We start from the raw sequence: 72,089 nt of genomic DNA on the forward strand, positions 1-72,089 counted from the left end.
TCAATATAATGTCATACAAAGTTATATTGTATACAGAAATTAATACATTTCTACATTTCAAACATATTATTTCCATTTCCTTTCATCTACCTCACCGTCTACTTGTTTTTATTTATGCCATTTTGTTTGCTTTAAATTTTGATTTGCTGTCCCCTCCTATAGCAATAACCTTTCCTCTGACAGTTACTATAGTGAAAGTATTTACTTTCATAGCCAACACAGTGCCAAAACATTTTATCAGAAACCAATTGATCTGATATCCATGCATTTGCAGAAGGTGGAGACATCCTGTAAAAACAGCAAGGAGAAAAATGCTGCCTTGTTTGTGTCTTTTCCTTAAGTTGTGATAACAGTGATAATCATAATAATGATAATCATCCTTCCATATCCACCTGTATACAATAATATTAATATGTTTCATGAACCATGGTAACAATGCACAGTATCATCATGCAAAATTGCAAAATATGGTTCTCAAGTAATTGTTACTACAGCAATTAATTGCTGCTGTACATTTCTATTATATATTGTTACTTTATATTCTATTTTTAATAGGGAAAGTTTACTGCCTCCCTATTCTACTTTTTTCTTATTCGCTAATTATTTCACCTCAGCATTTACTTGCACATTATCACTTGTGATCATTGTACAAATGTAAATAAATAATAAATAATTAAATAAAGATGCTGTGCTATAACTCCCAAGCTCTTTTTTTCACATTCTACATTCCCTAATTCTGTACTGTGCATTCCTCCTTCAGAATTTGGCATTTGCATGAGTGCTACCCAAAGGGAGTCAAATGCTTTAGGCACATGGTTAGGCAACTTTCTCAAAAGTTCAGGTTATTTATGAGCCAACTGAAATGAAATGAACCAAAGACACTAAACATTTAGAAAAATATTCTAATTATTCTGTTTTTTAGTTACTAAATGTTTGAATCAATTAGATAAATACAGCAAATATTCTGCTTCTTTGGAAGAATGTTCCAAATTGTAATACTGGAATAATCAGGCAAGTAGGAGGCACCTAACACACACACACACACACACACACACACACACACACACACACACACACACACACTGTCTCACACATACACACACACACACACACACACACACACACACACACACACACACACACACACACACTGTCTCTCACACACACACGCACACACGCACACCCACACACACACACACACGCGCGTGCGCGCTCACACACACACACACACACACACTTATTTATTCATTCATTTATTTATTTATTTAAATGATGTATTGCAAGTTTGGGATGGTACAGGCCTATAATCTTGTATCAGTATGATGAATAATTACATACTGTCCAACACAAGGCTAGTGTTCTCTGACAGAGTAGCATGGAACAGACTACCAAATTACATTAAAGCAAGTACTAGTTTAGATATTTTTAAGAACAGCCTGGACACATTATGGAACAAGTGTTTTGGTATATTGGCAAGCTAGGAGGGCATTAATGTCCGTGCTTTAAATATTTGTATGTATGTATCCAAGATCTCACAGCACATTACCAAAACAGGGAAAAGTACTGGTGTCCTTACCCTTGCCTGAATACTAGCTGGAGAAAGTTTCAGCTCAATGAAATTGAGTACATGTCCTTGTTCTGTAACTCATCAATTACTATGCTATATTAGGAATTACACCTGCCATGGTTTCTACTTAAGGATATCCAGTGATGTAATTTATTTATTTACTTTTTTTATTTTATTGTATTATTTTTTTTGCTTATGTGACCATAGTAAGTTAGGACATAAAAGTAAGGGGATGAGCCCACACTTATTTTTGATTTTATTTTTTCATCTGGTTGAATTTTTGATGCATTTGCTTTTTTTGTCACAGCTTCATCTTGTTTATTACCAATGACTCTGTAAAAGCAAAAGTTTCAGGAAAGAAAAGATTTTGGGGGGGAAATACTTTATACAAAACTGATAATTCTGGCTTGTTCACCAAAGAAGTAACATTAGTTTCTCATCAGCTTGGGATATTAACTTTAAAACAGTGCTTGGATACTTACCACAGAGTTAATTTCTATGAGTATATCTGAATAAACACCCTGATATTTCCCTTTCTTACAGTCATGCTTTAATGCTGTATTCACAACATACCAGCATCAAAATTGTGCTTTCATATAACTTCTCCCTGTATAGAAAATATTACAGTGTAGCCAAAGAGACTGTATTTTTTAAATTATAAATACATTAAATGCATGTGGTGCATCAGGAATTATTTGCATAGGTCACATGGATAATCTGATACATTCTTAGATGGTTCCAGTGTTGTATCTCTTTTCATTTGGATATTATTACTGTGTTTCAGATGTAGTATGTCAAATGGTTTCATATACATTCATTGCCTAATTTGCTTCCTGAACATTATTTTTAAATTCAGATTCTTAGGAATTGTTTTGAGTATTTCAAGCAGTGGTTAGTCAGTAGTCATCAAAGGTATTGCTGTGTTATTCTACAGTTATTCATATTATGTAAACATTTAATACAATGGCATATGCTGTATACAGAAATTATTACATTTCAACTGTATTCCTCCCATTTTTCTTTATCTATTTCACCTTCTAATGATGTTTATTTCTGCCTTTTTCTTTGCTTTTAATTTGGTTTTGTTCCCCACTAGTGTAGCAACAACCTTTCCTTTGACAGTTACTATTGTGAAAGCGTTTAATTTCCTAATCAACACAGTGCCAAATCATGTTATCAAAAAACAACTATCTGCTCTTCATTTGTTTGTATAGGGTAGAGATATCCTATGGGAATAAAAGCAGTAAGAAAGAGAATGCTAAGCTGTTTAAGTTTTTCCAAGTTATTATGTTAATATTGATAATCATCCTTCCATACAAACCTGTATACAATAATATTAATATGTTTCATGAATCATAGTAACAATGCACTGATATAAATCCTGCCTGTTTGTTTTTTCCACATGCTAAATTTCATGTTCTACATTCTCTAATTCTGTATTGTACATTCTTCCTTCAGAATTTGTCATTTTGCATTATGGTACACATGCTTAGAGTATTTAGTAAAGTGAATCAAATGAATGATTTAGGCATTTGATTAGGCAACTCTTTCTAATGTTCAGATCATTTATAAACCAATTAAACTGAGGAAAAACACTAAACATTTCAACAGACATTCATGTAGTCGTGTGTTTTATACACACACACACACACACACACACAAATGAGGTGAGACTGAAGCACACACACACACACACACACACACACACACACACACACACACACACACACACGCACACACATGCACACACATGCACACACACAAACATATGCATCTGTTCACTCACACATTCATTAGTACAATTTTACAGTGGTGCAGTCTTACACTCTGGTATCAATATGGTGAAAAATAACATGTTGTCAAACAAAGAGATGATATGAGGCATCACAGAAGCCTGGGGATTCATAAATTTGTCCAAAATCTTTTCCAAGACAGTGTGTTTGACACTGTGTGCATGATAAGTAGCAATGCTAGTCATAAATGTGTGCAGCTAGACCAGTGTGCACAACAAGGAGGCTCCAGTCTCAGCTGCAGCACAGTCCCAAGAATAGAGCATGGCAAATCTTCCCACTGCCACACTGAAGTACAAGCATCTGAGGTACAGAATGGCAGAGCACTAGTGCCATATATATATATGGGTTCCCTACATTACACCGACAGCTCGGAAGATCGACACTCAAAACACCGACGCCAGAAGAATGGCAAAGCAGATGACCGACAAGTTGTAATCCCGACAGCGAAAACACCAACAGGGATAACTTGTGAGCACAACCCAGTAAGTGTGCGATAGTGAGGGAATTAGGGTTAGGGTGCAGGTAAGGTAAGTGTGCGATAATGAGGGACTTAGGGTTAGAGTGTGAGTAAGGTAAGTATGCGATATTGAGGGACTTAGGGTTAGGGTGCAGGTAAGGTAAGTGTGCGATATTGAGGGACTTAGGGTTAGGGTGCGGGTAAGGTTAGTGTGCGATAGTGAGGGACTTAGGGTTAGGGTGCGGGTAAGGTAAGTGTGCGATAGTGAGGGACTTAGGTTTAGGGTGCAGGTAAGGTAAGTGTGCGATAGTGAGGGACTTAGGGTTAGGGTGCGGGTAAGGTTAGTGTGCGATAATGAGGGACTTAGGGTTAGGGTGCAGGTAAGGTAAGTGTGCGGTAGTGTCGGACCTTAGGGTTAGGGTTTGGGTTAAGGTTAGTGCATAGATAGTTTTGTGTAAGGTGTAGTGTAGGTTTTTAGGTTGTTGGTGTGCTTGTGTTGTGTGTGTGTTATGTGTAACAGTGAACTTTTTGTTTTGTTAAGTGTCAGGATTGTGGTTTGTCGGGCATGTGAACTTTCATGTTTTTGAGGTTTCGTTCTTCTGGCGTCGGTGTTTTGAGTGTCGATCTTCCAAGCTGTTGGTGTAATGTAGGGAACCCATATATATATATATATATATATATATATATATATATATATATATATATATATATAGTCAGTGAAAATTGCAATAACAACTCAGCCAAGCTAGCGTTTTCACTGTGTGATACCTTAAAATTCCTGTAATGGAGGCCCATGGGATATATGCAAAAAACCCTTTAAGGACATCAAGGGTTTCAGCTATATAGAAGAGGTCAATAAAAAGCCCGAAATACGCATTTCTACAGGTGTAGTGTTTGGCTTTAGGGGCCTGAATGTAACCATTAAGACTTAAAAAGTCATGGACATTCAGCAGCCATGTAGCTGAAAGTCCAGCTTTATATGACAGTCCCAGGTTCTGCAGAGTTGTGCATTAGTGCTGCTATTTCATCTGTGAACATATATAATTATCAACACTTTATCTGAGACTGTATGAATGTATGTTACAGAGACCTGCAACAAGATATTCTAATGTAAGTGGAACAGAAATTTGTGCAGCCTATCTTAGTATGAAACCATGCTTACATCCAGCCTTTTATAATGTCTTTCAGAGAGAAGACTTTTTAAATAACTTTTAGCCCCTATGAAGAAACCACTGGCTGCTATTGGTGCCTCTCCATGATCTCAAAAGTAGGAAGTCACTTCCAACTTCCCTGGATCTAATCCAAAACCCTGTCTTTGCAGGAGGTGTGACTGAAGCATAACACTCATGGTCATAGAGATTTATATGCCCTGCCCATATCCTAGTCCTAGTGCCTGGCTTGCAATGGCATAAGGCCATTATAGCTGAGAATGTCTGTCAGTGCATGCCCTAGCATTTGTAAGCATGGAATACATACTCTAATATCACCACCAGGACTGACAATCCACTTTATGACCCCTCTCCTCCACCTGAGATAGGCAAGCCAGTAAGCTGCCACTGCCTTTCCTATTCCATAAACAGATCCTCAAGTGCCAGGCTCACTAGTCAAACCCAGGTCACCTGGTTCACAGTCAGGGATATCATATCTCCCGTTGCACACTGAAGCTGATTCAGAAGACAGTTGTTTTAGTGTAACAGCTCTGTTCATTGGAGAAAATACTGCTAATGTTTTAACCACGTTTCAGTAATAAAAAGCATTTGAATGTTCCACAGTGTGTTCAATAAAAAAACTGCTGCAAAACTATTCTCAGAGTGTTATTTTTTTTTATTTTTTTTATTTTTGCATTCTGTTTGCTGAATATACTGAAGACAATAATTGTAACACTGCTGGAAATACAGTGACTAAGAATATAAAACACTATGCAATATTGCTTTCCTCAACATTCCTTTCCCCCGTCATACACCCTTTTGGTAACAAAAGTAATCTCACTGGAATAGTATAGTTCCTTTAACAGAAGAGCTACAGAGCTACAAGAGTATAAACATGTTAAATGACTTGCTCAGGGTTATGAAGTAGGCAAGACGGAAATTATGATATTCCAAACTAGGTCACAAACTCTGTATTTCTTTCTTTATTTATTTAGCCTTTGTTGACCAGAATAGGTCACTAGCTAGTGGCCTCTTTTCTGCAAAGAAGTGAGGTGATATTCATGATGACTACAGGAAAGTTGGCCAGGACACTTGGGAGCTTCCCATTTTCTTTCTGACCACTAGGTGGTGATGGAGAACTGCTGCCAAAGTTGAAGTGTTCCAAGATGGAGGAATAAACGGGATGGCATGCTGAAAGTAGACTGACACAGTATACTGAATTATCGCAAACTGATTTTGTAAAAGAGAAGACCGTAGTTACTGAGTTGAGGGAAGGAGGTCTAGAAATTCCATTATTAATGGACTTGCTGGATCAAGGTGAACCAACTTAGGATTCGGTTATGAATATTATAAAGAGATAAATGGGAATTGAAATTCATATTCTGTAGAATATTAAATGAATGATAGAGAAAGGAATAACAGATGACGGGATATATGGTAGAGTAATTAACTTATATGGAAAAAAATGAAAGAATAGATATACAATTGGAGGCTGATAACATTGGGAAGTACAAATCATAAAAGCTTTTTGAAAATAATGCAAAAAGATTCACTTAGAAAAATCTTATTCCTGAAACCATTGCACTGCCTACTGACCATGTAACTTTTTACCTTAGTTGTCACAGTACTTTTCCTTTTTCTTCTATCATACATCTGCAATCTAACAGACATATAACTTCCATACTTATTTTTTTAAACCATTTAGTCACTACCACACCTCTAATAACATTCTGAATGCAGTTTACATTTAGTGAAACTATTCCCAAGTCCTCCCTTTCCTTTTTTGTCCATGGCAGGGCTAACCATCTGGTGGTATACAAACCTTGGCTCTAGATGATTGTCAGTGTTAAAGTAACACCCCAACCCCATGTGTAAAAATGAGAAAAAAGAGTTGTGGATGGATGGATCCCTTTCTTTTTTTGTGTGTATTTCTTATGCAGAAGGTTTTGAATAACATAGGAGAAAGATTTTCAGAATCGAGGGGAGCGACATACAGGAAATGTTAATAATACTAAAAGAAGTAAAATATATGATTTTAAAAGAAAATAAGGAAGCAAAGTTAGTGAGGTGATGTGGCAAAGGCTTTTCATAAGTTTAGTCATGAAGTGATGTGGAAGATTCTAGAAACTTATGGGATAGGAGAAACATTTTTTGAATGTTATAAAATGTGCTATGAAATGTTATGGGTGAACATTATTGTAAACTGATGGGTATCAGGGAAGATAAAAGGAGAGGAGTTGAACAAGGATGTACATTTTGAATGTGTCTATTTATAGTGGTAATTAATGCAATAATTCAAACATGCATGTGCAAAATGAAAAAAACAAAAAAAACAAAATGGGAGATGGGAAAGGGAGTTATAATACTGGTTTGTCTGTCATATGCAGATAATTTAGTGATTGTGGCTAAAAATAATATACTCATACAAGAAAAAAGAATAATATATGGATAAGTGAAGTGGCGGTATGAGTGGATAAATTATTAAAATGAGGTGGGTTACAGTTAAATATGGCAAACAGCAAAGGGTTTGGTGAAACTTAGAAAACAAGTGGAACATATTATACTGGGAAGGAAATAACTGTATTAGGAGTGACATTTGGCAGGTATGAAAATGCAATAGAACAGCAGAAAATAATGCTGGAATAAATAAAAAGATAACATCATGGTGAAGAAGTTTTAATCTAGCATTTAACAAAAAAAAAGTGTATATAATGAATATGAAAAGTAGCAGATATGCATGTTTCCAGCTAAAAAGGAGAAAGAGATGTTAGAAATATTAACTTTACTTGGGGATTAAGACTGAATCCAGTGAAAAGAGGAGTGCTATACAATAAAAAGAGGGAGAGCTGAATTTACAAAATCATATATAGTGCACTTACCATTTATACATGTTTTCTGGGTAATAAAGAAGATGAAAGAGAAAGAGAGTTGCAAATGTTGGGGAAAATGGTACATGCAAGGTACGAAGAAGTATGGAAATATAAAGGAAGGAAAAGATGTGGCAAACGAAAGGATGGAAGAGAAAAATATAAAATAAAATATAGTTATTTAAAGTGCAAATTAATGAAACTGCTGAATGCAAAATATAATATAAGAATATTATGGAGACATACTATATGGTATATCATTGGATGGAATTAAAAGAAGATGTAAAATGTTATAAAGAAAAAAAGGGAGATATTTGAGAATTTTTATAATGCAGGGATTTCCTGTGGAGAATCTTGTTGAATAAGTTAAAAGTAGTATGAAATACAAGATACTGGAAGAAAGAAAATGCGATGAGAGTAAAAAAATAGTTTTGGAGAAGTTATAAAGAGGAAAATAAATGGAATGGATTTAAAATAATAATGAATACAATAGTATATGGAAAGCAAGAGAAAAAAATGTACAACTGAAAATACAACAGAATGTTCTTTGCAGCAATATCTTTCACTCTGACAGAGTCCCAAAAAAAGGAGATGGCATAGCCATCCTATACTCCAACAGCCTCAACCTCTCACCTATTCCTGACTTCCACCCAGCTGAACTTATCATCTTTAACTGCCACCTAAATCCTCAAAAGAAATTTGCTGTCGCTACCATCTATATCCCCTCTGGAAATAATCTGCCCATCCTTGAGAATATCCTATGCTGGTTTTCCCACAGTATATCCTATGAAACCCTCATCTTAGGAGATGTCAACATAGATTGGTCCAAACATACAACTGACTCTCCCCAACATGGTTTAAATCTTTGTGGTTTCCACCAACTGATCTCATCTCCCTCCCGCTTCCATAAAACTCTTCTTCCAGCTCCATAATTGACTGGATTCTCACTAACTCCCCCCACCTTTACCACAGTCCCACTACCTTACCAAACTCCCTTAGCGATCATCTCCCCACTTCTGTCTTAAGACACTCCACCCAACCTCCCAAACCCCACCTTTACAGAGACTGTCATACACTTTCTAACTTTAATATCTCCCAATTCAGCTCTATTCTTTCCAGTACAGACTGGTCCATCCTCAGACATATCCCTCTCAATGACGTTGTCAGTATGTTCAATAGCAACTTCCTAAATACCCTGAACTCCCTTGCTCCCTCTAGGAAGATTAGAATAAACTCAAACTATGCGCCCTGGCTTTCCAAGGAAACTAGGTCCCTTATACAAAAAAGAGTGCTTAGAGAGCCTGGACCAAAACAAAATAACTACCTCTACTACTCAAATACAGACAATTAAGGAATCTTGCTAAGAAACAAACTAATAAAGATAAAAAGTCCTAATATACCTCTGCTCAGCTCAATAGCAAATCCAACCCTCAGTTGTTTTGGTCTACTCTTAAAATTCTTTCTCCAGGTTGTCCCTCCAACCCCTCCCCTTACCCAAATAAACCCACTCAGGAAACCGCTACCCTCCTCAATGAACACTTTATTGCCACCATCCAAAAACTCATTCCTGCTAATTCTAGCCCAACTTCTCTATCAACCCCTTCCCATCCTCCAAACAAAACTCTCTTCTCCTTCCACCCTGTTCCTTACTTCCTACATCAAATCTCTTCTTCTTAAGCTCAAACCCTGCTCTCCCTCCACTGACAATCTACCTCCCACCTTCCTCAAACTTGCTGCAGAATCCATTGCCTATCCAGTATCTATTTTAATCAATAGATCAATTCTAGAATCCACTGCTCCTACCCTATGGAAATCTTTCTTCACTATTCCCTTGCACAAAGGTGGAAACTCCACAGACCCAGCCAACTACTGACCCATCGCCATCCTACACCCCCTCTCTAAGATACTTGAAAAATGCATTCACTCTCAGCTTCTCAACCACCTCCTCCAACATAACCTTCTCACTCCTACTCAGCACAGTTTCCTTCCTAACCACAGCACAACTACTGCCCTCCTATCCTTCACTCATACCATTGCCAAGGCCCAAGATAACAATAAACTCATATCCTGTCTCTTCTTAGACCTTTCCAAAGCTTTCGATACAGTCTCTCATCCTTTACATCTATCTAAACTCACCAGTTTCAACCTGTCTTCTGTCTCCCTTGCCTGGTTCTCTAGTTACCTATCCTCCAGGCAGCAATCTGTTAAATAGCCGTCATCCTTTTCTCCATTCATTCCTGTCCCTACCGGAGTACCACAAGGTTCTATCCTGGGTCCCCTTCTGTTTAATGTCTTCACCAATGATCTGCATACATCTTGTAAACAATCCTCCCTCATCCAATACGCTGATGACTCTACTCATCTCCATCGCTAATAATATCTCTAAACTCCATACCCTAACCCAACATGCCTTTCTATCCACTGAACAGTGGCTATCCGGAAATCTATTTATCTTTAACCTGAAAAAGACCAAACTCTTACTCTTTCGCCCTCACCACTCATTCACTCACCACAAATCCACCTTTGCTATTACATCTTCTAACAATACAATAATCCAAACCAAAACCCACAAAAAACTACTTGGAGTCATCATTAATGATGAACTCAAATTCAACCTGCACATATACCAATGCATAAAAAACACACACCAGAAGCTAGGATTACTGTATCACAACAAAAAAATTATAACCCCCAATGCCAGACTCTTCTTAGCACAGGCTCTCCTCCTCCCCTCTCTCCTACATGCCGCCCCAATTCTTACTAACATTCAGGCCACAACCCTGAACACACTTAAACAAACTTATCATAAAATAGCCAGATTTATCACAGACTCTCCATACAATGCACATCACTGCATTGCTTTAAACCCCCTCCAATGGCTAGAACTCCCCCAACAACTCCTGCTATCACAATTTCAAATGTTACACTTCATCCTATACAAACCTTCATCCTGTCCATCTCTTTCATCCTTAGTCTCTACCTATTTTCCATCTCGGACCCTCCGCACCTCAAACCAGAAACTACTTGACATATACCAACCTGAGAAAACAGTAGGCAAACTGCTTTATAAATACTCTGTTTCCCATGTCTGGAACAAACTTCCCTTAGACATATGTTCCATCTCCCACCCATCACACTTTAAGAATGAACTAAAACTTTATCTATTCATCTCCAAATGTTGCCCCTGTCAAGACACAACTTAAGCTTTCTACACCCACATACGTATTCTAGATAATTTCTCTCACCTTTCATCTAGTACCCTATATATGCAGATACTTACCAAATTCAATCAAACAAATGATGATATACAAAACCCTTATGTAAATATATACTTCCTCTATAAATATAATGTTTATATTGATCTCTGTATGCATTCTGTTTTGTTTTTTGCTACATGCTGTACAACATATTTTTAAATATTTTTTATCTACTGTAATCTGTTTGTGAATTGGGATTGTACTGTAAACTTTTGTGAATGGAGCTTTTCTCCTCGGGTCTCCACTGAAAATGGGCCTCAAGCCCAGTTGGACCAACCCGGTTAACAAATGTCAATAAATAAAATAAATAAATAAAATTTATTGAAAAGAAGATTTAAAGGATTGTTGTATAATATAGATAGAGATGATGAAGATGTATTAGGTGAAATAAAAAGATGGCTGTGAAAGAAAGGCTGGAGACAGATAAAGACATTTTAAAGAATAGTTGATGGATTAAAAAAATCAGATTTTTTGTGTTTTTTAATGATAATGAAAATATTTTTTGTTTAGATTATATATTAATGTTTAGAAAAAAAGAAATGACAAGATATGTGTTATGAATGTGAATGTGAATGTGTAAATAATGTAAAGATGTGTAAACAAGGAAAGATATAAATAAATCAACCTCCTGCTCTTTTCAATAAGTGCTGTGAGATCTTTTATAACTACCTGAGCTACCACCAACTGAGGCAGATGGGACCTCGGGTTAACACCTTCAGAGCACAGCATGTCTCCATCATGATATTCTTCCTTTATAAAATTATTGCATAAAATATGCCATAAGTGCAACCTCATGCAAACAGTTGACTACAACAGACTAGTTCAAATTGGTTTAGTCATTTGAAGCTCCAATAATCACTTTATAAATATGACAGTACATAGCTCAGGCAATGAATATTGTCATACCATTGTCTGTTTTAATGTGTTGACACTTACATAGACAATATTGTTTCCCCTAGTCTATTAATAAGGCATAACATGTATGTTTTATCAGAGCTCTGCAAAGGTCTTTCTGAATTTTTATATATTTTGTGGTTTACAGTAGTATTATATATTGTGCAATGCGATGATTATGGAGTCCATTTTGTTTTTGCCAGACCTCTTCCTGACTGCTGGTTAAGGCTTATGTTTCCACCTCATCTACTGATCCACTAATCTGCCCCAGTGGTCTTAAACTCCATGTAACCCCAAAGAGTCTCCTTCTTTCCAGAAGAGATTATTAACCTTATCAACAACCTGTCTTAGAGACTAGTGGGATTAAATTTACCAGAGCACCCACTAAGGACTTCATCCAACACATTATCCAGATAATTTTTAATTTTTCCTGTTCTAGCATTCCCTTACCCCAAATGTGCAGTGCCATAAAGCTGGTTCACACAATATGCTATCACGCTACAGCTGTAACTGAGCCACATGGTACTAGATATCACTATACAGAAAGAATGACCCTGTATACTTGTCCTAGTCTCTGATCTCCACCAGGGAATATTCTTGTACTAGGAAGAGCCACCATTGGTCACTCATTATTCCATCATTCCAAGCTGCTGTTCTCATACAAAAATTGCTCCTTGAACTCCATTCTGTAGCAGTGGAGATAAAGTCTCTTCGTTTTCTGTTACCTGATTATCTTACTAAGAATATAGTTTACGTAATGCAACCAGAGCAATTTAAGGTACTGTTAAAATGGTTGATTGCAATTGATATTTTTGTATAAACTCCTTCTTGATGACATCTAATACTCTTCATTAGATCACTACTGTGTTAGCCATTATAATATAGTATGTCTTTTGCCAAGGAAACCACACATCCAGCCAGTCTAGAAAGCTTCAGGCTTCTTCATCACATGATATGGCTGCCTTGCCATGAAAGGAAATGTTGGAAAAAAATGGGATATACTGACTCTCCAAAGCACAGAGCTTTTGTGCTATTAATATGCTCTTGCAGACATCAGTCAGCTTTGCTTGTAATACAAATAGTCAGCTTCAGCTACTTAAGTTTGGGGCAGGTAAGTGCCTCACTGGGGACCCTTCCTTTCTGTCTAAAGATTTATAAGAAATCTTGTCTTGTGTCTGTCAGAAAGGGCAAGTATCTGTGTGGATGACAAATACCATATAAGGATTCTTATTCCATTTGTGTTTTCTATCTGGGGAATACTTCATCAGGTAATACCCTATTTTCCTTTCTTTCACTCCAAAAACAGTAAGGAGTAGGCTGAAATCAACAGAGATACTTAGTGTCCACTACCATATTTATTGATTCCCAAGTGCCATACTCACCCCCCCACAGACTAAGAAGAAGAAAAAGTTTACAAGAGACGTAAGTGATGCTGCTGAGACCAATGACCCCCCCCCCCGATGGACTTATGCAGTCCTCAGATCATTAATCTGCTTCTCTGGGGCCTTTTAGCACATCCCATTCTGAGGCTGCAATGGTCTGGGTCACCTGCATGACCCAACAGATTGTTCATCTGGTAAAGTATGCTTGGAAGGGAACGTGGCTTTTTATCTTGTCTGAGGGTGTGGGAGGCATACATATGATACTGGTGAGGGAAGAATTTGGTGGGTCACAAACGGGGATCCAAACCACAGCTTTGTCCCTAAGGATGACACATCTGGAAATTCCTAACATATGCACTCAAAAGACTAAACATTTCTCACCTCTTACTACTCCCTTTTCTCAGAATGAGATTCAGGAGGATTGACTTAATTTTGCACAGTGATTATTTAAGGTCATAAAATCCTTTCAGCCTTCTTCTCCAGATTCTTCCTCTTCTATTCCTGTTAAGAGGAGGACAGTTCCTTCTTCATCAGAAGAAGACATTTTGGAAGAATCTGGTCAAGAAGGATTACATTATGCTTCACAAATGTCTTCTCCCACAGCTTGTGAATCAGACTCAGACAATACCTTTTCCTCAAATTTCCCATATGAGGAAATCTCCTTCAGAGATACTACTTTAAAAATAAAGTATTTCATCAGATGGGAAGGGAAGGGGGTATCTGATTCTCAAAAGAACAAACTGTTCTAAACAGGCTCTCCTAATCCTTTGGCCATCCTTCCAGTCGTAGGTGTTCTAGAGGATGCCTTTTCTGCTGCATCAGTAGCTCCAGATACCCAGCCCAGCTCCAATTAAACCTGATTGAGTCTACAGACACCTAGATACCAACAAGTACCAACAAGTTTAGCAGTGTTAATGGCACAACAGGTAGCACACTCACCTTTTGGTGCTGAAAGACCTGAAGGCTGTGTTATTTTCCCACTCCAGATGATTGCTTTACTGACACTGCAGTGCAGCATTGGGGGGGGGGGGTGCTGCACTCCTGAGTGTGCCATCCTTCACATAACATGTTAAACCAAGGTCCCATTTGCTGGAGTTGGTGAGCTTGGGTGGATGTAAAAGATCCCATGGCACCTACTGAAAATTGTAAGAGAACTTCCCCAATGTCCTGGCCAAATTCCCCTGGTAGTATAAGTATCACCTCAGGTTTCTCCTCTAAAGAGGTCAGTAACCTAGTAGAACTAATTTAGTCAACAAATAGAGAAAAATAGAAATAATTAAAATATGTAAGAACCCTTCTACAGACTCTTTTGCTATTTTATTAGATGCAGAGAGAGTTACTGAAACATTTTCTTCTGCTAACATTGTCCCTGATGACAAGGATAGTTGTACTTTTGATAGATTTTGCAAAAAAAAGGTTTGCACGTCATCTGCCTTGCCCTTTATGGCTATAAACTGCCAAAATCATATGTCTAAGTACCTCTTATTCATTTTTGCACATATGATGCAATATTTGACCAGCCTTCCTAACTCAACATAGTCTTTTGGAAATGATCAGTTCTGTATCTTGAGTTACTAAACGTTCTATCAAATGCACATACGATGTTGTCTCTAAAGGGCTGCTACTACTGAGAGTATCATGAGAAGAAATGCCTGGGTAAGACTACAAAATGTCCTAGATGTTGCTAAGGCCCGACTTTTAAATGCCCCTTTGTTAAAAGACCTTTTATTTGGTAATCCCCCTCCTGAGCTACTTAAAAAACTGAAAGAGAGAAACAGTGAAATTGATGTAAGGGGTTATACAAATATTCTTATCTCTCATTCTTAAATTCCAGAGAAACTACCTTTCTAATCCAGGGCCATTTTTTGAAAACTCTAAGTCAGGCCAGCAAAAATCTTCCAAGCAGCATTTTAAAAAGAAATGGCAAGGTGACAAAACATTAAAACCAGGGGATCTCAAGGATCCTCTTTCCAAAAGAAAGATTTATGGCTATCCTTGCCTCTCATTTCTCCCTCTCCACCTTCCTCAGAAAATTACAGGAAATCCTTCCCTATGTCTTCCAGTTTGGCAATCAAAAATATCAGACTTTTGGGTGCTAAGTATCATAGAGCACTGATGCAGGCTCCAGTGGGCATCACCTCCGTCCATCTGGAATTCCTCAGCCTTCAAGGGACTAACATCTTCTTTTGCTCCAGATCATTTCAGAACTTTAATTTCAAGGGGGTGTAGAAACAGATCCAAGTGTCCAGTGGAGAAAATGATTTTATTCTTGACTTTTCCTTCTTCCCAGAAACAGAAGTTTTTTAAGGCCCATTTTAGACCTTTCCAAAGTGAATCATTTTTTTTTTCTCATTTCACAATTCAAAATGTTGACTCTGCAGACTCTCTTTCCTTTCTTTTTCTCATATATTCCTGGTTACCCTGAACCTGAAACCTTTGAGATTGCATTTTCCATTTACTTCTTTACCCTTTGGTCTGTCTACCACCCCAGAGTCTTCACCAAGTGCCTTGCCCCAGTCATGATTTATTTCAGGCTTCAAGACATATGCATATAGCCTAACCTGGATGATTGGCTGATCTCAGCAGCTATCAGAAGACACTCTCACATCTTCACAGTTCACCATGAAACTTTTCAACAACCAAGGCTTGTCACCAAATTAAAAACAAAATCATTCTTGATTCCTTCTTACATGATAACTTTCTAGGATATCTTATTGACATCTCTCTGATTACAGCTTTTCTTCCTCAAGTAAAAGTGCTTTCCTACCATCATAATTTCTTCAGTCTCATCAGAAAATATCTGCAACAAGAGAAATTGTAGGAATTCCGGGATTATATAGTCTTGTCTATCCTTATGATTCCATTTGCCAGATTCTATGTGAGAAACAGTCAGTTGTTCCTAAAATCTTTTTGGGCCCAGCTTTCTCATCTTCTATCCTTTCCAGTTCAAGTGCTCAGTTTTGTAAGAAGGAATGCCTTTAGTGGGTCATTTAAGTCATAGTCATTCCAGGTATTTCCCTGTATCCCTTCTCAGTTAGTGGTCACAGATGCAAAAGGGAATGGTTTCTTAAGGTGTCAAGGTCTAGGGGATATGGGAGGTATAACTGATGGCCCTCATAAATGCCCTGAAAGCACCAAATCACCACTGATCTCCAGCACCCCTGTTAGTGATCATGCATAATACCACAGAGATGTGGTACATAAACAAATATTTGTACAACATCTTAACCCCTTTAAAGATCAGTGATGATTGCCTGGGCCATAGCAATCCAGCGTATTTTAATCCTGCAGGCAACCTGCATTCCACCACAGAACATAATATAAGACATATTTAGCAGATCCAGAGTAGACCCTCACAATTGTATGCCATACCCAGAGGTCTTCCTGCAGATAGTCTATCAACGGAGAACTCCCCAAATAGATCTATTCACTACCTATCTGAACAGACAACTAAAATGGTTCAACTCTGGGATACCTTGCAAAAATGCCAAGAAACAGATGCATTCTCACTCTTTTGGACATGGGTAATTCTTTATGCCCCCCCACCCACCCCGCTTCCTACAATTTCCAAAGTCCTTCAAAATTTCAGGAAGGACTTACCAGATATGCTACAGGTGACTCTCCTTTGGTCCATGCAAAATTATTTCTCCCTTATCATGCATCTGGCCAGGTATAATTACCAAAAAACTTCCTCATAGAGTAGCTTTGCTTACACAGGTCAACGTATCTTTGATTCATCCCCGTATCCAAGATCTCAGTCTAACTGAGGATAGAGAAATCTTCATTACCTGAAAGTACAAAGACAAATTAAATATAATTTGAACAAAACTAAAGAGTTTAAGAAATCAGATCAACTCTTTGCTTCATATGATGGTAAAAATAAGGATAAATGGTTTTCTCTTGCTATTTACTTCTGCTGCTATAGTGATGGCAAAAATCTTCCTTAGAATGTCAAACCTGATTCTGTTAAGAGTAGTGACCACTTCTGAGGCTTTCTGGAATGTGGATTCAAGATCTATTGTAGAAGCAGTTACTTGGTCCTCCGTTCACATTTTCACCGAACACCACAAAATGAATTCTATTTCCACTGCCTGCTCAAGCTTTGCTAGAGCTATGCTTCAGGGACTCCAGGACTCTGGTCCTTCTCCATCTGCTCTGTCTTCCTGAGCTTTGGGAATCATTCCATATTGTAATGGTTACTGCAACAATGTTCTAATGAAGGGCATAGTACAGTTTTGTAGTTTACTTACAGCAGCTGTTCAAATGGATCACTATTACAGTACTAGCATTCTCTCTCCATCCCACTTTTATTACCTTCCCTGGGGGCAGGGAGTATATTTTTCCATTTTGCTCTTCTGACATGACTTTACTTAGACCTTTATGCTTCAGTCTCCCTGTTTTGGGCAAAAAAGCTCTGGATTTTGGTGTGTCTGTACAGCCCTCTTATACTAACGGAGCCTGTCATGCTAAGGGCAAATATATGGCATGCAAAAAAAAGGAGCCTGAAGCTTTGTAGATATATCCCATATTGTGATGGCTACTGTAACAGTGATCTATTCAAATAGCTATTGTTATGGTAAGTAAACTACACAACTGTACTTTACTAACTATAATTTTAATAATGGATCAATATTAATGTAACATACCACTGAAACATTTCCCTTTGATGTTTATTAAATAATTCTTAAAGAATGTGGAAATTTTGAAGTATAGCAATGGAAGGTAGATTGTATTTCTGCATACTATTCAAATTTTCCTTGCAAAATGAATGAGATATATGCAAATACAATGAGGTCACTGATCATAACTGATTTGTTAATGTGCTATCAAAATGGATGAAGAAAGTTTCCTCAGGACCAAAACATGAGAGGAGAATTTCTGAAAGCCATTTTGAGAAAACATTAACATGCTGTTATGATTAATAATCCAATCATAATTCTTTGTAATCAGATGTCTTAGCTGCCGTGATATACTACAAGTTAAAAAAAATTGTAGAAGCACAAAGTGTCTAACAGCTTTTAGAGTTATAATTCTCTTTGCACTTCCACACAAATGGTCATCAGAAGAGAAGTACACTTGTTATCAACCAAAAACTTTAAAAGCTGTTAGATACTGTATTCTGCCACAAGTTTATTGTTTGAGTGGGACTGTGAAGTGTGTAACAACTTTCAGAGCTGCCGGCAGGGTTCCAAGCAATCAAAGATTTAGAAGCAATCAAAGATTTAGATATTCGGGGGGGGGTGGAATTTTAGATTTAGGGAGTGAACCGAGACTTACAGTTAGGGATGGGGAGTACAGTATAACTTTTAGGGAGCGATTGTGGATTTTAGGTTTAGGGAGTGGGATGGGGAGTTTAGTTTTCAGGTTAGGGAACAAGGACTCAGATTAAGAACTGGATGACTGAACTGATGAGAATTACAATTACCTTTCATCCAGAAAAAAGGAGGTCATTGTCCCACTGTACTCATCCCTCATTAGACCCATTATAGAATACAACGCCCCATTTGGTATATACCTCTCAAGACATCTGCAACAACTAGAAAGGCCGCAGAAATACCTCACTAAAAGAATCACAGGCCTAAAGCAGATGCCCTACACTGACCGCCTTAAAAAAACCCAGCTATACTCTGTTGCATATCGTCTACTCATAGGCGATCTCTGCTTAATATGCAAGGCCATGTCAAACCCAGAGCTGTTGGACATGCTACACTTAAAGAATTCCCAATCCCTCAGAGCCACACACTCCAGGGATCTAAACCTTGTCATCACAATAAACAATACTGTATAACTGTCCAAAGCTAACAACGATAGCAACAAAATAATCCACAGATCCAGAAGGAATAACACAGAGGAAGCAATAATACGTCCTTTTAATAAAACCACAGTTTGCAAACAATTGAAAATAATGTAGCATACAAAATTTGCTAAAACCTTATAAATTTGATTAAGCGCTTTCATCCACTGACATGTAGACTTCTTCAGAATCAATTAATCAATTAAAACATCACTATATATATACATGTTGGCGCCATTTCAAATTAATATTTAAAGTAACAAATCTCTATGTATTTGGTCTATTACATACAATACTATTATCAAAATAAAATCGAACCACTCATACACTACTATCCACATATATTAAAAAAACTTGTGTTTAAAACCTAATAAAATCTAATAAAATCTAAATACACAACATTGCCTAGGGTCTAATAAATAAGAAAGAATGAGAAATATATATATAATAATATGAATTCAGTTGGCTACTGCCTCGACTCAAAAGAATATTTTGGGCATGAAAAATCGCATTCCCGATAGCAGCAGGCTTACTGATAAAGATTTTACTTTTGATTTTTCCATGTATAATTTGGACGAAGAATCTAAACGTACTGGGACTAAACCTAAATGCTACATGGCTGGGAAAACGTATGCTTCTACGGCAGCCCACAACAATTCTCAACAAGGTACTGTACATTTGAGTTCTAGCCAGAGGGCTAGAACTAACATTAATATTAATATGGGCAATATAAAGGCTACGAATGGAGGTAGCAACAGATTGGACAATTTCATTACAGCTGATGTATGTTTTGATAAAACCAGTCACAATGACAATAGTGTTAATGTGAATGATGACGTATGTTATGGAACTTTGCGTGATTTAATTTATACAATGGGTAAACATCTCAATGCTATTAGAGGTATAAAAATTGATAACTCTTATTTGAATCAATGCCTAATTTTAAAATTGGTGCCTAAGGGTCTTAGATTTTTTAAACAACCAATGGGAATAGAAATGGATGAGCAGAATTGTAAGGAGTTCGGAATGCTCTTTGATAATTTTGGATTTGAATTTATTAAGTTATTAGTTAAGAAAAATGATGAGAAATTGTGCAAATATATTGATAAGGTGGAAAAACTAAACAAAATTATATGTGAAGATTTGTTATTTGAACAGTGGAAGAACCTTTATCAGAAACAATTTAGAGAGGCAGATCGCAAAGCTGAAAGCATTATAATAAGGAAACACAAGAAGATAGCAAGGGATCTGTATGATTATAAAAACGGAATGGTATATCAATGGAAAACTGGGAAGGCATTTATTAATGGAATGGAAGAGAATTATAAAAATGTGGAATATAGAAATGATGTATACAAAGGGGGTAAGAATTTTCATGGGGGAAGGGAACCAGCTATGAGAATGAATTGGCAGAAAAAATGGGATTGGAGGAAAAACAAAAGAGGGGACAGACAGGAATGGCACCCATATCCACATACAATGAGGGTTCTATATTAATTGCAACACCTGCTAGTAATAACATGGTATGTCAAGATGAGGGTTCTATGGATTGTCAAGGAAATTATAGTAAAGTAAAATATGCTAGTACTTATGGAATTATACATGAAAAAAATGAATTTAACATTTTTAATTATACTGATATGGAAATTAGTAATGAATTTTTCACACTTTTTTCTAAAGGTATGAAATTTGTTCCTAGTAACAACTTTAAGATAGTTGACAGTATTATAGAGCTTAAGAAATATCTTAGAAAATTAAATTTAGCTATTTATTATAACAATGCACCAAGGAAGATGGAAATTGATAAGTTGAAGAAAAAAAGTAAATTCATCCCCCCCCCCCCGGTAATCCACAAGTTACATTCTATGAGAAATTGGTGACACGTGATTTATATTTATTAAAAAATAGTATATGGGGGAATAAAAATAGGAATAAAAAAGGTAGAGTTTATAGTAACAACTTGAATAAGGAAGAATTAGCCCTTTTGGAATGTATAACATCTGATCAAACTATACGAATAATGAAACCAGATAAGGGGGGAGGGATAGTTATATACGATCAAGAGGAATATGTTAACAAAATGTATAACATACTAGTAGATTCGGGGAATTATACTACGGTTTCCATGAATGAGATCAATATAGGATATAGAAGAATAGATATGTTTTTAGAAGATATGTTATTAGAAGGGAGAATTAATGATGATCTCTACAATTATATGAAAGTGGATAACCCTATTTTAGCTACTATAATAGGAGTGCCAAAAGTACATAAGAACCATGTGGACCCCCCATTTAGACCTATCATAGCAGGGAGTCATTCTAAAACATTCCCTATGAGTGTGGTTATTGATACTTGGTTAAAACATATTTACAGCAAAATCCCCCATTTAATAAAGGATTCATGGATGTTTTTAGGAAACTTATCCCCGGAGTTATGGAAGGAGGGACTGGTCTATATATCTATAGACGATATTGATTAATTTTCTTGTATTCCTAAGGAGCAGGGTATGGACAGCTTTTACAATAGTATTAAACAATTTTCCAACTTAGACTGGGAACAATCATCTGTAATTATGGAATTAATGAGCATCATATTAGATTATAATTATATTTTCTTTGAAGGTGAGTTTTATAGACAAACCCAAGGTGTGGCTATGGGAACAGCGTGTGCTCCAATTTATACCAATCTAGTGATGCTAGATTGGGAAATGGAAAATGTCTTCAAGAGTCAGTATTATAAATACATTAGATTCTATACTAGATTTCTTGACGACATTTTTATTTTGTGGGATGGACAAGAAGAGATGATTGATGAATTTATAAAGTATCTTAATAATACCAGTCAGTTTTTGAAATTTACACACAATTATAATGAGGAAGGGTTGTCCTACTTGGATACATATATATCTAGCAATAAAGAAGGATTTGAGTCACGAATATTTAGAAAAAATACCTTTTCTAATAATTATCTGGAATTTACAAGTAACCATCCTTTTAAAACTAAAAAAAATATTTTTAAAGGACAGTGTATCCGAGCGGCACATATGACTTCAAGCTATAGAGGTATGTTAGATGAAATAGAATTTATTAGTAGGCTATTTATCAATAGAGGATATCCACCCCATTTAATTAAGGAAGTAAAAACATATGTTATAGAGGAATGGGGGAAGAAATATACCCCTGTATTGGGTAAACTATTGAAGAAAGAGTTAGTAATGGAGGAGGGAATGGATTATAAAAGAGCATGTATTTTAGAATACTCACCCCAAACCCCACATATTAAGGATATTTTGAAAAAATATTGGAACGTGTTTTCTATGGACCATGAATTGAGGAAAATAGTTGGAGATGCCCCTATATTTGTTTATAAAATGGGATTGAACCTAAAACATATATTAGAGAGACCCAAGAGGGTGGAAGAGATATCCTTGTATCAAGGGGGTACGCGTAAATGCGGAAGATGCGCCTACTGCCCGGTTATTTTAGAAGAGGATGGAATAGTTCTGGATAAAATTAATAAAACCAAAATATGGTTTAGAAGAGGGAATTGTAATACTAAGTATGTTATATATATGGCAAAATGCTCCACATGTTTATGTTTTTACATAGGAAAAACTGAACGTATGTTTAAGAAAAGGATTTATGAGCATTTGTATGCCATAAAGAAGGGAGATAATACTAATGCATTAGCCAGGCATATACAAAATACAGATAGTACACATATTTTTAGATTTGCCATATTGGAGACGGTTACAATGAATATGAGAGGTGGAAATATGAAAGCATTGTTAACTGAGAAAGAGGCCAAATGGCAAATTTTAACGGATGCATCAACTTTTCCAGGATGTAATGATTACATTGCATTAAAACCGTTTTTGTAAAATGTGTATTATTATGTACAGGAGTTATTACAATATAAATTAACCTATTGCCTAAGCAGCTATATTTAAGCAAGTACTGTTGGCCCAAAATAATTGTGTATGTTATGTATTTATTCATAAGTATAAAGATGGTATTTTTACATATTTTAAACATCTATTATGTTACCAAGTTCCCTGAAAGTGTTGAATTTTATAGAATTAATATTGTTTTATTTGCCTCTGATCTATTCTATTTTATTTTATTATTTTTTTATATATATACATATTTACAAGGGTATTCATGAATTCATATTATTATATATATATATTTCTCATTCTTTCTTATTTATTAGACCCTAGGCAATGTTGTGTATTTAGATTTTATTAGATTTTATTAGGTTTTAAACACAAGTTTTTTTAATATATGTGGATAGTAGTGTATGAGTGGTTCGATTTTATTTTGATAATAGTATTGTATGTAATAGACCAAATACATAGAGATGTGTTATTTTAAATATTAATTTGAAATGGCGCCAAAATGTATATATATAGTGATGTTTTAATTGATTAATTGATTCTGAAGAAGTCCACATGTCGGTGGATGAAAGCGCTTAATCAAATTTATAAGGTTTTAGCGAATTTTGTATGCTACATTATTTTCAATTGTTTGCAAGCTGTGGTTTTATTAAAAGGACGTATTATTGCTTCTGCTGTGTTATTCCTTCTGGATCTGTGGATTATCACAATAAGCAAAACATGCTAGAGGGATAAGTTCCTGACCCAGAGACTCTCCAGACTCTGGAATAGACTGCCCATACATGTCAAGCAGAGCACTTCTTTGGCCCTCTTCAAAAGGAACCTTGATGAATGGATGGGAAAAAGGAAATTCACCCCGGGGATCACGCCAGTCACCCTGCTAGACAGGGGTCCAGGGAAGTAACTAGTGTGGGAAGAAATAGCCAGGGAATTGTTATGGCAAGGCTTGTATAGGCCCTAGGGCCGATAGCCTAGTACTAACCTATGAACCTATGAGCCAGTGACAGAGAGCAAGTATGTTATGAGCTACTACCATGCAAGCATTTGTAGTAGACACCTTCAGCTGTCTTATATAATATAAATCTCTAAACAGTATTCTCTCCTATAAAGCAACCTCTTTTAAATATACAAGCTCCTGTGCACATCTGAAACCAGTAAGAGACTACCTTCTTGCACTAAAAAAGTCAACATTTTTCCATATAGGAAATTTCAAAATAAAGCCATGTGCATTTCATTTAAATGAGTTTCTTATGCCATATTATGGTAACTCGGGTCTCCCCTGAAAAGACGCCACTAGCCTAGAGGGACTAACCTGAACATAAAGGATAAAAACAGTCATTCCACCTGATAGAGAACATTTTTATTGTGCTAAAATGATATCACTGTAAAGATGACACATACACACACAAACACACAGAAAGAGAGTCTGTATTATGAGACATGGTCAAATGTCACCTAAACATTGACAGGTGAGACTTACAAATATATAACTGCACTTACTTCAGAAATTCAAGTTTCAAAGTATAGCATACCAAGATATCCATTAGCAGTATGATACTACTCTTGCTTAAGTAACTGTTTTGTAACTTCTGATTATGAGGTTTCATGAGATGTTTATCATATTGATCACTGCTGCAGTAGCCTTAGCTATATGTGTTATATCCTGTCAAGGATATAACAGCTGGGCAACTTCCAAAGCTTCAGGGCACCTTCCACATGACCAAACTGTCAGGCAGGTCGAGCTGAGCTAACAGACAAGTTTGGGTGCCAAGTCATTCAAAGATTTACTGCCACTAAAGAGTACATTCTTCTAAGGCTTTCAAGCCAGGAGAGGCATTGCAAGAAGGTTAAATGAGAGCAGTAACTTGTGAAAGATCTGTGATTGCAAACTTTTCTCTGTCAGAAAATAAAATCAAAAAATTAAAATCTTAATGTGAAGAATTGGTAAAACAAAAGCTATAGTAATGTTTTATATTGAGCTGTGGCTGACATATAATTTGCTTACATTTTGCTGAACAGTAATAGCTTATGCTGTAGTGTTATTAACTGTAACTGTACATATTAATGAAAAGAAGCAAGTTAGATGTTTGTTACTGATTAGAACAGTTTGAAAGAATTAAGAATGAGAAACTTAAAGTGGAAATTAGTAGCTGCTGTGTGCTGTGAGTTGTCATCTTCACATGCAGTAATCAAATTCTAGTAGGTTGTGAAGCTTATATCAGAGTGGCAGTTCACAATGGCTAAAAACACACTCTCAAATTAAACAAGCAGGAATTATTTTATATATAGTCAATGTTGCTTGTAATTTTAGAATTAATAAGAAGACTAAACATGCTATAAATATGTATATGCAGAAGGAATGAAATATCTACAATTCAAGGTTAATAAAAGAGCACTATCATTAAGTTAAGAAATATATGCACATACTGAAATCTCTAATAGAGAGCTGATGATTAAATAGCTCTTCGGTGGGAAATTTTAGAAATACAAGATATAAAGAATAAGGTACAATATTAGTGGGCAAATAAGACAGAAAAATATATTTAAATAAACTGCTTATAAGACAAGACTTGTATTACATATACCTGCATGTGACAGAAATGTGAATGTAAAAGATCTCATATAATTTACATAGAAAAAGCATACCAAAACATTGGAAATATCCTGAAAGCTGAAATTTGAAACTAGGTCATGTGAACTTTGAGGCTTTTTGCATATTGTATGTTATTAGATTCACTAATACTACCTGAAATAACACATTTCATAAGTCAGAGATGAAATTTGAGTGTTATTCTGTTGAATTAATACATCCATTTTGATAGAATGCAAAGCAGATTTTTCAATATGTTTGAACCTGGGGAGAGAGAATGGGATTTGAATTAAGCACTTTCTAACTTTCGAATACAATACAGACTGCAAATTTTCATTTTGACTCCATAGAAATATCAAGACATTCTCTTTGACCCCAGTAATGTACTTATTTTTATGAATTAGTTTAATAAGCTAAAGATTTTTTTAAATTAATTCAGAGCTTTTGTTAGATCTAAAAAAATGTGTGCATCTTTTAGCATGATGAATATATAAGTGCATATTTTTCCTTTTGCATATTAGTTTAGTATGATAAGATTACCTGTCACCTGTAAGTTTACAGTTATCTTTATCTCTTCATGTCCCACTTTGTTTTACTTATTTAGAGAGTTAGGTATAATTATGCTGAATGAGTGAATTATTTAAGAATATTTAATGGATAATTTATACAATTATTACATAAACAGGTGCATAGTACACTATTTGTTGGATTATTTAATATTTGTGATTGTACAGCATTATTAAAAACTTTTATGTAGCAATGGGGGAATAGTTTTAAATGGCAAAATATATAACTGAATTAATAGTCTGTTATTATGTTTAACTTACAGATAATATTTTATTAATTATTTGTAAGTCATTGTAAGCCGCAGTAGCATTTAGCTAGTTTTTTGATGAATTTTTAGGTATCGGTAGGTAGAAAGATAGAGTATAGTAGTTTATCTATTCGATAGGCAAAAAAACCTTGACATCCATGGTTGGTTGTGTTTTATTGGTAATGTATACAGTTACAGTTGTAGACTTGTTTTTGTTATTTACAATTTTTAGTAGTTTAGTTTGTAGAAAGGAAGAATTCAAAAAATATGGAACGTTAAGATAGGGGTGGAAGAATGCATTAGAGTCTTCTATACAATTAAATTAATACGATGGATAAATCTGTACTATTATCTTTTAAAATAAATCTTTTTAAATACACAGTATAGCTAATATTAATCTATTATCTGTTAATGTAAATTAATTAAATAAAGGCAACAAAAGGAAATCATTAATGAGATATCTAAAATTAAATAGAGAAAACATTATACTCTTTCAAGAGGATTACTTGATAGATAAAGATATGCAGTATTTAAATAATTTAGGTTATGAAATCATCTGCTTCTTTTAACAAAAAGAAGAGAGGAACTGTTATACTTTGGAGGAAATCTACTGTAATGTCTAAGGTCATGGAATCCATTAATGATCCCAAAGGAATATATACATTTGTAATAATTAAATATACTGGCAAATGCTATACACTAGCTAATTTGTACTGGATCCCTGGAATAGGTGCAAGAGTGACTAAATATCACTTAAAGTTACTACAAAGTCATTGGAAGGGTAGTTGAATTATAGCAGGGGATTTTAACTGTATATCTAGTATAGAAGATAGAAGTGAACAGAAGATGGCTAAAATTCTGGGATCAGCTAAAGCACTAAAGAGATGGATACTTTAGTTGATTTAATAGTAAAAGCAGAATAATAGTCATTATTCTTCACTCAATATTCTTATGTGGAAGGCATGCAAATGAGAAGATAGGATTTATTCACCTACAGATTTACTTAATAGAGTGAATTATTTCAAAACTATTCCTTGTCCTTTATCTGATCATAACGCATAAAGCATTAATATATTAATGGATATAAGGAGATTTCAGATTATTTAAAAAATCCAAGTACATATGATGCAATTAAAAGAATTTAAGAGTTATCTTAATAAATCAACATTTTTTTATCTTTAAATGACAATGGTCAGGTTAGCAAAGTCATACTATGGGATTCCTAAAAATACATATTAAAGATAGAATGGGAAGATGAGCTAGTAATAAAATGAAAGACTGGGATAAAGAGTTGTTAGAAATACAATATAAAATACACAAAGTGAGGTTTGAACAACAAAAAATTAGATAATATTTGAGTCATTAAAAAATTAATGACAAAATATCAAACAGTTTTAATGCATAAAGAGGAGACAGCTTTAGAATAAATAAAATTGCACAGTTATGAGATGACTTCAAAAAAAATCTACATAGATTAGCTAATAGAAGTAAGATGTTTAGCAAAAAGGCACAAATCAATAATAACCAAAATTTTCACACTAATACGATTACTTCAGACATGGAAAATGCTTAATATTTTTTAAAAATTCCATGAGGATCTTAATAAAGATAAAAATAATAATCCTGAAGACTACAAAATTGACAAGTATTTAAAGAAAAATGTTACTAATAAATGTAATGGCAACAAATATCTCTACTGAATAAGTCTCTTACCTTAATAGAACTTAAAGAAGCTTTAAAAAGCTGCATTGTTAGATGGTTTAAGTATGGAATTGTATGGCCTGCTCCCATTAAATATTTAAGAATTACTGAGTGACTTTTTCAAGATAATTAAGAGTGACAAAATAATTCCTCCCTCATGGACATTTTCTGTAATTTCACCTATACTTAAACAATGAAATGATAATAAGTTAGTTTCCTCATGTAGACCTAGTTCATTATTGAATTCAGACTATAAAATATTTACTTCCATCTTTGCCACAAGACTAAGAGATATAGTACATAAATTAATGGATAAAGGTCAAACAGGATTTATAGTCAATAGATTAATGTATGATAATATAAAAAGGGTAGTACTATCTTAGGTTTAGCAAAAGGAATTAACAAAAATTTTGCCCTAATTAGCTCAGGTATCCAGAGAGCTTTTGATTCTGTAGACTGGAACTATTTGCTTAAAACTTTAAAGCTTTTGCATTTCCAGAACAATTTATTTGAATATTAAAAAACTGTATAGAGACTCCAAAGCATATGTTAAAATTTGATCTTACATTTATCAAGGATTTACTTTAAACAAAGGCAGAAAGCAAAGGTGTCCCTTGGGCCCATCTACTATTTACATTAGTTATCAAACCCTTGGCTAATAGTATAAGAAGCAATGAAAACATTGATGGATTCTCAATAAACAAGTATTGTCAATCTAAAATACAGCTTTTTGCAGATGATATTTTGCTAACAAAAGAAGATTTAAATTCTTCAATTGAAGAAATAGATGAGGAAACTGAAAAGCTGAGGAAACTGAAAAGCTTCAAGAAGCATCATTGCTGAAATTTAATAATAATGAAACTGAAACTTTAATGTTAAATCAATTGCTAGATAGAAGTTGAAAGACAAATATAAATATAATTGGGAAGGAAAATAACTAAAAAAATAGCAAGATATGAGTAAAATTGTTAATAATTTTGAAAAAATGATACTTGTTAAAAAATGGAATGAGTGTTTTTTTTTTTTTTTTTACTTTTGATGATAGGCTAGTACTTATTAAAATTATTATATTACCCAGAATTATATACATATTGCATTCAATAGCTTTAATACCTGACAAAAAACCTTCAAAGAAAATGGAAAAAAATGTTAACTTCATTCTTATGATAGCCTACAAATTAGAGAAGTGCTTATAAAAATTATATAAGATTATGGGAGTATGGTAGTATTGGCTTCACAGTGTAGAATCTTATTCTAGTGCTGCAAATTTTAACTCTTACTATACTCTGGATAGACTCACCTTACATTAGTCAATGGTAAACCATTCAGGAGCAGATTTTATTAAATTCATATAAGTTTATCAAATACAATAAATTAGACATATGTAAAAATCCTTTAATCTTGTTAATAAAATTTACCTTAGAAGGAAAGTCATTTCAGTGGTTAGACTCTGCATATATGAAATCAGTTCTTAAAACAGTTAAGAAATATGTTTTTAAAACTCCATTAACATCAAAATGGAAATTTTTGTCCTTTCCCACTGCACACACTTTTATATTTAAAGAAACTCAGAACAATGTTAAAATGAATTTACTAGAAAGGAATGGATTAGTATTGTGGTCTGACTGCTTTGAAAAAGGTAAAGTTAAGTCACCAGAATATTTAATGAAAGATTATAAGTTTGAGGACTCTGTTAACCAGTTAATATTATCCATCAGTAAGAAATTAAAAATGAATTTGTAGATAATATGAGTGAAGAGGAACAGAACACTATTCCCGCATTATATGAATATATGAATACTATCATTGGGGGTAAATTGACCTACAAAAGAAGCTTGTCCAAGTTATATAAGTTAATTATAAATAATAATAATTTTGCTGCAAAATTCTGTAACTTTTTTGCACTGGATTGAGTGACACAATAGATAGTAAGAATAAAACTTTGTTGCTTACATCAGTTAGTCAAATTTCTTCAGGTTTATACTGGAAAGTTTGTATGTGGAAATATATACATAGAATGTTTGTTACTCCCTATAAAATCTCTAAGTTTAGTAAAATGACTTCTTCCGTCTGTTGGAGATGTAGTGAAGATATCAAAGCTGATTAGACACACGTGTTTATGGACTGTGAAAAATTTAATGTATATTGGGAAAAGATAAGCATATTTTTAATGGGTTCTGGTCTGATCATTTTCTTTAACTAGCTCAATAATACTATTGAATGTTCCACTTCCTTTATCTGTAAAAACCAAACAACAAAAACTGTACTGCAGTCTCTTGGCAGTAGCTAGAAGAGTTATTATAAAAAACTGGAAATTGAATTCAGTTCCTACGTTCAAAATATTTTTAAATTTAACACTAATACTATGTAAAACTGAAAAAGACGTGATCAAAACAAGATCTATCAATCAGACTTTTAGTGGTTGGGATAGCCTTGAACTGTTGCTATTGAAATACCAGGACTCTTAATGTGTTGACTGTATAAGATTAGTTTGATAATTCAATGTATTCCTAACATTGTAAAACAGTATGTGGTGTTGAATTTGTTCTTCTCTTTGTCTTCTTCTTCTTTCGGCTTTTCCCAGTTAGGGTTCACCAGAGCAGATCACTTGTCCGCTAATGATTGTCAGTAGAGTTTTATGGTGTCAAGTTGCCAGCCCGGTGCCCAACCTTCCACAGAAAGCACACACATGCACTCACACCTAGGGCCAATTTAGAGTGTCCAATCCAACTTTGGGATGTGTATATATTGTAAATATGTGAAATTAATAAAAATGTTCTTTAAAAAAATGGATCAACAATCGGCTTGGTGCTGTTCCTTTGCTGGGCAGATAAGTTCCCCTTAGGGAAAAACCTTCCATTTTCTAAATACCGTTTGTGTTTTATCACTTTCTTCTTCAAAAAAGTTATTTTAAAACAAGGAGGATTGTGTTTTAACAGACTGCCATGAGACCTTATTGTACTTTTAAACACTTTGAGTAAAGTAAATGAAAACTGTTTTTGTTCTGTTTATTTTACATTTTTGGGGGGTTGGCAATGTGGGTTTAACATGATTTTTGTTGTATTTTTCTGTGAAAAAAGTGATTTTTGAAGAGTTGTAATAATTATCATATTTTTTGTCTTCCCCTGGAAAGAGGCATCATTTTCAGCTTGACTATGAAGCAAACTACCTGTCCCACAGTCAGTCTTTATTCCAGCCACAGACAGAAAAAATTAAACAAACAGCCTTCACCACCACAGCAAGCTATCAATTTGCCTTAGTCCAGGTGGTGACTCTGCTGTGGCCATTTGATGTACCTCAGACCACGCATCTTTTATCCCAGATCCCTCTGGTACAGCACCTACAACCACTATGGTCTGAGAGTTAGCCACATCCTCTGTGGATCTTGTGGTCCCCTCAGTGGGCAAGAGACAGTGACTGTTGTCAGTCTTTGGAGAGGGAAAAGGGAGGACTTCCCTGTTGGGAATGCTGTGCCCATCCTTGGAGAAGCTGATGCTGCCATTACTAATACAGTTGGTCCCACCTTTACTGTCAAAATGAAACAGAAAACTAATGTGTCTACTCATCCTCATCCTCAAATTTTCTTAGGCAGGAGAATTTACAGGGGTCTGGTTCAGGGTTTAATTCAGGCTATTGAACATTCTTGTAAAGTAGTTTCAGGCAAAAGAAAGAGGGATACATTTTTTATTTATTTATTTATTTAACATTTGTTTACCGGGAAAGTCAAACTTGGAACAAAGCCAGTTTTCATTGGCGGCCCGAGGATTAACGGTCTAGACGCATATCTTTGTAATGTCAGAGGAATCTGGAGTACCCGGAGAAAACCCATACAAATGCAGGGAGGACAGGCAGACTCTGCACAGAAGGCACTCCAGCTGAGAATCAAACCAGAGAGCTTCTTGCTGTGAGGTGACAATACTACCTCTGCACCACTGCACCGTTCAGTTTTCCTTTTCCTGAAGAAATTCAAGATTCTGAATCAAACAGGGAAATGAAGGAACAGTTACAGGGTTTTCACCTCGGATGTCTGATTCAGACTCAGAGGAGAGGTCACTTTTTGATTCCATCTGTGGGGGTTTCTCTTTCTCTGAGACTATTGCTAGAATGTGCCAGTGTTTTCAGTAGGAGAATATTGAGGTTTATCAGTTCCTCAAAAAATACAAGTTTTTACAGAAGGAATTTTCAGAACCTACACCCATTCCTCCTGTTCTGTCTGCTTTATAGGATGTGTGTTTTACTTCCTGCAGTTTTCCTGACAGTCAGTCAGCTGCTCCTAAAAGGCAGATATGATGTAGAAAGTTCTTCAGTCTTTTAAGTGTTTAAACATTCTTCCCAAACCTGACCCAGCAGCTATAGTTTTAGTTGATCCCACAGCTGCTAAACTCTTGATTAATTCCATCCTACTCATTCTAAGGATGGAAAATTGTTAATAAGTACAAAGAAGAGGTGTATACGTCTGCAAATTTGATTTTCAGAATTTTGAAATGTTAGGCTCATATGTTAAAGTTTGTTCTGACTAATTGTGAAAGTATAAGGAATGTTTTATCTGCAGTTTCTTCTTCTGAGGAAAAATCAGCTTTAAATAATTTTATTTCTTCTATTGCATAGGTCACTGCTCATTGGTTACAGTGTGTGTGTATGACTCTGGTGGTACTTTTTCCAGGACTATGGCCACTGGTACTGTTTTGAAGAGGTGTGCATGGTTGCATTCCCATAACATCCCAGATGATGTTATGAGATGCTAAATTTCCCTTTGGGTAGAGATTCAGTTTTTGGCCCCTCTGCTGCAGAGGTAATTAAAAAGTGTGATGAAATGGGTAAGCTGATCTATGGAATCTTACAAGATTTGTCAGCTCTCCTTTTCCAAATTTTCTCAGGGATTCTCTAACTCCTTATCCAGTTTTGGCAAAAAGCAGAATAAACAGCCTCAACCAAATATAGATAAACAGGTATTCAGGAAGAAATAGCAAGGGTTTTCAGAAAAGAAGCCTCAAACCTTCCAAAGCCAAGGACAGTGCAACAAATCTGTATAATTACTCAAAAAACCTTGTGATCCTCTCATATCCTGGACCCTTTATTCTTCCAGAAAGTCTGAATCTCCATTTTTTCCTTTGGTAACAGATAGTTTCAGACAAATGGGTTCTAAGATCATTCATCAAGATTACAGATGGCAATGGGAGGAAATCCCTCTTTTCCAGGGGGTCATTAATCATCTTCCAGATCAGACTCTTTTGTTTCCTCCAGTTCTTCATCACATGCTGACCCAAGGAGTAAAAGAACTAATTCCTCCTTCCCAGGTGGTGAAGTTTTTTTATTCAAAGATGTCCTTAATGCCAAAAAAGAAAGATTCTTGGACACCATTTCTGGATCATTTTTCCCAAACCTGGTTGTGATAGTGCCCAAATTCAAAATGATGTCACTTCATAACCTGTTACCTCTTCTTCCTCTTTCAAGTTTCCTGGTAACACTCGACTTAAAAGGTATTTATCATTGCATCTTTATTCATCTAGACTTCAGATATTTTTTAAGGTTTTGTGTGACGGGATCAAGTTTATGTTCAGCCATCAAATGGACAAAACATAGACCGGCATGTCTCATCAAACATGCTGTTCATCGAGCTGTACGAGTAAGATCACATTACAGTGGGGATCAGGAAATTTGCCCTGTCCCCACTGTAACATGATCTTGAAGTTGATATATATAATTAGTGGGAGGGTGTGGGGGTGCAGTCCCCCAGATGAAGAGTTTCACAGAATGGCATTCTCGATGTAATGCCATTTCATGATTTTTTCCAAAAACCCAACTGGATCAGATTACCAGTTCTCGGCCTTACCCTTTGGACTATCCACTGCACCAAGAGTGTTCATAAAGTGTCTAGTTCCAGTTATAACTCATAGCAGACTACAGAGTATCCACATTTTTCATAGGTTCATAGATTCATAGTTTCATAGACGTTTGCTAGGCTAACAGCCCTAGAGTCGTTACAAGCCTACCCATATTTATCCCGAGTTGCCCCAATTGCCAGTGGGTAGGTGAGTGAAGGGTCTATGATAGTTAATACCGACTTCTTCTGTCCAGGAAGGACATTGGCACCACCTAAGGAGTGAATGTGAGGTCAGCTATCCATTGATTTAGGGTGTGTTTGAAGAGGGTCAGGGAGAGGCTCTGTTTCATGTGAATTGGAAGCTTGTTCCAGAGAAGTGACAGTCTCTTGGAGATGCAACTATATCTCCAGCATGACCTGTTCATGTGAGAGGCTAGGTTAAGATTCCTGGGGCAAGTGACCCTTGTGCAGTTTGATTTACAAATGTGTAGCCTCTCCATATTTAGATGACTTGCTTATCTTTGTAGAGTCTTTTTCAAAGTATCAGGAATCTCTATCTTGGGTAAGATATCTGTCACAAAAGCTGGGATTCCAAGAGAGCATGCAAAAGACTTTCTTGACTTATTTGCACAGGAGTGTGTCTCTCAGATGTCAACTATTCACCTTAATTTAAAGAACTTCTTTTCCACAGGAAAAAACAGATCTATATCTAGGTCCATTTCTAAGGTCTTCCACTCAGACTTCAGTCACTGCTAGGGAATACCACAGTATTTTGGGTCTCATGGTTTCTGTGATTCTCATGACACATCTGGCAAGACTCTACATGAAAAGGAGACTGCCTGGATTATAAGATCTTAATTCCTTTTAGACACGTTTACTGAAGACATGCAGCAGGTTCTAATGGAGACAAGAAAGCCTGCTACTAGAAAATCATACATTATCAAATGATAGTGTGTCCTAAATAAATTAAGCCAGTTTCATTCTTGGGTATCTCATCATACCCCAGACTTTATCTCTGTAACTGAAACTTGGCTTATACCCCAAAATCAAGATATAGATATTCTTCCTCCTGGTTACAACATACTTCACCATGACCACTTAAAAAAAAAGGTGGTGGTGTTGCCATAGTTTACTCTAATAACCTCACTCGCTCCCATCCTAAGCAACCAGTTCCCTCCTTTATACCTGCAGAAATACTAGTAGTAAACCTAAAACTTAATGACTATACTATCATAACACTAGTAGCCATATATATCCCACCAGGGGACAACATTCCCCTACTGGATAATATGATTTTATATATCTTCCCAAAATATCCCTAATGAAACCATCCTTCTTGGGGAGATAAACATTAATTGGCTGAACCTCTGCAAACCAAACTCTCCCCAACATATAAATCTCTACAGATTTACACAACTAATCTCTCAACCTACCCATACTACTAATTCTCATTCCTGCGACTCCCTGATAGACTGGATACTTGTTTCTAATCCCAACAAATACCATAATCCAGAAACACTACCAGACTCCCTGAGTGAACACTCTCCTATAAAAGTGCTCAGATATACCCCATCTCTTTAAACCACATTGGCTTATCACCTGCCGCAAACTTTTCAGCTTTAACCCTGACATGTTTAACACCCTCCTCTCTAGAATTAACTGGAACTTCCTTAAACAGCTCCCACTAGATGACGCAGTAAAAGCCTTCAATTCAACTTTCAATGGCATCTTAAATTCCCTAGCTCCACCCAGAAAAGTACGGACAAAAGCAAAAACCTCACCTTGGTTATCTAAACACACCCATACCGTTATGAAAACCTGAGATAGGGCTTGGAAAAGATGGGTACAGTCCAAACTTCCAGCAGACTTGCAAAAGTACAAGGAAAAAAAACTCATCAACAAAGATAAAAAAGATTTCTATTACAATCCCCCAACAACTTTAAAATCTGATCCAAAGAAATTCTGGAATGCTATAAACCAGATTCTACATCCTGGCAACCTGACCTCACCAAACCTATGTCCTGACAAGTCATGTGAAGAAATTGCCAACACAAGTAACACCTATTTCATTGAATCCATCTCCAATCTATTTAACCCCAACCCATCTAACAGTAACACCTCTAACCTCCCTGTATCTTACTCAACTACTAGTACTAACTCCTCTACTGTCAAACTTGTTCCCACTAACTACATCAAAACTCTACTCTCTAAGATCAAACCATGCTCAGCATCTGCAGACAATATCCCTTCATATTTTCTCCAAACTTCTGCAAACTCCCTTGCCATACCTGTATCTATCCTAATAAATCACTCCGTCTCTGAATCTAAAGTTCCATCTATCTGGAAACAATTCTACACCCTCCCCATACACAAAGGAGGTAACTCCACAGAAATCTCTAATTTCAGACCTATTGCTATCCTGTCTCCTATCTTTAAAGTCCCTGAGAAATGCATACATAAGCAAGTTATGCAATATCTCACATGGGCTAAATTGCTCACACCTACACAGCATGGTTTCCGTCCCAAGCATAGCACCACCACAGCTCTACTATCCTTCTTCAACATTATATCCCTAGCCAAGGATGATCATAAATTCATATCTTGCCTATTCCTTGACCTATCAAAGGCTTTTGACACCATCTCTCACTCTCTGCTGCATAACAAACTCACAGACCTTAACTTCTCCCCCAGCACGATCTCTTGGTTCTCCAGCTATCTCACTGATAGTCGATGAGATGGGACTCAACACTATCTAACCCCCCTTCCAGCAAGAAAAGGCGCCCCCCCCCCCACCAAGGATCCATACTAGGACCTTTTCTTTTTAATATTTTAACCAACTCACTTGACTCCTCTTGTCCTCAGTCTATCATTGTCCAATATGCTGATGACTCTACAGTCATCACTATTGCTAACTCACCCTCTGAACTCCTAACTACTACCTAGATATCCTTTAACTCTGTAGAGACATGGCTCACAAATAACCAACTAATCCGCAACCAAAAAAAAAAAAAACAAAATTGCTACTCCTAAATCTGTTAACCATATCAAACCTACCTTCTTCATCACATCCCTAAACAATACCCCTATAGAAGTAGAATCTAGCACAAAACTACTCAACATTACCATTGATGATCAACTCAAATTTGATTTACACATTAATAATTGCATCAGAAAAACCCACCAGAAACTAGGACTTCTGTACAGAAATAAAAAAAATCCTCACCCCTGAAACTAGGGTTACTCTCTCTCTCTCTCTCATGCCTACCTACTACCTTGCCTAACCTACTGTTCCCAAATACTAACAAATCTGAACCAAGCTAGAATCAACCTACCACAAAATAGCCAGATTTGCTGCTCAACATACATATATATCCCACCACTGTCTCTCCCTAAAATACCTGAACTGGCTCGAATTACCACACCTGTTTCTTCAATCTCAGCCCCAGATCATACATACCATCCTAAAGCATCCTGCTTTCTGTCCAGCACTATCATCCCTCATCTCCCTCTTCTCCCCTATTGGACAACTACGAAGTGCAAACCAAGGTCTATTAACTGTTTATAAACCCAAATCTATGACAGGGTCCAACTTATACAGCTACCACCCCTCCATTGCATGCAACAAACTCCCACTAGAAATAAGGAACCTTACACACCCTAAACAATTTAAACTAGCCACCAAAGACTACTTCCAAAAACACTGGACCTGCCACTGCATTAACCCTCCCTGACCTCAACCAACTAAACAACCAACCAAACTAGTCCTGTTTATCTATTTACATTCTGTTGTCCTTCTATGTTAACTCACAAACCTTGTCCTTTATTCTCCTTATTAATTTTAGATTAGTTAAGGTTTTAGAAACTTCAACTTTTTGTTTCCTATGATGCTATTGTTTATTCTACTTATGTTTATATTTACTGTATAATTCTGGCAACTACTTAACGTGATTTGTAACTTATTCACTATAACTCTAGTACTTCTTGCATCTCCTGGTGCTTTTCTCCCCAGGCCTCCACTGAAAAAGGGCATTAGCTCATTTGGACACTCCCAGTCAACAAATGTAAAATAAAATAAAAATAAATAAAATAAATGTTTTCTAGTTGATGTCAACAACATAAGCAACACCCATTTGTGGCTATTTGTTCTGTGGTTTTACAATATTTGTGTGAGTTACTATCCTATGGCCTTTCTTATTCCTTTATCAAACTTCATTTATCAGCCATTTCAGCATGTCTGCCCGTGGATCCTCCTAGTTCAATTCAGTCACATGTCAAAATGTTTTTGAAAGAGGTTATGAACAGGAAGCCTCCAAGTAAACCAGTGGCCCTTTCTTGGGATCATAATTTTGCATTAAACAAGCTAACACTTGCTCCATTTGAACCAGCTAACCTAGCTGAATTGACATATTAACATGGAAAACAGATTTTCATACCTTTGCAAGAATAGTGTCTGAGTTGCAAGCTCTTATACTGACTCACCTCTATCTCATTTTCCACACACACAGTTTTTTAAAGAACTAATCCTTCTTTTATGCCAAAAGTGGTATCCAAGTTTATTTTAAGCCAAACTGTCCATCTCTCTATTTGTTTCCTGTGTCAAGAAAGGAGATACTGCCAACACAGCTATCTGGAATTTTGTAAATAATTATGTCATTGATGAATATCGAAATCATTTGTGTAAGATGCTTGTGTTACAATTGTATTAGAATGGTATGTTATGTATATACCAAACTGCTGGTACAGAAGTGTGTGTTGAAAAGGGTTTGTAAAGTACTGAGCTTAAAAATGTAACTACAGTGTACCCTACTGGAAAAGAACAGAAATGTATATGCGCTGTTGCAACTGCTTAAATGTATATATTTTAACAGTGGAAACTGGAACACAGGGCTCTTTCTTAGGCCCTTACTTGTTTAGATTGTATCTTTCAGACCTACCTTTTTCATCTGAGGTGTTTGACAGTCTATTTGCAGATGACCTGAAATTGGGTAAACTGATTACATGTGTTACAGATAAGGCATGTCTGCAAAATAACTTGTCTAAATTGCCATTTTGGCACAGGAGAATAATATACTGATAAATACATCAAAAACTAAACATATGAGATTTAGGAGACATAAATTGAAAGGTGAATATTTAACACAGCACACAGTGATTGAAACTGTGGACTCATTTAAGCACCTGGGTATATGGGTAGATTCAGCTATGAGTTTTTTTCTAATCATATCAACCAATTGGTTAATGATAGTTATAGAACTATAGAGACAGAAAAATACAGCCAGTACGCAAGTAAATCCAGTGACTACAAAAATAAAAATAAACAAGTAAAATAGAAGTCACTGGAACCACAAACAACTGGCAATGAAGTGGTTTATTAGACTCAAACAACTTTTAAAACCATAGTTTTAAAAGTTGTTTGAGTCTAATAAACAACTTCATTACCAGTTGCTCATAGTTCCAGTGACTTCTGTTTTACTTGTTAGTTATAGAACTATAGGCTGTATAAAGAGATTTATAAAGTCTAGGAAATGAAAAATGATGAAGTCATTGTCTGTTAGTTACATTAGACCCAAAATTGAGTATGGAATAACAATATGGAAACCCTGTAAGAAAACAAGCATGAGTAAACTGGAAAGAGTACAGCAGAAATATACCAAGGGCATCCCACAGATGTGAAAATTTAAGTTATTATGAAAGACTATAATATATGAACATGTACAGTATTTCTTACAGATATCTAAGAGGAGATCTTATTCAAGTATTTAGGGCATTTAGAGACAACTGCCTCTAGGAATGTTTGCAGTTATCAAAAAGTACTAGCGAATCATCAGAAAACCTATGTAGAAGATTCTATAGGAATGAGAAGTGTACTAACTGGTTCTCTGACAGAGTAGCTGATGCATGGAACAGACTACCAAATTACATTAAAGCAAGTACTAGCTTGAATATTTTTAAGAACAGCCTGGATGCTTATCATGGGAACAAGTGTTTTGGTATATTGACAAGCTAGAAGGGCATTAATGCCCGTGCTTGAAATATTTGTTATGTGTGTATGTGTGTAGGAGGTTAACTTCAGAAAAAAAGCTGAAATTAAATCACTTTAAGGCAGCAAGGAGACACAGCGTCTAAAACCAGGGAACATTCTGCATTGTCTTGGAAGTGTTTTATTGTTTTATGACTTCCAGTCTTTGCCATAGATCTGAGGAAAAGCCTTTGTCTATGTATTTTTACAGGTAGATACTAAATGCTACCCACTGCCATCAATGGTTGTTTTGAGCCTGGGGACTGAAGTCAGATGACAAGAAGTGATGCCATTCTGCAAGTTATCCCAGCATTAATATTTGAGATATTAATTTGAGAACTCTCTGAGTGAGGCAGCATTCTGTATTCTGACTTGGACCTGACAACATCAAAGAAAACCATTCACCACAAATCTACCTTGCTCTAATAAGTAAGTTAGTAGAGAACAGTATACTTCTCGTAGATACAGTCAGGAATATAGTTAATCTTAGTTTAGATGTTTTTCTTTATTAATTTGAGACTGTCCTGCAAAGTTGTTTTAAATATTTCCTGTGGTTTTGAACTCTGATGTTACTTTGAACATACTTAGTATTGTCTTGTTCTTTTATTATTTATTATTAAATATATTTAAACGTTTCATTGTGACTGATCTTTGTAGAGATATTTAAGTTCTGAGAGCACTTGCATATTTATTTGGTGACATTGTGGGACACTCCTAATAGCCTTGTTCTTGGTAAAACTACCATTTGTATTGATAGTAACACTACACAGTAAGATTGGACACCCTTTGGTAAGGGCCTTAAAGTAGCTGATAAGGAGCTGGCTGGTGGCAGTGATAATTACCTTATAGTCTGAGCAAGAGGGGTCATAGCTGGTAAAGCTGTGCCAGCCTTTCCCAGATGTGTGTGTGTGTGTGTGTGTGTGTGTGTGTGTGTGTGTGTGTGTGTGTGTGTGTGTGTGTGTGTGTGTGTGTGTGTGTGTGTGTGTGTGTGTGTGTGTGTGTGTGTGTGTGTGTGTGTGTGTGTGTGTGTGTGTGTGTGTGTGTAAACCAAACCTCAAATGGTGTGTGTGTCAGCTACTTGGGCAGGGACACGAAGCACTGGTTGGACAGAGAGGGTGCTGGAGGTCTTGGCTTGTCCACTCAACCCTATAGCTGTGCCAGTGGGAGTCTTATTGGGGATGTGGAGAAAGAGGGAGAAACCAGCCCCAGACTGACTGTGGACTCTGTGTGCTCGTAATGGAAATTGCACTTGATGCAGAGAGCTGCATCTGGAAATACTGTGTGCGTACCTTGTCATCCCCCAATGTACATCCCCCACTGGTGCTAGTGATGAGGATTGAGGCTCCTTGATTACTGGTTCAGTGGTGGGGAATCACATACTGGACCAAAAATGAGGAAGAAAGGATATCCTACCTTGGATATCCACAGTTAACTCAGGCACTGTTTTGATAAAATTAAACCTTTCAAATCCTCAGATCAATTGCTCATTTCTTGTGAAGGTAAGAAGAAAGGATAAGCTATGTCAAAACAGATTATTTCCAAAAGGTCTTCTTTGGTTATTACCTTTTGTTATACTCAGTGTAACAAAACTATTCCAAGCAGGGTCAAGACCCACTCTACCAGGGCCTTGGCTTCATCTATGGCTTTTGGGAAAGAGTTGGATTCTAGAAGTATTCCAGAAGCAAATACTTGGTCCTCTGTACATACCTTTACAAAGCACTAAAAGCTTAATTCCTTCAATAGGTCCAGATCAGGCTTTGCTAGGACCATTCTTAAGGGGGTCCTGGACTCTCATCCTTCCATCTTCCAAATGTAGTAAGCTAGGGAAATCTCCCCATATAGCAAAAACTATTGCAGCAGTGATAATTTTGATGAACATAATACAGTTTTGTTAGCAAACTTACCCTAATAGTAGGTGTTTCAATGATCACTGCTGCAGTAGCAAATCCCTTCCCCCATCCATCTTGTTTTTTGGTGTGTTTTTACTTCAGGGTGTGGACATTTTTGTCTTGTTTGTTCCTAGTATAGTTCTTTCAGGGCTCAGCTTCTGTCTTTCTGTTGGCAAGAAAGTTCTGAATGACTTCACCCCCAAATGTGTCTTTTAATCAGCTCAGCTCAAGCTGCTTGATGGCTTGGGTGTGTGGAAGGTGTCCTGAAGCTTTGAAAGCTGGCCGGCCATTATATCCTTGGCAGGATATAACCCATATAGCTAAGGCTACTGCAGTAGTGATCATTTGAACATCTACTGTTTCTACTGTTATGGTGAGTTTACTTACACAACTGTCATCATCATCTCCTTTTGGCTTATCCCAGTTAGGGGACACCACAGCAGAACAACAGTCCGCAGAACAATTGGCAATGGAGTTTTATGGTGCCGAGTTGCCAGCCCGGTGCCCAACCTTCCACAGAAGGTACACACACACACACACACACACATACACACACACACACACAACACACACACACACACACACACACTCTCACCTAGGGCCAATTGAGAGTGTCCAATCCATCTACAGCATGTCTTTGGGATGTGGGAAGAAACTGGAGGACCCGGAGAAAACCCACGCGACCACAGGGAGGACATGCAGACTCCACAGAGAAGGCACCCCATCCAAGAATCAAACGGGAGAAACTCTTGCTGTGAGGTGGCAATGCTAACCTCTGCATCACCGCGGCTGCCCTCTACTTACACAACTGCACTTTACTAAATTCTACTTGTTTTTCCTTTCTGTTTTAGCTGGTCAGTTTACTAAAGTTTAAAGGAATGGAATGTTGCTATGGAATCTAGAAATTAAAAATTCTGAAGGGTTCACTGGGTTGAATAATTTCTCTGACTGCAGATGCCATTCTACATCTATGAGGTTTAGTTATTTAACAAGCTGTATAGTTTGAATAGCCATATCTGAAGAGAACGACAATATTCATGAAGGATTTTCAAATGCAATTTCATAAACATGTGTAATAAGAACTGTTGAGAGCATGTAATGTTTATAATTTGCTTATGTGTTCTTGTGATAACTTTGGAATTATTGTTTGCTATTGTTTAAGTACATTGTTCTTTTTCTTATTTAATGCAGTTTGACTTTCAGGGTTCAGCCGAATGCATTCTTTGCTTTATAAAGGAAACAGTCACATTTGTTACAGATTTTGTGAGATTTCCGGGGGTCTGACAGCAGCAATGGTTTTTGTCTGCCTCAAATATAAGGATGAATTAAGTTGACTCTTTTAATGAAATATCACAATTTAAGTTAGGGATGAAACAATCACCCGAATTTCAGAATTAACTGTCACATTTGGGAATAAGTGCAAGGACCGGGTGTAATTTGCCATGGGATCTCTTTATGCCATGAAGCATGCTGTGAAGCAGAAAGCCAAGTGTACTTCCAGCTGATCTATGTTGCTGTCCCATGACACAGAAGACCTTGAGCAGTGTTATCCCTAATATAAACTGGACCCACATTGTAACACTAAAATGATGCAGACTGTATTATATTCAGCTTTCACAATATCAGCAAATGTCATCGCAGCCAAGTCGCAATCTGCTTTTTGGACTCAAGTACCCACTTTATAAAACAAAGCATTTTAAATCAAGTAATTAGAAACATAAAAGTTACTAAAGAGTGAAACAAATCACTGTATTATGGTTTCTTTTTTCCATTTCCTGTATATTCTACCACATGTATGCCATCTGACATGCCTCTTTATCTCTACATATTGCAGTCCTATATTCTGTAACAGTTAGGGATATAATCAGTAAATATATATTCAAAAATTTAGTAAATTACATGAAATACTGAGCCAATAGAAAGTGTAATCAGTTTTCCATAAACTCAATTTACACTGTCTAAAATGGTGTCACACTCTAGAAAACACTGACTAGATTTAACATCAAGACAAGAAACAAATGGGTCTTATCAAGAAATGAACCTGTGCCTTCAGAGTTTCAGAGAAAACAACCAAAACTTTCTGTGAGTTTTGATAATCATATTCAAGTATTTCACATCCATTTTCACAGAAGCCCTTCAACCTCTGCAATATATATAAGGGATGATCTCTTGGAACAGGAGAAGATGTCAGCTTACTCCACTGGTGACATGGGTACACATGGGTACAATATTGGTCTTGACAGCGAATGACTGACCTGGAGGGGAGATGCTATGGTCATTACTCTGCATGTTTATTCAAAGACAGGAAGTAGGACTTACTGGAATGCTACTAACTAAAGGGATACCCATGGGAAGCTGAATGCATGGTGAGACAACAAAAGGAGGCAAGACTGTACTTCCCACAGTCCATGCATGCAGAAGTGCACAATTTCAGGTGCAGGAGCCGGGGTTTACTACCACTCAAGTACTCTGTGGAAGCAAAAGTAATAATAATAAATAAATAAAAATAATAATATTTCTAACTACTCTCTATCAAATCCCACTATACTCTCATCAAATTCTTTTCCCCTCAAACCTATACCCACTAGCTACATCAAATCCCTACTTTCTAAACTCAAACCTTGCTCAGCTTCTACTGACAACATTCCTTTCCTTTCAGTTAGCTGCTGACTCTCTTGCTCTTCCTGTATCTATCTTAATCAACCGCTCCATTTCAGAGTCCAAAGTCTCTTCCATATGGAAACAATTCTTCACTCTACCAATACATAAAGGAGGTAACTCCTCAGATATTACTAATTCTAGACCAACTGCCATCCTCTCTCCTCTCTCTAAAGTTCTAGAAAAATGCATACATAAACAAGTTATGCACTACCTACTCTCTGAAAATCTGCTTACCCCTACTCAACCTGGCTTTAGACCAAAGCATAGCACTACTACTGCCCTACTATCATTCCTTAATACTATAGCCCTTGCCAGAGATCTAACCTAGATCTGTTACAAATCCACAAACCTAAATTAAGAAAGGATGTATTCTCTATAGCTATAATCCTTCCAAGGCATGGAACAAGCTCCCACTAGAGATCAGGTCACTCAAGCTACTTAGTCAATTCAAGCTAGCCACTAAAGAATAAACACAACTTAAAAAATAAAATTTTAAAATACCACCAAGACCACCGATCCAAGAAGTAAGCAATTTTAATGAAACACTTAGCGCCTCGGCTTGCACAGCCTTCCAAGAGTAAACACACTACAAAACACCCTTTACTTAAATGCAGCATATTACACAAGACAATTAATCAAGTAAGCATACAATTTAAATCACATACTTCCAATTACATTCCTTGTTGAGTCCCTGAGGCTCCAAAGTACCATACTTTAAAATCAAGAGGGTTTCTTTTTTTTAAAAGTTTATTTTTTAAGGACACATTCACTTATACCATCTTGCAATTTTTCCAGAACACAACCCCTAAGAGAATCAGGATCAGAATTATGTGCTGTCATGAAATGGCTCCCAAGGGGACTCTCTAGTTTTTTTAGTTTTTATGTCCCTAATATGCTCCTGTAACCAAACCCTAAAACTCCTATAGTTTCCCCTATGTAGAACTTATTGCATCCGCATCTCAGTACATGCACTAGCCCCTCAGTATTACAACTGTATTCATACCTAGCTGTAAATTTAATACCATTAATATAGGGAAAATAACTCACTACATAATGACAGATGGAAAGCCATCACATAGAACAGTGCCATTATTTGTGCTTAAATTCTGACTAACATTAACATCTGGTAAACAAAACTGGTTATATACCAGAATATCAGCCACATTCCTAGCTCTTTTATATGCAATACTCACAAAGTCAGGTAATAAGTTCAATTTTTTATCCCTTAGAAACATGGACCTCAAACTATGTGCTTTTTAAACTATTTCCTCAGTTATAACATTATAAGTTGTCACTAAGAAAACTTTCTTCTGGTCCCCATTATTTCCAACTTTGTTGGTGGATTTATTTCCACATGTACCAACTTTATATTTCCCACTAACACGGGCATAATGGGAGTATCCCTGGGGGTTAGAAGAATACCTCATGTCCATGATTTTTTGTTTAGCTTCCCTAATCAACTGAACATCATAGCCTCTTTTAATAAACATATCTTCTGCTTCTGCTATCTCTCTTTCAAAGCTCATATCAAGGCTAAAAAGCCTATGAATTCGTAAAAATTCATTATAAGGCAGTACCTTGACCAAATGTTTGGGGTGACAACTACTCCCATATAAAAATACATTTCTATGTTCAAATTTCCTATGGAGACTAGTTGTAAATCCATCTAAGCTAATATCCAGAAAATTCACTTGTGGGCCAAGCTATATACCATCAAAGCTTAAGCCCATAGTATTAGATTGTAAGTCATCGACAAACCCAGGGGCTTCTGTCTAGCTTCCTTGACATAAAAAATAAGATCATCAATAAATATAAAATATAAAATAACTTTTGATCTAAAAAAATCATGTCTATAAACAAAATCATCTTCAAGTTTAGCCATAACTAAATTGGCATACATGGGGGTGAAAGCTGCCCCATAGCAGTGCCCTGTAATTGCTGAAAAATGTCTCCATTAAACATAAAAAAAATATTTTTCAAACAAAACATAACTAAATCTATCAAAAAATGAGACATGGGAGTGTCCCCCAAGAAAAGGAATAAGGCCTGAATCCCTATTTCATGCTTAATGTTTGTATAAAGACTTTTGACATCCAGGCAGAGCCAAAACATGTTCATATTCCAAACTTTCCCTTTTATTTTGTTCAAAAAATCCTGGCTATCCGTAATATAAGAGGCTGTACTCATTACATATTTCTTATGTAGCAGCGCATTTATGTTTTTCAAAAAGTACCTCTGTGCAGACACTATAGGTCGCCCACTAAGGTTAGTTAGACCTTTGTGTGCCTTAGGTAAACAGTAAAAAACTGCCATAGAGCAGTTTTCCACTCCAAACTTCTCCACATCCTTAGAGGTAAAATACCCCAACCTAAGACCTTTGTCTAACAACAGTTGGTACTCCTTAATAGCTTCAAAGTAATCAGAAACATCACATTTTCTATAAATTTCCACATTGTTCAAATGTTTATAACACATCCGTAAATATTGTGTAAAATGCATGATTACTATCTGGTTGCCCTTATCAGATGGTTTAACCACCCATCTTCTGTCATTACCAAATTCCAACAGGGCTAGCCATTGCTGCTTAGTTAAGTTAAAGCATATATTGGACTTATTTTCTATGCAAGACCAGTACATTTATTCAACCTCAAAATTAAGTGTAGCAAAATATCCTTGCAAAGTGCTGTTTAGAAAAGGTGGAATAAAAGAGCTTTTAACAGAGATAGCATCAGTGTTCAGTTGGCAATAAGCATTAAAGTTATTCTCAAACAAATCTTCCTGAGATGACAAACATGAGTGAAAAGAATCATCATCACCACTTTCATAACAGTCAGTAGGCACAACCCCTCCCTCCTATTTAAAGTAATACATCAAATGTAATTTTCTACTGAAAGAAAAAATTTCACTTTTAAGTGCATGTATTCTTGGTAAAACAGTGTAAATCTAAGGCCAAGACATAATACAGACATAACCACATCAGAAATGTCATGTTTGGACAGGTTTAACACATGTAAATTGTCACAAAATACATTAATACCAGCGTTTTTTCTTGTTATGCTGTCCCTTCTTATTATAGTTATTTTGCTGGCCCCATTCATTGCGGCCCCATTTTCTGTTGTAAATGTCTGTTCTGGCAGAACCGGAATTCCGAAAGCAGTTCTGTATATCTTTCGAATTTTGTGCTTTGGGCAGGGCTGGAAACTGTTCCACATTCCCCTCAGCTCCAGCAATCACATCTGCCTCCTCAGAAGCAGCAAAAGAAACTGAGGAAGGAGCAAAAACATTTTTACTCCAACTAACATAATTGCTACCATTGTTACTTCTGCTTCTAGATGAAAAAGATCTATTATTTTTTCTTTTCCAAAGAAACGATTTATCAAGACTGTAATCCTTAATGTCTCTATTCATTTTGTAGCTTTTAAGCTCAACTAGTAATTCTTCAAAGTCCACAAGTCTGCCATTAATTTCATCCAGCATACTAGTCAGTTTAACAGATGTTAAAAGTTTATCAAGTTCAACACTCACTATTCTGATTTCTTCTGTAAGCCTTCGTTTCTTTAACTCATCCCTCTCAATTAGGATGTGTATCCATTCAGTGGAACACTGGTGAGCTGCCTATACCCATCTCTTAAGAAAGACCATATCCTCAGCATTCCCCTACTCAAAAGGGGGTTGTAGGTGCTTTGTATACTCGCAGACCTCTCAGGGTAATATTCAGCTGTACATACCGCTGAAGACAAAGAATGTTGATATGTGTACTGGCCTCCATCTGCAGCAGATTTTCCAGCTTCTCCCTCAGATTTACAGCCTCTGCTGATAAAGTAGTCACAGTGGAAGAGCCCAAAGTTTGAAAAGGGTTCACAAAACGATGTTCTTGGTCCCCCATAAAATGCTCCCAATCAGTAGTCATAGCCGGATCCTGAACAGCCACTTCAAGAATAGCCAAATTACTAGTAATGGACACATTAGAAGTACCAACTGCTTCTAAATTTCTAGAGTCTCTCTCATTCAGTTGTAAAACAACCTGATGAATAGTCCTTTGGCTGCCATCAATAGTATAATCCCTAAAGGGAAGTGGCACATTATTTGCAGGATCAGTGGCCATAAAAACAACAAATACAACTTAAAAAAAGCAAAAAAATAAAATTTTAAAAGCAATTTTAATGAAACAGCGCCTCGGCTTGCACAGCCTTCCAAGAGAAAAACACTACAAATCACTCTTTACTTAAATACAGTATATTGCACAAGACAATTAATCAATTAAGCATGCAATATAAATCACATATTTCCAATTACATTCCTTGTTGAGTCCCTGAGGCTCCAAAGTACCACACTTTAAAATAAAGAGGGTTTCTTTTTTAAAAGTTTATTTTTTAAGGACTCACATTCACCTATACCAACTTGCAATTTTTCCAGAACACAACCCCTAAGAGAATCAGGATCAGAATTATGTGCTGTCATGAAATGGCTCCCAAGGGGACTGTCTAGTTTTTTATAGCCACTAAAGCATACCTGTTAAGCCAGTCGACCTGCCTCTATACCCACCCCCCTTAAACAGCTTATCAACTCTAACTACACAGCTCTATCTGCTCCCAACCTGTGTAACTTTCTCTAACTCTCTAGACCTTGTCTCGCATTAACTTCTCTATCCTAAGCACATTACATTATTTTTATCTGCATAATGTAAGATTTTATGTCTGATAACAAAACTATTGTTAGTCCTTCTGAGTGATGTAGGATTCTAAATCTGACAGACATAATGATTAGCTTACTGTAATAAATCATTGTTTTTTATGTATATGTTGCTTTGAATAATTTCTGTAAATTATAATCTGTAGAACATATGGAGTTTTTCTCCCAGGGCCTCTGCTGAAAAAGGGCTACTTAGCTCAGTCGGACAAACCCGGTCAACAAATGTAAAATAAATAAATAAATAAAAAGGGGCTAGGCCAATTAAAGGGGAAAAGTTCAGCATGGTCACTGAATTTACTTATTTATTTTCATTAGTTGAATTTCAAGTCTGACTGTGCCAATATCCCTTTTTCAGTGGAGTCCCTGCGAGAACAGCTGCACAGTTAACAATATATTTATGATTACAAATGGATAGAGTACATCTATAAATAAGAAGTCTAGCACTCAATATTGTATTATACATTAACAGCAATGATAAGATGTTATGTACATATATGTTAAAAACTATTACCAGAATATTATTGTAACAGTATATACTATTTGTCTAAATTCCTGATTGGATGCAATAGTAACATATTCATCTATTCTCTCGTTATTAGGGCAGTGAGAGGAGAGTTTGAAGAGGAGAATCAATAAGAAGAAAGTTAGGAACAGCCGGCATTACAAGTATTAGAAGGTGGTTAGCTGTGATCTATAGAGAAAGAAAATGAAGTTTATAGGGGAAGGATGGATGTCTGAAGAGGAAACAGATATTGTTGAAAAAGTTGCAAACAGGTGTATTTTAGGACCAGTAAAAGTAGTTTTATGAGAGCTATGAAGATCATTATAGGATTTTGGTCACACTATTGTGCATATTATTTACCTATGTTAGTCCAGAAAGTTTAATTCAAGAGCACTTCCATGAATTATACCCTAGGATTCAGCAAGCAGCCATGCAGGAATAAGTTATTCCTGCACAGCAGAGACCATTCCTGTTCAGCATGGTGGCGCGCCATACATATGTATGAAGGCACACAGCCGTGCTGTAAAACAGACATGGTTCCATGTACGAGCACAGGGGGTGTTTGTAAGATCAGAGCTCTCACAATATACATGCCCCCTGAAATCCAGAATTGCCTTTCGGCAATTTAAAATGAGCAAGAACGCTTGTAACACCCCCAACCCATCAGGATAACAAATCTGGTCAAAGCCATAAGGGACAATCGTCCCTACCAAGACACATGTTGTTAGAATAACACCTGTAGCATAAGCACACAGTGCACACCTACCAACCCATCAGTGTAAGGAATGTGGCCAAAGCCAAAAGGGAAAATCGTCCCACAAAGCAGAAAGTTCACAGAATAACAGGTTCAGCATTAGCAGGGATATTCTGAAGGGTAGAAATAAAATAACACAACAAATATATTTTTTTTAAACATGCAATAAAGTTTAAGTGTAGCTACATGGGTTTGCCCGTTGCTTAGCTATGCTTAGTCCAACTTAAACAGCACAAGAAGTTAAATAGCAAGAGACATCCAGCATAAACAGTGTTGCAGTAGTGTAGTGGTTGGAGCATGTGCTTTGTAAACAGCCATGCCTGGTTCAATCCCCACTGTAACCAATCCGCATTTTACATGTGAAAGCAGTACATAAACATTTATTTTTATAATTAGCTACTAAATAACATATATTTGTTAACCAGAGTACTGTAGTAGGTCCAGATGTGAGGTGTCAGTTTAATAAAGTTATGAAACCCCCATATAAACACAAGTGTCCCATACAGTATAGTCACAAATGAATAAATGTAATGAAAGCACATTGGGGGATGTCAGGGACAGTAAACAAATGTATAATATGTAATGAATGATGAATCAATGCCATACAGCAGATAGTCTATAAAATAAAAAATAAGCAATGCTAAGCATTGCACAGCTCTGCTTACCAGGTGTAAGCATTGTGTAAATATGACTGCTAAGCAATCAGTAGCCTAGCTAAGTGGATTTGCCCATTGGTAAATAGTGCTGAACCTGCCCCTTTAAGCACTGCCAACCTTAGCTAAGCAGGTTTGCCCGTAGCTTAGCTTAGCTCAGCATATTCAAAACCATCCAATCACGGCAAAGGGCAGGAAATCAGCTGTATTTAAACCCCACAGGTGGGAATACAGCTCATAACTGGTTGCAGCTTCCCATGGTAGGCAGTATGGCAAGAGTTGGTGAGGGCATGCACTTCTGTGCACAGCGCTGGGACATACAGGAGTCCAAGATCATGGTAGGACTCCTGGTATAAAACCATGATGAGAGACTGCTGCAGGGCCAGTACAAAGGCTCCAAATATAAAGTGAAAGCCTGGGACCATATCACCCATGATCTCACCAGTGCCACTGGTATCCCTAGGACTGGTGAGCAGGTCCAACACCACTATGCTAACTTAAAGCAGAGAAAAAGGGAGCTCTTGGATGAGTGGGTCCAAGAAGCAAGGCAGAGGGGTGATGTCCCAGCAGTGTGTAAGCACTCATTCCAATAACTGTTTACTAATGTCCAGCCTGTGTTTCCCTTACAGCTGCAGCTGAGCGGGCTGTGAATCAGGAAGCCCATGCTAGTAGGTTGCAAATGCTGCGTTGCGAGGCTGGTGAGTAACAATCCTGCTTGTAGTAGTCATATAAAATAAATATAAAGCAGTAGAAAGTCAACTGGTAGTATAAAAACTGTGTATGGGTTGTACTGAATAAACCAGACAATATGATAGTAATAGTCCCATATAGGTCATATTAAAATAAAACTGTAACTACCTGGCAATAAAGCCCTAAATCCTGGACTGGTCATGTTTACTCTGGTATTGTATGGCATTTATTGTTGCATTCTCTAAATAGTAATGTTGTGTTAACCACTATTACCCACACTGTGCTACATAAAAAATGTCTTGGAATGTCTGTATAAGACTGTTGTAAGTACAAGATCAGATTGTACAACCAAGAGAGACTTAGACAGAAAACACTGAAAAAATAGACACCAATATCCAAGTAGCACACTCTGATGAAACTTAAATTGTTGTATTTTTAGCAGACACAGCCATGGTTCAAATCCAGGGGAGTGGTAGTAAGCTGTATGCATAATCATACCTCTCAACTGTACAGATTTTTTTCAGAATGTCCAGATAATTGGCTCATATTTTCTTCCTGTTACTCTTTCCCCCTGGCAAATCAGTGGGATGATCTCAGAATTGTAGTCAATAAATAATTACATACATTTGATTTTCAGACCACAAAACCTTCAGAAAATGTATATTAAAACAAATCCTGTCGCTCTAGCAAATCTCCAAGTTTATGAGAGCAATATTGAAAATATGTCCCTATTTGTACCCCCATGTTGTCAAGCTTTGTCCAGAGTGTGTGCATTAAGAGGCTGATATCTATGTGCATAATATTAACTAGGAATCTGGGAATATGTGTAGAAACAGTCAGGTAGTGTTAACAAACACCCCCCCCCAACAGGTCTGTCAGATAAGAAAACTGTAACTGCCTGCCAATAAAGATTTAAATCAAGGACTGCTAGTGTTTACTCTGGTATTGTATGGCCTGACATGTAGCATTCACTAACATCTGATATCAGAATAGTAATGTTGTGTTAATTACTGTTTCTCACTCTGTGCTACATAAAAATATGTCTAGGAATGTCTGTATAAGACTGTTGTAATTACAAGGTCAGATTGTACAACCAAGAGAGACTTAGACAGAAAACACCAAAAGAATAGACAGCACTATCCAAATAACATACACTGATGAAACTTAAATTGTTGTATTTTTAGCAGACACAGCCATGGTTTGAATCCTGGGAGTGGTAGTAAGCTTTATGCATAATCATACCTCTCAACTGTACAGATTTTTTCAGGATGTCCAGATAATTGGCTCATATTTTCTGCCTGTTCCTCTGTCCACCTGGCAAATCAATGGGATGATCTCAGAATTGTAGTCACTAAATAATGACATACATTTGATTTTCAGACCTCAAAACCTTCAGAAAATTTAAATTAAAAAATCCTGTCACTCTAGCAACTCTCCAAGTTTATGAGAGCAGTATTCAAAATATGTCCCTATTTGTGCCCCCATGTTGTCAAGCTTTGTCCAGAGTATGTGCATTAAGAGATTGAGAGGTATGTGCATAATATTAATTCGAAATCTAGGAATATGTGTAGAAACAGTCAGGTAGTGTTAACAAACATTCCCTCCACATGTAAACCAGGTAAGAGATGTAGAATTTAGCTATAAGACAGTTGAAGCATACACTGTGTACAAACATACCACTGCCCAAACGAAGGCCATAGGGAATTGTAATAATACCCGTAGAGTAATGATTAGAACAATGATCATTAAAGTTGTGAGTACTGCAAGGATATAAAAGTTATTAATTGACATATCTCTCCCCCACCACCATATCTGCAACAATAATCTAAACACACAAATCAATGGGTATGTTTACACCAAACCTACTGTTGGGACATATGTCCTATTGCTCAACAAATATTGAAATGTGTTTCCATTAATGTTCCATGATGAAATACTATCATTGGTGGCCTGCTGCTATCAATGTAACCTGCATGCCATTGTAATGGCCACTGTGGATCCATAGGTGTGGCTACTGACATTACATCTCTCACACAACAATGTAGATCTCTCTGGTATACAACAGCAGCAGCCTGTAGCTGGTGAGTATGGAGTTTTTTTGTTCAGGTTTGCCAATACTCCGGCCATGTTACAGCCATGGTATTTGCCATACACATTTTTAACAAACCTACCCAAAATGTATGCTGTACATGTTCACTTATTGTTGCTGTTAACTGCACTGCATCACAGTGGTCACCATGGTGGCATATGGCATATCTGAAGGGTTTCTAAGAGTCCTGCAGTTTACCTAACAACCTGTCAGTGCAAGATGTGTGGACAGAGATGAACATAATGGTGGGACAAATGACCTAGAGTAGGGACATGTCTGAAATATTACCCTTATTCAGTGGCTACAACAGTGTATACACCATTATTACAATGGCAACTGCTCCTGATCTAAACAACGGCAAATCACAATACCACATTCCACACCTTTTACAACCTGTAATGTGATTCTAGCATGAGCAATGAATGCCTAATATAGAATCCTATGTTAGGACAACAAATATGGGGAATACATACCTTAACAAATACTGGAAGCATATGTGTGCACACACTTCAAATAACATACTGTGGAAGCAGCTTTTGAGGTACTGACAGCATTCACTCTTCTTGAGTACACACCTTCCATCAAGTACAGGGCTTCAATGTCACACCAAGTAATGGTCTGCTGTCCGAAGTATGTCCATGACATTTGCCCACTCACCTGCAACAGAGGCAGCCATGGCTTGCACACATCTTACAAACCATGGAATGGATCCCATATCCAAAAGGTAGCACTCAGGAGTGGGAGAAGTAGTTCTACCTCACCATTGCACATACCATGGCAAACAGTGCAGACAGTCATGCATGTGTGTATGAAGTATGGGACAACATTAATGTAGAAAATAAACAGATGCCCATCCAAGACAGATTACAACACATGTTGCAAACTGGTCATGGAGGCTGCTGAGAAACATGCAGTAACACTCAGGGACTTGCAGGAATGTCTAGCAAGTACTGCCTGTGCAGTACCTGTGTTGACAATCACCTGGAATCTGCAGAAGTGTGGCCTATGGGTTAGGGTAATCAGATGGAAGAGTTGTTCCACAGAAAACATCATCTATGGCTCTCTACAGGTAGCATATGCATAACATCAAGTCTCCCAAAGGCATGTGTTGCAATGTGTAATGGTGTGCTGAGACCAAGGCTGAAATCTACAAACAGTATTAATAAAGATACATGTGATGCATAAGCAACACCTCACTTTACCTCATCCCCATTTTTACCTTGCTGGTGCCAGTGAACACCTTTAGGTTTGCTTTTCATTAGCAGGAACTAGGCTGGTAGACATGGCGTTCTGAATTTGGAACACCGCAAAATGACACTCATGTGTGGCCTATAGTTGTCAAGCATCTGCAGTAAGGCTGAGGATGGGGAGGGGTGTCATCCTGAGACACAACAGTGAACTGAAGCATACATCCAAAGCTCACTTAGAATGGCTGTAGGTGAACACAGTCAAGGTCATGAATTGTGTCAGACATAAACCTGACTCCACAGCAATAGTGAAGGCATTGTGTGACCTCCAAGGGCATGCACATGAGCTGACCTTGCAATCCGGCAGAGTTGGGGGACAATTGTAGGGTGGAGTGACCAAATAATGGCAAGTGGAGATGGGCCATACTAGTATACCCCTTCCAGGAAAAGTGACAGTTGTAGTTCACTTAACAGATGCTGCAATAAACCATTGTGTTAAGGGTGTGCATACTTATGAAACCCACATATTGTATGCATCTCAATCAGCATCTGCATGACTAACAAATTTGTTTGATACTGCATTTGATTGCACAGGTCATATGTCACATATCAGGTGTGTGTAATGTAAACATATGCAGTATTGTGGCCCCATTGCATATCATGGAAGAGGCTGGCATGTCAACAAGGGTGTGTACACTCCTAAACGAGAACCAAGTAAAACTGTTGAAAACGAACACAAGTGGCAGAATGCTGATAAAAGAAGTATCACTGAACACAATGTCTGCACGAACAGCAAAAACCAAAGAATTTATTAAAATGAGCGCTTTCGGTAGAGAGCGTTCTCTCCACCTTCATCAGACAATGGTATAGTATCAAGCATATCCTTAATATACACAGTTGTAAATTGTTTAATTAATTGAAAACAATTAATCAAGAATGAAAAACCAACATGGACTATGCTCAATACAAATAAAAAGCCCTAATAACAGACTCCTAATGCAAACATATTAATATATTAATATACATACGCATACATAAATGTACAAGTGTATGACATAAAATATAACATTAAAAAGAAATATTATTAATATTATTGGCAAGTACGTACTTCATCCTATATTTTCCCAGGATTAAATGAGATAGTTTCCATAAAATGTATTTTAAAACTTAAAGCTCTTAGGAGGTAGGGATTAGCATTTCATTTTCAAAAATGACTACAGTGTCTTCATTATTCACTTGGTTTTTACAGTATATTTTATTTATTATTTTAGTTATTCAATATATATTGCATAATTATATTTATGATATTAACATCTAGGGAACAGAATTTGCGTACCATTTTCTGAGAATGTAGTAGTTTTTTCTCATTTAATACGATAAAATATAATAATATATAATATTTCTTTTTAATGTTATATTTTATGTCATACACTTGTACATTTATGTATGCGTATGTATATTAATATATTAATATGTTTGCATTAGGAGTCTGTTATTAGGGCTTTTTATTTGTATTGAGCATAGTCCATGTTGGTTTTTCATTCTTGATTAATTGTTTTCAATTAATTAAACAATTTACAACTGTGTATATTAAGGATATGCTTGATACTATACCATTGTCTGATGAAGGTGGAGAGAACGCTCTCTACCGAAAGCGCTCATTTTAATAAATTCTTTGGTTTTTGCTGTTCGTGCAGACATTGTGTTCAAGGGTGTGTACACTCCTCATATCCACAGTAGGCTTTAAAGGTTGTCAGTGTAATCGGACTTTATTGCTCATACATGCACTGCTAATGATGAAAACTGCAAATCAGAGGTCAGGCATTAACTATTGACATCTGTCCTCATATCATCCCAGGTATGTGTCAGACAAACCCACAGGGGCTGTGAGCAACAGAGCAAACATAACTGCAACACATATACACATTCAGCAATGGTGTGTACACTCGTGAGGCATGGTGCACACTACATGCCAGGGTGCTGTACAGGTGCACAGCATTACTGTATACATGGGTGCAGTGTGTTCCAGGGGAAGGGTCATCACTTACTAACACAATTAATGCATCACAGAGATGTATAATGTTGGTAAAAAAGATTGAGTATGGCTGCAGTGCATGCTTTTGAGTGCCATATGTCATGCATGTTGACTGTTGGGTAATGAGAGGTATGTGTAATATCTTTGTGCCACCTCACCTGTAAGTGTGTGTGTGTGTGTGTGTGTGTGTGTGTGTGTGTGTGTGTGTGTGTGTGTGTGTGTGTGTGTGTGTGTGTGTGCGTCTGTGCATGTCTGTGCATGTGTGTGCGTGTGTGTGTGTGTCTGTGTGTGTGTGTGTGTGTGTGTGTGTGTGTGTGTGTGTGTGTGTGTGTGTGTGTGTGTGTGTGTGTGTGTGTGTGTGTAGAGGTAAGCAATAACGTACAGGTCTTAAATTACATTTTTTGTTTTTCCCTCACAGGTGGCGAGGTGGGTCAGGGTCCCTCCAGCAGGCAAACTGATGTTAGTGTCCATACTGACTCTGACAATGATGATAGGTATGGTGAGGCATAGGCAGGGTTGTCAGGGGATGAAGCTGTGCCATTGGTTGACATCCCATTTTTATCCACCCCATCCCCGCACACAGTCACAATGCCTATACATACCCCATCACCAGTGGCCACACATGAGGGACAGTTGGCAGGTGGTGACATGAGACAGGACAGTGTGGGGACTATGGCAAGTGTGTCTGTACACAGCAGCCATAGCCAGATGACCGGCAAGGTACCACACAGGCAGATATACAGGGGTATTTTTAGGAGGGCTGCTGGCCATCATGCCCCTGGCAGAACTGCCACAGCAGGTATCACCAGACGCATGTTTTGGGCCATCATGGAGGCACAGGCATATATGGAATGTTACACCAGACAGAGTCTGAGGCTCCAGAAGGCTACTTATTCTGCTGTACTTGACAGCATCCGTGATCTTGCAGGTGCCCACCGTTATTTTGCAGAGGTCCTGGATAGATGGTTGGGTAAGATGGTGGGAATCCTCGACCATGTGGTGTCTGTGTTAGACCATATGGTGGGAGTAGGGCATTAGCCACGTTATTTTGCAGAGGTCCTGGATAGATGGTTGGGTGAGATGGTGGGAATCCTCGACCATGTGGTGTCTGTGTTAGACCATATGGTGGGAGTAGGGCATTAGCCACATAGACGTAGGTCAGCAACACCAAAAAGTGGAGATCTACTTGGAAATGCAACAAGTCACAGCCGCTCTTGTAGTGGCAGTACCAGCACCAACACTGCAGGGGAGGGTGCTGTCCACACCACAACACAGCAGGCCACATGCACGTGTTCCTGCCCAGTCCCAACAGGGACATGGATCCAGCAGACATCTGGCATCATCAGGGGAGAGTAACATATCTGGGCTTCTACCTGGTAGTGCCCGTGGAACCCCTGGCAGGCACAGTTCCCGTGTCCATGGCCAGACACAGTGAACTGTACACCCTGCCATGTACGATCTGCAGCTGTACAACAAACCCCTGTATAGGGCAGCCACATGGCAGAACTGTGTGCATACATATACACACACACATCACCAACACAGCTAGGGTACCTCCATACCTACACACACCACATCTGCACAGCCCAGTTAATAAAGAACCCCCTAACACACACACATGATGTCAACCAAATGGCTCAGTCTAGGTCTCTGGCAAATCCACAACACACCCTGTGCATATGATGATACTTGTGCCACATCCCTGTCATCCATACCATCAATGCAGGGACATGCTAATATGGTTCTGATGCACAGGGTGAATATACTAAGGTTTAGCAATGTAATTCTGTTTAACATGTTTTCAGCTGAAATGTTTAATGCTTACATGTCAGGGCATGTATCTGTCCAGCCATGATGCATTACAGCTGTTATTAATACTGACTGATTGCGATCTCCATAATGTATTCAGTTTGTGTTGTAGGTGTCTATGTGTCAGCAGGATGTTGGTCTGCTGTCCTTTCCTACAAGGGTATGTCACTGTGGTAACACATTGACTGTGTCATATCCTGGGTACAGCTAAACACACGTAACAGGTCTGTATAACAGTTACTGCATGTGCCACATGTCTGATAGGTGTGAGGGGTGTATACAAGTGACTGCATGGTGGCTGATGTCAGCAGCTTTTCTACAGTGGACAATGGTAAGTGTACTGGGTGGCATACACCAAATGTTTGTGAATAACACACACAGAGGCGTTGATGTTGGTGCAATACACAGAGAATACTGTACACATGGGTGTACTTAATTTTGCAGTGAACTCATTTTGGCCTATGTAATTCCACCAAGACAAAATAGGCAAAACATCACATCAGTAAATAATCAGTCTGCCAGTTTAATGTCATTTACGATGGTACTGGCAGGGTATATGTCCTCTTCCCCAATGTAGTGCAATCCTGGAGTTGGTAAACATAGGTGTGCTGGTCTGGGTGGCACAGCCCTCCACTTTGGAGGGTGTGGAGTGGCATAGAACCATACATTGTGATTAACAACTACTTAACCTGTTAAAATAAACTGTACAGTATAACAGTAGACTAAGTGGGGGGATACGCACAACAATAACCCCAATGAGGGTGGCTGTACCCACAACAACCACATCCAACCATATATACCAACTCAACTCCAGTATCGCTGTACAGCTGTACAGTGGGGAAGTGGGCATTTACACATCTACTACTACTTTTGATGGAATGAATTTCCACAAGATGATTCCTTTGAAATGTTAGCTTTTGCCAGAAAGTTCTCAGACAAATGATCTCCTGGGACATGTATGTTCTGCAAACTGAAGTAGATCCCTTCACATACACATACACTTACTTGGCAATACTGAGAGTAGGACCCCTACCTAGGTACTTATTGCTACTAATGTGTTTGTCCTTAATTGCACACACCACAGAGCTTTTAGGATGAGATGTGTCCCGAGTTTCTTGTTAAGTGAAGAACATCACCAGGCCTTGTACAGTATGGTAATGGGGGATGTACTGGGTGTTAATGAACAATACATAGTAATGACATACTGTCATATACACATTGTCAAACACATAACAGTCATAGACACATCTGACAGACCTGGGTTTAGCAGTGCTAACTACCTTGTCAGTGAGTCCATTCTGTTACAGAGAATTTGCACATAGCAAATGCATCATTGGCCGGGATAGTGTAATCAGTTACCTGCATGGTTGATGGTGACAGTGGTCCTCATACAGAGGACCTTGGGACATGTATTGGGGGTACCATGGTGTAAAGACAGTATACCCAGCACCCACACCCCATATTGGATATTGTACTCACTGAAACCCATGATAATGCTCTGACATACCCACAATCACACATTGACCAGGACTGCAATACAACCCCTTGTTTATCTAATCAGTGCTATTACAGGGATATGTATTTATTGCACATGCCACAGGGATAGTAGAGTGAGGGCTTGTCACGGCTCTCCTAATGTCAGCAGCATCACTATCCCTTATAATGTATGGCACGGCTTATTGTATTAGGAAAATGTGGCCTCAGAATGCTGTCTCCTACAAATATACACACTCGCACAAATACACATACTTGCCAGGACTCAGAGGGTAACCCATTCCTATCTACCCATTTATAGAACAGTGTTATGCTGGTACTGCAAGCTCCACGTAGCCCATAGGGTGAAGAGAGTAACAAGGTACATTTAATGTCAATTACAGCAACAGTCATTTCTAAGTATGGCAATGGAGGGTGTAGTGGGTGAGAGGGCCCTCGGGGTATTATCAACTACAAGTTTACAAACACACAGACACTGTTATTCACAGCAATTCACACTGACACTTTTGTCAGTACTGGGGTCCATAGGTGCAGGTGTTCCTAGGTGTGTACCAGCCTAATGTCCATGGAGAGATGAGAAGAGAAGGGGATGTGGGTACACTGGTATCATGCCACCTGACATTTGTCATCAGGCCATCTATCAATTGATGCCACTTGAGTGATCCATAAGGTAACAGTTAAATGCAGCATCCAATCTGGTTTTCTCTTGCAGAGGGCCAGTGATGTGCTCCAATTGACATGTATGGAACATATATTACATAACATGGACAGTGTCTGGGTTAGAGACCTGTACGCAACCACGTTCTGGTGACTGTGGCAGTCTGGTTGAGGTATCCATGGCATGTGGTTCACACAGGGTGGGGTTTACTAGCTGTGGCATTCATAACACAGCTGGGCAGGCATGTCAGTGTCAGTCAAGCATAGATTGCCTGTAAGCAGCCAAGATGGATACCTAACATCTGCACATCTGTACAGAGGACATACAGAAATCAGCTAGCCAACAGGTTATGTAGTAGGATGAATGTTTTGACAGATAGACATCTGACACTGATAGGTATGCCATTACTACATGACAGCAGCCCTCAATGACATGTCCTAAACACATAGTAGTCTACAGTTAATAAACACATATCAGATCAATATCCAGCAGCAAATACTTAATAACGTATAGCTCACACACCATAGGTTCATAGGTTCATACTAGGCTATCTGCCCTAGGGCATTTACAAGCCTAGCCAGAGTGTGTTTGGCTTTCGCCACCCATTTTAAAATTAATTTTGCTATGCCCTTTTTCGAGGTTAGTATACTGCGCCTCTGTCTAACAGTGACACAGAAGTGATACCCGGAGTAAATCTATGATCTCCAATCCACTCATCAAGATTCCTCTTGAAGAGAGTCAATGAGGGACTCTGCCTAACCTGGACTGGGATTTTATTCCAGAGTGAAGGGAGCCTCTGGATTATGAATCTGTCCCTCCAGCATGTCCTATTTATTTCAGTGCTGAGGTTCAAGTCTCTCGAGCGCGTAGCTCGATGGGATTTGGATTTTCTGAGGTGCAGCATGTCCATTAATTCCGGGTTGGACATGGCTTTATACAACAGGCACAGATCGACTCTGAGCAGGTGGTATGCTACTGAGTAGAGCTGGAGTTTCTTTAACCGGACAGCATATGGCATCTGTTTGAGCCCTTTGATCCTCTTGGTGAGGTACATTTGGGGTCTTTCCAGTTGCTGCAGGTGTCTGGTAAGGTACATCCCAAAAGGGGCATTGTACTCAATTATGGGCCTGATGAGGGATGAGTATAGAGGCACGATGACCTCCCCTGATCTAGATGTGAATCCCTTCATGATTAGGTGGGCTATATAAAAAGAACATAATAGTCAGTACTCAGAGTCCAGTTTTGCATGCAGGGGTGTATGGTTACATACTACAATCTGCAATCTACTCTTACTTGGGAAAGCACTGTTAAAAATAGTAAAGTAATGATACAATACATGCAAGTGTGACTGCATATAACCTGGGATACCGATACTACCCATGTATGAAACACATACAAAGAGAAAAGATTGTTGTACTAGCCATGTATACTCAGATGCCCCATATTGTATACTCACACCTCTTGCTATTATAATGACAGCACATATAAGCAAGTTATGTACATGGAATTAAATACACTTATTAAAGATGTCATTACCCTGCTATTTTAAAAGACTGGAATGTGATCACTGGTTACCAGAGCTGAGCTATGCTTAGCAGATGCAAGCATTGCTAAAATGTAAATGCTAAGAACATTTGCACACTGGTAAGTGAAGCCTACATGGTGTAAGCTCCTTTTCGTTTAACCATATATTAGTAGTGTTTACTGTCGTGCAAACCCATGCAAACCCACACAAACCCACTTAAAGCTGCTCAAAACTGCCTTAACCACGCTGTATCCAACAGTCCTTGTTCTGCCTAGCAACAAAATAAACAGCGCTTGAACCCAGGACCCTGTACACTATAATCACAGCAGTTAACCACTAAGCCATTGGAGCTGTGAAGATGTCTGTTGTTTTTTCAAATATATCATTCAGTACACATACTGAATAGTAGTAAACAACTACTTTGACTACTACAATTGTTTAGTACTTGTAAGTGAAAATAGTGTTGAATCAGTCATGTTTTTATACCGAAATATACACGTCAGATAAATATGGTGGGATACATCTGAGAAAGTATATACAACAAACCACCGATACTCTCCACCAAACGTCACAAAAAGAGTACAGAAGACCTCCGCTGGCTATACCATAAAGGGCTACCCTCCAAAATAAGTCCAAACCAAATGGTAGAAAGTACAATACCACAGGTCCACGAAACCAAAGAAATCCAATGTTCAAATAGCGAAAAAATGTTTATTCAACGTACAAAACTAACACAGTAAAAAACAGAAACGGGATTGAGCGCGCTTTCATCTACAACATCCAGACTTCATCAGAATCCATCATTTGTTGCAACCAGTTACCTTAAATACATTTTTTAGATAATAAGTTAATTGAAAGATTGCTTAATTACCCAATTGTTACAAAAGGTAACTACAAAAACCAAACCAAAAACACTGAAAGCACACAAATTACTATTGATGTTAGAGATTTATTCTCAGTAATACCCCATGATATTGGTTTAACTTGGTTTGAACATATGTTAATTGAATTCAAGTTTTTAAATAATGCAGAGTTTAGACTAGTACTCGAAAACATGGAATTGGTCCTGAAAAACAATTTTATCTACTTTCAAGGAGATATCTACCATCAGATTGGTGGGGTAGCAATGGGGTCCTCTTGTGCCCCTATTTATGCGAATATTATTATGCTCTGTTGGGAATTAAAATATGTTGTTAAATCAGTGTTTTGGGAACATGTTATCAAATATTTTCAGTACCTGGACGATATTTTTATAGTTTGGAATGGGACTGTGGAACAAATAGAAGAGTTCATTCACTATTTACACATGACAACTACTTTTTTAGAGTTTACATTCCAGTACAACTTTGACCAGGTTAATTATTTGGATGTAACTATTTTAAAAAACAAAACTGATAAGAAATATGAATCTAGAATTTTTTAGAAAAAAGTATTTCTCAAATTCGTATGTACACTTTGATAGTGATCATCCACTGTACTTAAGAAGAAACATTATTAAGGGCCAAATGATTAGGGCCTCACGTATGACCAGCACCAATGATAGTTTTTTTGAAGAAATAGAATTTATAAAAAATGTATTTGTGGAGAGAGGATATCCCTTAAAACTTATTAAGAATGTGAAGAGAGAAGTTTTAAGAAAACGGAATATTCAATACACTCCGCTTCTGACCAATAAAGAGAATACTAGTACAGTAGTGATTAATTTTAGGAAAACCAACACCAATAGCAGGGACAGTGGTGATCTACCACGCTTAACATTTACATACTACAAAGATATAGTTTTGATACAGAAGGGAATTAATGAAGTTTGGAAGATTTTCTCTAGAATGAGTAAGGAGTGTTCGATATTTCAACAGCCACTGAGATTTGGTTATAGAAAAAACACTAATTTCAAAAAACTTTTTGAGAGGAAAAACCTTTTGAATATGAGTGGAACACAGCAAAAAGTGGGGACACACAAATGTGGCAGGTGTGCACAGTGCCCTTTTATTAAAGGTGAAAAGGAACTCCTTTTGAGGGGTACAGGTTTAAAATTGAGAAGTAATGGTTACTACACCTGTTACACTCAAGGAGTGGTCTACTTGGCCTATTGCCTGACTTGTGAAAATTATTACGTTGGAAAAACAGAACGTAAGTTGAGGCAACGTATCTACGAACATATGAGGGATATAAATAAGAGGAATGACAACAATGCACTTTATAGGCACACCACCACTTGTTTAAATGCCAACATTAAGTTTTGGGTTTTGGAAGAAGTTACAATTGACGTTAAAAATTTGTATTCGGTTATTCCCAATAGTATTGGTTTAGAATGGTTAGAATGCCAATTATTAAAAATGGGTATTTATCAGCAAGATCAGATCAATGTATTTATTTTCCTTATGGAAATTGTATTAACTAATAATTTTTTATTTTTTGAAGGGAACTATTACAAACAGGTTACGGGGGCAGCTATGGGCGCAGCTTGTGCCCCTAGCTACGCCAATTATGTTATGTCATATTGGGAACAAAATTATGTATTTGAAAGTGAATTTGCTACATACATCCAATATTACACTCGTTTCCTGGACGATATTTTTGTTGTTTGGAACGGTGATTCGGAGAGGCTATTGGAATTCATTAAATATATTAATAATACTGAAGAATTTTTTAAATTCACTTTTAATTATAGTGATCAAGAAATTAATTATTTGGATGTTTCTTTGCAGTATGATCAAGTTAAAGGTGTACTATCTTTAGGAATTTATAGAAAAGCCACCTTTTCTAATGCATATTTAAATTATTCCAGTTGGCATCCCAACCATCAGAAAAAAGCTATTGTGAAGGGACAGATGGTTAGGGCAGCCAGGATGGTAAATGGATTTGGGGAATTCAAGAAAGAGTTGGAAAATATAATGGGTATGTTTATTAAAAGGGGTTACCCTATTGACTTGGTTAACAATACTAAGGATGAAATTATATTAAAAAGAGTTAAAGGATTTTATCAGCCATTATTAAAGTTGGAAGTAGGTTCAATAAATGCCAATTTGGGTATGAACACAAAATTAGATTTTTTGAGAAACCATAGGGATGTGACAAAAGAAAGTTTATATTTTATCACTACATACACGTATGACACAGATTTCATAATTAAGGTTATACAGAGTAACTGGGAATTGATAACATTGGATGTCAATGTAAGTAAAAAAGTAAAAAATTGAAAAATTTACCCATGAATGTATACAGAAAAGCAAGGTCTTTTAAAAATTTATTGGAGAGCGGTACCTATGTGAATAATGGTTTTCCTTCCCACAGACCAATGGGGAATTTTAAATGTGGCAGGTGTAGTCTTTGTGCATACATCTTAACCACTAAGAACAAAATTATGGTAAGGAATTAATTAATTTTTATTAAGGGGCATTTTAATTGTTATACTAAAAATGTGGTATATATGGCTAAATGTAATGATTGTTTAGTGTTTTATATAGAGAAAACATGTAGAGCCTTTACAGACAGAATAGGGGAACATGTGTTAGACATTAGGCATCAAAAGAATACTAATGCCCTATTTAGGCATATTAATCAATTTCCAGGACACGGTTTTAAATTTGCTATCATCCAACAAATAACAAAGGATTTACAAGGATGACTTTTAGATGTCCATTTGGACCTTTGTGAAATGAAATGGCAACTGAGACTTGATGCCACTAGATATCCCAGTTTAAATGATAGTATTAGTATTGCCCCTTTATTAAAACTTAGATACATTAAGGGTTAAAATATGTGCACTGGCTAGGTGATTATGTACATGTCCTCCTAACAATAATTTGTATTTTGTATTCCATATTTTGTATACACATTTTATATGTACATTATTTATGGTATAAATTTTTTATCAATTATTTAATATAAAAATCTTAATGACATCTATTTTGACAGTATGCATGCTAAAATGTGAACTTCCATATAAGTAGGCTATTTATTTAATGGTTTTTATGGACTTTAACATTTTTGTATTCGTAGGATTTTGAGGTAGTTTTTTGATTAACTTATATATATTTTTTAAATTTAGTCTTCAGTTTATAGATTTTTAATTTTTATTGATAATTAAGGCATTACTTGGCAATTAATGGATATATTTAAACAGGAGGGTAGTGTTGTGGAGTTGTTCTAAAGAAGTCTTCTGTGTTAAGACGAAACCTAGGTTAACAACTGTTTGCTTGTACATTGGTTTCCTGAATCGAATTAAAGTGGTTTTAGCGCTTTCAGTCGTGGATTATTTTCCTGGTTGTTGGTCCAAGTGTACGAGTAACTACAGCCTTTGGTGTTCCTGTTTTTGGTTTGTCTTTCGTTGGTTTGAGGCTTTTCTGCCAGAACACTGACCCAAGTTTCCTATGGAGAAATATACATGTACCTGCAAATATAGCAGGCACTACAGGCATGTAACAGCACGGAGTAATAGACACCAGTGTGAAAGTGCATACCCACAACCAATCTCAACACAGTCACATTACGGTAAGCCTAATTAATAGTACAGTATATGGACTGTGTGAACAAAACCATCCTCATTAATGCCACTCACACACTAACCCTACGTATTCTGGCCCAATACACAGTGTAGTCTGATGTCTTACTGTGGTATGGGACATGTCTCAGTCTGCCCCTACAAATATATACACTGATAGGGTACCGTAAACTGGAGCAGCATGCAAAATCAGATAGAACAGGACCAAGAACACTGACATCTACCATAGTCTGTATACAGGCCAAGTAACATATTCACAATACACACTCTGTCAGCAATCACCATAAGTACACAGTCCAGGTTTTGTCCTCAAATATAAGGCCTACTATACTTAACATGTCTAGCAGTCTGATATCTCACTGGCTTGTTACCAGGTGTGATGTCAGTAAATAATGATATACTGTACATATGCACCTCTTACTGCATGACACATGGACAAAGGGTGACAGACCTGGGAGACAGAGGCACAAACAAGGGGCCAATATTGACATATTGCTGTGATAAACTGAGAAAATTCCTGGTGTAACAGGCTTTGTTGTAACATATCTCTTGTGAGGGATATGAAGTCAGTAACTCACATGGATGTCACCATGTACTGACAGCAATCATCAGAGTATGCTACTGCATTTCTAAAGATAGGAAATGTGTGAATAACACACCACATGTAAGACTCCAAACTCTGCCAAGTCTGCAGATAGCCCTACAGGTGAGAGATTCCTCAACCACATAACACGGTCATGCCAGGCTTTAAATCATGTAGAAAAGCCATATCCACACAAACCCTGTTAAGCCAGTATTACTTCAAATGTAGAACAGCAATACTTACATTCTGTCTCCATATCTGGAGCATCCCCCTCCTGTTTGTTGGTCTGACATTAAAATCATTAATTTCCATACATACACAGAGTTTCACAGTTGCCATGTCTGGGATTAGATCTCCTACCTAACTAGTGCACTACACTATAGCATTACACAGTTATCACAAGTGCCACAGAGCTTATGGAGCTTGCCCTCATCCAAAGGGTTATTTCAAGGTGACTAACATCAGCATGCTTGCTAAAGTAGGGCAATGGGAGGTGTAGTGAGTGTGAATGGCCTCAAAATCATTCATCTCCACACACACAGTTTCACAGTTGCATGTTTGGGATTAGAACTCCTACCTATTTTTATACACTAAAGTATTACACAAGTATCACAAGTGTCATGCAGTTTATAGGGCTTTAAGTTGGCCAGAGGGTTATTTCAAGGTGACTAACATCAGCAGGCTTGCTAACATGGGGAATGGGAAGGGCAGTGTGTGAATGGGCCATAAACTATTCCTCTGGAAACACACACACACAACACTCAGCCACACACAACTTTACATTTGACAGGACTGGGTATACAAATGCTAGATGAATACTGATTTGTAATATCATGTTACACATTTATCACAAGCACCATAGACACTATAGAGCTGAGGGCTACCAAAAGCAATGTCTACAGTGACTGACATCAGCACATCATGTGATATTGGCCAGTTAGATGTGTGATGGATGGGACAGGCCTCATGATGGAAATCTCTCTGTCACTGTCTGTCTCTCTATCTCTCTTCCCCACATCTCTGTGTGTGTATGTTTGACATATTATAGTGTGTTGGCCTTAGATATGTGTGAGCATTCCTATCTAATGTGTGTGCAAAGCATGAATGATGTACAATGTGTTGTGTGTGCACAGACATCTGTGACTGACAGATATGTATACTCCACTGTGTTGTCAGACATGGGCTTCATTTCTCTAAGTGTAGGAGCATGCCCAGTATGACCTTCTGTATTGAATGTGTGAATCCATTCCGGGTAGGCTATACTCAAGTCCAGGAATTGGTGTTCTACACCTACAGTTAGCAACCAGTTTTTGCAGGATATCTGTAGATAGGTTGACAATATGGAGTCACAATGGGTGAAAGATAGTGGGATACTGTAACTATTCTGTCTGTGCTGGTTGTTTTACATGGTTGGTGTTATCAGCGATATTCAGACATATGTACAGTTTTACACTGTGATGTATTACGTCAACTACTGACAGATATAGTTATTTGCTCACAGTTATTTCCTGGGAAATACAAGATGAATGAAGCTGTATCCACTATTGTGGTCTGCACTGCAGCCTACATATTCTTGCACACTCATGGCATTCTGGAGGGGTAGCTGCAGACACGTGCTGATGGGTCTGTGTAAATGGTCCAGCACCTTAGTACTGTGGTGGCTGAGGATCCCCTGCTTGTACATATATCGACGTAACAGAATGGCCATATCATGCTGTGGCCATACCTCTCAGCTGTACAGATTCACCCAGGTTACCCAGAGGCAGGGCTCATATATCTGGTCAGTTCCCCTTCACATTGTGGTTTACAAGCAGGTTTGTAGCTACCCATTACTGGGTTTGCAGGCAGGGGTAGTATAGGTACACATCAGAGTTTCAGACTTCACACACTCCATGACATGCATGCTTCTACAGCCCCCCACTCTGTTATTCTATCCTCTTCCTAACATTATGCGAGCAATATCTGAGAAGTATCCCTATAGTTGTCCCTTCATCCTAGCGGTATTTAGGGGTTGGTCCACAGTTCATGCAGTAAGACATGGTGGGCATTCTACTGGGATTTGTCAACATGGCCTTGTATTTGTGTTCTGTGGACTGTATTATGTTGTTAGTTGGGACCCCATGAGATAACATGCATTGGCAGTATGGGTGAGGCACAGGCCTTTGACAGAGGACTGTAGGGTATTTGGTAGTGATGCAAGCCATCTGTAGCAGGCCAGTGCATTATGTCACTCCTACATTCCTAGGCTGCGAGCCACTGAATTCCCCTGGGGTGACAGGGTAAGTGTGCGAGGTGTTGATGGCAATAGTTCCTGTCCATATTAATCCATTGGTCTGGATGCTGGCAGGGTGCTGCTTACAGCTAGGGACACACCTGCATGGGACACCTCTTCAGCATGCTGCATTCTGAAAGTATTCCCATACAGAAGTGGGGGTCATACTGTACTCATTCCCAACAGCAGGGATATGACCTGTGATAAACCTGTGACTGATGGTGGGGTGATCATGTGTGATATGGAAGCTTCTTGCAGCTGACTCACAGATATACCTGGGACATTCCCCTTATGCTGCCTTGTGTGGGGACATAGGCAGTATCTCATTACTTCATAACTATGCCTTTTGTGGTCTGCCAGTGACTGGCCAGACTACATCAGTATTCCATACTACACAGACAACTAATGTGCTGCTAACCTGTATGTACAATTCCAAAGGTGTGTGCAGTTGACAGTTACATTTTATGTACTCTGTCTAGGGTACTTGCACCTGTGTACTGTGTGTATGTCTGGGCCCACATTCATGGCATGTCCATCTTTAAGACAGTGACAGATATTGACAACTGGACAGTGAGTATGGACATCTGCTGACATGGCTATTGCTGAGATGCATTGTGGTTGGCACTGCAGTTGTCAGAACATGGCTCTGTCATCAACAGTACAGGCCATAGGGCACTGAGACACAACCCTCCATGCCTACATGCTGACCACTTCCACACAGTATTGAACATACAACAACCTAACACATGGACCCCTGCATATTGTACACATGCAACAATCTATCCTGTAAATTAGGCCAGCTCCGGTAATCTGTGCTCCACTGCTATTAAACCCACATGTACATGTTACTGCATTTCTACATAGGATTGTTGGGGGGGGGCACACCTGACAACTGTAAACATTTGCTATGACTGTACTGGTATTTCAGGTACTCTGCTGGCTTCCATTTTGTTTTGAATTCTGACCTATCATGCAGACTAGAGGTATATCAGTAGAGTACAGATCTTAGGTTTTATTGACCTACATTTCAGTTTCAGACTTCTTACCATTCAGAACTAACATACAACTGCCAGACCTGTTGTAGTCTGTCTGTGTAGGTCTGGAGGGGGGCTGTTAACCATTGCCATCAATTGGAGGCCTTAGCACAGCCTTTCTGTATGATCATCTACACCTGTCTTGCTCGCTGAGGCTGGTGTTGGGTATGTCAGCCTCACTGACATGCATGCGTGTGTCCTATGGACACACATTTGGGCCACCACATGTACTGCAGTGAGATTTGTCACCTTGCCTAGTACTGCCTACTTTGTTTACACCAGTATTTGTTATGGATTTCATGCTGCCCATATAGGTGTCCACTATCTGCTGCCATCCCATGCAGCCACCCAGTTCCCTTGCATGCTTACATCCATACCATAGATACAACTAGCAGAACATTCTACTCCATTCAGCAATTGATAGGAAGAGTGACTTACCTTGTGGCTGTGCCACTATTGAGGATGGTGCTGGAGGGATGACTATGTTGGATGCACATAGTACACTCCCTATACATGATAAAGCACAGGTAGTCTAATGTTTGGCATCCCTTTTACTGTATGTGCAAGTCAGAGAGAGGAGTCATTCCCTGGGTTCCTATCGTGTCAGTGTATGTGCTATGTGATGCCTCTTTGTCATTGCCTGGGCAAACTGAGCATGTCTCCTTCTACCTACATGGGCAGGCTCAGGTTGTTCCTCCTCTGAATCCCTCTGTGCCTGTGATGGCCTTGGCAATGGTGGGGGGCTGTGTGGCCCTGCCCCATGCTGTTCCTGCTGCAGCTGTTTCCGCAGGATCATATTGTGTAGAATGGCACATACAATGAACATTTGTGTACATGTAGCTGGAGAGTACTGCAAGGCTCCACCGGATATGTCCAGGCAGCAGAACCGTGACTTGAGCATCCCAAACACATGCTCTATTATGATTCTGGTTTGTACGTGTGCCTCATTATGGAGGTCTTGTTCGGGTGTGTGTGCCTTTCTGATGGGTGTCATCAGCCATGGCTCCAGTGCATAACCAGCATCCCCCACTAGGTGGCCATATGGGATGTTTC

Source organism: Protopterus annectens, chromosome 11.part0 (assembly GCF_019279795.1).
Source record: "Protopterus annectens isolate FY-2018-M chromosome 11.part0, PAN1.0, whole genome shotgun sequence".
Taxonomy (NCBI): Eukaryota; Metazoa; Chordata; order Ceratodontiformes; family Protopteridae; genus Protopterus; species Protopterus annectens.